The 72,089-nt window shown below is 31.0% G+C and overlaps 1 protein-coding gene and 2 long non-coding RNA genes across 5 annotated transcripts; all 3 read left to right on the forward strand.

The window, feature by feature from the left end:
* The first annotated feature begins 7,346 nt into the window (after positions 1 to 7,346).
* Positions 7,347 to 10,965, forward strand: LOC140918654 (putative disease resistance RPP13-like protein 1). Its single transcript, XM_073368626.1, has 2 exons — positions 7,347 to 9,063; positions 9,197 to 10,965. Exons 1-2 carry the CDS (start codon positions 7,347 to 7,349, stop codon positions 10,963 to 10,965), a joined length of 3,486 nt encoding a protein of 1,161 aa, XP_073224727.1.
* A 238-nt stretch (positions 10,966 to 11,203) lies between these two features.
* On the forward strand, positions 11,204 to 13,756 carry LOC101500514 (uncharacterized). Of its 3 annotated transcripts, XR_012163284.1 has the most exons (7): positions 11,208 to 11,557; positions 11,786 to 11,848; positions 11,945 to 11,990; positions 12,399 to 12,462; positions 12,661 to 12,726; positions 12,871 to 13,009; positions 13,416 to 13,756. It is a non-coding gene; the product is annotated as an uncharacterized lncRNA (long non-coding RNA). The 3 variants fall into 3 exon arrangements; XR_012163283.1 differs by lacking the exon at positions 11,945 to 11,990 and having other exon boundaries at positions 11,204 to 11,557; positions 12,042 to 12,462; XR_012163282.1 differs by lacking the exon at positions 11,945 to 11,990 and having other exon boundaries at positions 11,215 to 11,557.
* Positions 13,757 to 44,039: 30,283 nt separating this feature from the next.
* Positions 44,040 to 44,671, forward strand: LOC140920265 (uncharacterized). The gene is made up of 2 exons (XR_012162989.1): positions 44,040 to 44,211; positions 44,303 to 44,671. It is a non-coding gene; the product is annotated as an uncharacterized lncRNA (long non-coding RNA).
* The last annotated feature ends 27,418 nt before the right edge of the window (positions 44,672 to 72,089 follow it).

A 72,089-nucleotide genomic window follows, 5' to 3' on the forward strand; every position in this document is an offset into this window, starting at 1 on the left:
AGGAACCCTTACCTTAACGTTAGCTTTAACGAGCGATTACGGTACCACGAGTAATTCCGATAAAATCTCCGCTCGCGACATCGCTTCTAAAGTTAGTTTACTAGCACCGTTGTGTGGAGGTGAACAACTTTCCCTTCTATCTCTTCGCGAAACGAAGCTTAGATCTAAATGAAACATGGAGGTTTGCGTTTAACGGTTTTGAAAACCCCTAACACCGTTTTTCTTCGTTTTCGAATCAAAGAGGAAGAATGAAGCTGAGAAATCCTTGTCCTCTCACCCACCAAGCCTTGGTTCCTTTTCTTGAAGCAAAAGGAAGCAATGAAAATGAAAGAAGAAGATGGAAGAAGAAGACTCGGTCGCGAGGTAGGGAGGAGGAAGAAGTAAAAAGGAAATGCTTTTCTTTTTGTTTTCCTTTCTTCCTTTTTCCTTCATTTCCTTTTCTTTCTATATATATATATATATATATAACAAATATCTAAAAATATCTAGATATTTAATAAAATTACCATTTCACCCATCACTTTCCAAACCACTTTTTGTTAAAAATATCTACCCTCGTCGCAACTCAATTGACTGATAAAATTTTCTGCAACCAGATATATTTTTAACAAAATTGCCTGGTATTAAATTCTTCGTAACGTAAATAAATTATTATCCGACAAATAATTTTAATCTAATTTCCAAAAATATATTTTTGGCATTTAACCCACTAATTACCAAAAACTAGGCTAAAAGCCTAAGAACTTCAACACCAAATACCCTAAAATTGTATAATTTAGGATTTAAAAATTAAGGGTCTTACATTCTCACTTCAATCAGCTTTCATAGCTCATCTATTTCTATCTCTGTATATTCAGATTAATTGGTAATAAAATACATCACGTCTTATGTTATATCAAGAATCATTATTTCCATTCCTTCTTAAACTTTGGTGGAGAACACACTTTAGATATAGTTTTGTGGCATACACAACATTAAATCATTCATGATTTCTCAATCTTCACCCGAAGTATCAATAAAAAATATAAGATTATGTAACCTTTTGGTGGCCTCCTCAGTTGGGTCAAATCAGGTCATTTTCTTTCTCAACTTAAATTTTATCCATCTTCTATTTTTTCTCTTTTTTATTTACGCCTTTCAGTTCTAATCTAATATGTTTCTCAATTCTAATCTATTATACTTAGGCCACTTTCTTTCTCCATTTAATTTTACCCATCTTTTTTTTTCATTTTTTTATATGTCTTCCGGTTATAATTTAATATGGACAATACATTTTCTTTGGATACAAATAATTTGTTTTTCTTTAACTAATATCAATATTCTTTTAGACTCTTGAACACTTTTGAATTCTTAAACCACAAAATGACATTCTCAATTCCTTTATTCTTTTAGATTTATAGTTCAACTATGTATAAAAATAGCATAACAAATTTGTTTTAGTAGTCGTTTGGTCATAAGCTCATAAGGGAACATAGCTTCACACAGTGTTGTTTATGGTTCACACCAATAGCTCTTTCAGACAATATTCTAAATATTCTTTCGGCTTAATGCATGTATAAAAAAAACAACAAGAAGAAATGACAAACAATTAAAAAAATACAATTTGTCAATGTTTATAGTCTGAAGTACTATGATAAACCAAAAAAAACTAATTTTTATCCTCAAAGGACTCTCTATAATTTATATATCATAACTTTGCATATATCTCTATGATTTAAAACTAACAATAAAAAACATATCTATTATTATAAACTTAATTTTATATTAAGTTACTATTGGTTATTCATTATATTAAAATACATTACAATATTTTAATTCAATTTTAATAATTAAAATGTAACAACCATCTTAAAAACACAAAGAAGAAAAAAACCCAAACAATTAAGAAAATACAATTTGTTATGGTCTAATGTGTTTTGAATAAGATGAATTTGGTGAAGGAAACATATAATAAACCAAAACATCTATAATTTTTATATCATAACTTTGCATAACTATGATTAAAAAACTAATAATAAAAAACATAACTATATAAACTTAATTTCATATTAAATTTTTATTGGTAATTCATTATATTTAAATACATCACAATATTTTAATTATATTTTTATAATTAAAATGTAACAACCATTTTAATACCACAACAAGAAGAAAAGACAAACAACTAAGAAAGTACACTTTGTCCATACCTATGTTCTTATGTCCTATGCTCTTATGCGCCTTGAATATGATGAATTTGGTGAAAGAAATTTAGGATAAACCAAAAACATTAACCTTATATCTAAAGAATAATCACTCTACATCATTTTTGTACCATAACTTTGCATACATATCTTTGATTAACAAACTAACAATAAAAAATATAACTATTATTATAAACTTAATTTCATATTAAGTTATTATTGGTAATTCATTGTATTTAAATACATCACAATATTTTAATTATTTGCATATGATTAAAAAACTAAGAATAAAAAATATAATAATTATTATAAACTTAATTTTATAGTAAGTTACTATTGGTAATTCATTACATTTAAATACATCATAATATTTTAATTATATTTTAATAATTAAAATGTAATCACCGTCTTAATACCACAAAGAAGAAAAAACGACAAACAATTAAGAAAATACAATTTGTCAATTGTTATAGTCCGACACACTTTGAATAAGATAAATTTGGTGAAGAAAACTTATGATAAATCAAAAAAACTAATTTTTATACCATAACTTTGCATACATGATTTAAAAATTAACAATAAAAAACATAATTATTATTACAAACTTAATATCGTATTAAGTTATTATCGGTTAATTATATTTAAATATATCATAATATTTTAATAACTAAAATGTAACAACCATCTTAAATAACCACAAAGTATATAATTAAAACATAATCATCACAACTTAATTTCATAACTCTATGATTATAACTAATAATAAAGAACAAAACTCTGATATCATAATATTTTAATTATAATTAAATAATTATAACGTAACATACGACAAAATATATGAAAACATAATATCACACCTTAAAAATCAATAATCAATTATAAACCGACAATCTTAGAAGGTTTAAACAAAAATAAATAAATTTTGAAAAAAATATATTTTTATAAAAATTAACAATATAATTGATAAAATGTTCAAATAATTTTAAATGCTTATTTAGATATTAAAAATAATCAATATACAACTTATTATTATTATTATTATTATTATTATTATTATTATTATTATTATTATTATTATTATTATTATTATTATTATTATTATTATTATTATTATTGTGTCGACACATATATTTATCATATACGTAATGTACAAATAATAATTAGTCAATCTAATAAATGATTTTTGTGTTTTTTTCCCTCTTAATAGTTATTCATGCATGTATTTACCTTAATTATTTAAAAAAAATTTAAAATATGCAGTAAAAAATGTTGTAATTTGAATAATTTCTACATAATTTATATAATTTAATAAAAATAGAGTTAACGATTATCAATTATATAAATTTTCACTTAAATCATAGTTAATATATTATGTCTGTTAGTTAAATGATAAGATTTTGATATGGTAGACGTAGTTTAGATCCAACACGAAATAATTGTAAAATAGTAATAAATTGTACTTCGATTAATAATAATTTTTCTATCTCTAAAAAATTACTGATTTTTTATGATTAAACTTTTATAAAACCTTATTTTTATGATATTATTCTAAATGTAAAAATACTTATTTAATTACAAACTCTAGAATTTCTTTCATTCCATGTATTCTTCTTAGAATTTCTTCCATTCCATTTAATTACACATTAAGTTGGAATTGCAAGTTCCGTCGACCTTTCCTCTCAAATAAGAAATATTTTATAATAATTAGAAATTCCTATCTTTTTAATAGATCTATATAATGATAAGATTTAAAATACTAAAAACATTTTTTCTATTTAATTTTTTTAAGATTGTTATGTGACATAGTGGGAATTTAGGCAATTAGAAAATCTGATTTAATTATGTAAATATATTTAATAATTAATTTTATTAATAAAAATTATTTGTCACGTGAATGTTGGTATTAAGTAATCATTGATTAACTGAAATCTGAAATCTGAAATCTAACGAAAGAACTTAATTAAAAAATTTATAATATTTAAAAGATTCGATTATAATTTATTTATTTATTTGGGATCCATGTAAAAGATCTCAAATAGTTAAGAGACGCGTGGAATAATTAAACCTATATATATTGACTTATAAAAAATGGCTTTATTTTTTTTAGGTATAACTGTTGCCATGATAGTTTTTTTTTCCTTCTTGATTTAGTCTTTTATTTAGTTTTAAGTGATAATTTGATTAGTTATATTTTAAAATTTTAACAATGTTACCCTTTCTTTACATAAACTTAGAAAATTCATCAAAATCTTCAAACAAAATCCATAAAATTCAATAACAATTTTAAGAAAATTCATATATCCATCAAATACATAACTCAAATAAACTCATATTTTCATCTTCACCAATATCAACTTCGTCAAATAAAGAATGAAAAAATGAGTTTATTTAAATATCTGAGTTATAAATTTGAAAAAATTTGTATTATATTGAAGATAATAATTAATTTTATGGATTTTGTTTAAAAAATTTAATAAATTTTTGTTAAATAAATAATAATTGTGTCACGTAATTTCCAATCTCAACCATCCAATCTCAAATTGACAATCGAATCCATTTTAATTTGAACTATTTGAAATTGAAAACTGCCTCTAAGTTTTTTTTTTGCAACATATCCTGGTCCATAGACTAGTAGAAGCTAAAGAAATCAAACATATACTAGTATCCATAAAATCATTGGAGAAATATGATTGGGTATATGCTGAAAACTAAACAAATATGAAAATGTGAAATAGTATATATTTTTTGTTATGGGAGTACAATAATATTAAATCTTTTAAGAGAGAGTTTTGTCGTCTATTATAGTCCAACTTGGTTCGAGAGATTAATCTTTGCAATTGTGTGTGATGATATCATATTCAGATAACAAAAGATATTGCTTTTATAATAAGTATATGTTTTCTTAAATGTATCCTACACAATGGCTTTAAAAAATGACTTATTCTTTATCATTTTGTGTATCAAAGGTAAACCAATCATAATATTTTACCTTAAGATCTTCATATAATGATGATCCAAAGATTTGTAATGAATTTTAGAGTTATTTTTAGAGATGTAATATTTCGTTTATTTTTTGTTAGTGCAATTTTAATGAGGGACACCGAAGACTTTTAAGAAGGAGGTTTCGAGTCTAAAATGTGATAAAACTAATCTAACTACTAATTTACTTATTAAAAAAAATATGTTTCAGCTATTAACAATGATATTGAATATTTCATAAAAGTTTATTAATTTTTTGTTGTTGCAATTTAAGCGATACTTTATTTGTATTTATATTTAATGAATTACAATGAAACCATATGTATTTATATATAATGAATTACCATGAATACATATTTGAATTAAGTCATAGCTTGGTTGTTGAGTAACACTCAAAAGTTTCTAAAAGATTTTGGGTCCAAAATCAGATAAAATTAATAAAACTACTAATTTACTAACATTTATTTATAAAAGAAATATATTTTCAATTAAAAATAAGTTTTTGTGAAAGAAGATTAAATATAAAATAATAACTTAAAGGATACCTGAGTGTTCAAATTAAATTAAATTTAGTATTAGTATGTATTTATTTGTTGAAATTTCAAATGTTTAATAACAAAAACTCTCATATTCAAAATAATAACTACAATTATTACTATACTATTTTACAAACTAACCACATAAAAGTACTACTATCTTTATGAAACAGTCAAAACAATAAAATAAAGAAATATAACATCAATAATTTATATTAATTATAATTAAATCACAATAAATATGCATAAAATCACTGCTATAGAAAATATATAAAAATAAAAAAAATCAATCACAATATTATTAATATCTCAAGATAATTTTTCATCAAATAAATAACTAAAAATAAAAAATAGTTAAAAATAATTGAGATATAATTTTGTGTACACTTAACACCAGTCAAAATGCACATGAAAATATCACATTTATTATGTACACGCATATACACATAAAATTTTATTCTTTAAAATATTATACTAAAATATATTATTTTTAAAAAAATATATAAAATAACAATATAATATTTATTATTTATATCACTCGTTTAATTTAATATGTACAAGATTAATAAATTAATCTTAAAATTAATCAACATATATTTTAAAACAAATTTAATATCAAATTAATTATTTAAAAATTTAAAATCCTTCCATAGTACAAGATGAGTGACCTTCTTTATGATTCTTTGTTTTTTAATTGAGAGTGGTTGTGTGACTAGTGACCTTCTTTATCATTCTTTGTCCTTCTTTATCGTTATTTGTCCTTCTTTTATCGTTCTTTGTTTTTAATTGAGAGTGATTGCGTGCCTATTGACCGCAGGAAAAGGGATAATGTTTAACCATCATTCTCTTGCAACTATTCAATTAAATTTTAACGTTTTCTACAAATTGAATGACAACTAAAAGTTGTAATTTTTTTTTAAATGATATTATCTTTTTATAAATTATATTATTTTTTAATAAAATAGAATACGAAAATTTGATCATAGCTATCTACTTTATCTCATCAATTTTATATTCTAAACCATCCTATTCTTCTATGACTTTTAAAAAATATTATTTCTTAACATACTGTTGAAAGATGATATTGGTGTGTTAGAGCAAATTATATCAAAGTTTTTCTAAGTATCTTGAAGAGATGATTTACTTTGCATCCCATTTGCATCTAGTGGAGCGAATCGAAACATAAAAACTAATGTAACAACTCACTTGAAATTTACTACATACAATTTTTATCAACAACTTCATTGTTAAAGTTTTGCAGTGATAATTTATCACTAATAGATCCAACATTTTTTTAGTTTAAAGATCTTTTCAAAAAAATTTCAAAACAGTTCAGAAACATATAATAGTAATTAAATCTCTATATATTTTGACAAAAAAAAATGACTTTATTTTTGTAGATAGTGAGATATTTTGTAGTGTAAATATTAAATATATAATTATAAGAGTTTGTAATATTTTATTTTAATAAATATGAGGGAGACTTTTCAAAAATCCAACACGTCTGTCTTTCTTTCAGAAGTTTATAAGTTGACTGACTTACTAAATGGAAACTCACAAAAATGAAAGAGGAGCTGAGTGAGTTTTTTCTTAAACACTTTTCATTTTGTTGTAATTTGTTTCAACTCAGCAACTCTATCAATTCATGATGGCTACTATTGTGACAAAACAAACACTTGTTCTCCTCTTGGAATTACTGGAAAATATTGATTCTCGTGTCTTCTTACTCGTCTTACAGAATACAAATGTTGACGTTTCACTCTTGGTAAATCTGAAGGAAACACTGTCGAGGCTTCTAACTGTAATTAACGATGCTGAGGAAGAACAATTTACCGATGCTGATGTAAAAGAATTGCTGGTTATGTTGAGAACTGATGTTTTTAAAGCTGGCAAATTACTTGGCAATGTGGGGTACTATGTGAATCAAATCCAATCTCTTACTTCTAAGGTGCGGAAAGAATTAGCTTGTCTTTTTCGTCGAATTTATTCTTACAAGCAAAACTTAATTGAAAGATTAAGTTTTTCTAATTATGTTCCCTTTCGAAATCTTACAAGCTCTGCAGTGGCTGATGAATCTTGTATTTATGGAAGAGACGATGACAAAAAGTTACTTAAAGATATTTTGCTGTCTAGTGATTCTGATAGTAAAATTAGAGTTATTTCCATTGTTGGTATGGTAGGGATTGGTAAAACAACCCTTGCTAAACTCCTTTACAACGATCCCGAAGTAAAGGACAAATTTGAGTTAAAAGTGTGGGCATATATCTCAAATGATTTTGATGTTTTGACTGTTATTAAAACCATTATTGAATCTATCACTTCCCCAACAATCAGTAGTGATAACATGGATTCTCAACCTCTTGAATCTTTCATTGCAAAAAGAAATGACACTAGTGATGTGAAAACCATTGACCAGAATCTTTTATTAGTGACATTGCTGCAAATTTTAAGTACTAAAAAGTTTCTGTTAGTATTAGATGATGTGTTGGATGCAAAATATGTCGATTGGATATATATGATGGACATTTTTAATGTTGGGAAAATGGGAAGTAGGATCATCATCACAACACGGAATGAAAGAGTTGCACTATCCATGAAAACTTTTCTTTTTGTCCACTATTTGAGATCTCTCGAAAATGAAGATTGTGAGGCTATAATTACCGCACATTCTCGTGAAGCATTTAACTACAGAAACTTCAATATAGGTACTCTTTTGGCAGAAAAATATTATGGATCACCATTAGCTGCAGTCATACTTGGAAAGGCTTTTCATTGCATCATGTTGCCTCAACATGATGAGCATAGTTTTGGGCTAGAAAGTAACATTTTGAGATTGGCAAATTATGAGGTGCGCAATGCTCTAGAATCGAGCTACCTTCATCTTTCGGCTCCTTTAAAAGGATGCTTTGCATATTGTTCAATTTTTCCAAAGAAGTCCATCTTACATAAAAAGATGGTAGTTCAATTGTGGATTGCAGAAGGTTTAGTAGAATTACCCACAAATCAAGAAAATTGGCAAAAAGTTGGAGAAGAATACTTTGATGTACTAGTGTCATGGTCGTTGATTCAACGACGATCTATCGATGATGATGAAGCAAACTTTGAAATGCATAACCTCATCCATGATTTAGCTACAAAGCTTTCATCAGTTCTACTTGAAAGAGTACAGATTTTGTCATACAATAGAGGACTATATGACCCATTTAATAAATTTGATAAATTGGATGGATTAAAAGATCATAGTACCTTTCTAGCATTACCATTACAAGAACCATCTCCTCTTTGTTTACTATCGAACAAGGTAGTACATGACTTGCTGCCAACAATGAAAGAGTTACGCGTATTATCTTTGTCAAACTACAAGAGTATCATTGAGGTTCCCAACTCTATTGGAAATTTATTATACTTGCGGTACTTAAAATCTTTCTCGCACTAAGATTGAAAGGTTGCCTTCTGAAACATGCAAACTTCACAATCTGCAATTCTTGTTGTTGTCAGGCTGTAAAAGGCTCACTGAATTGCCAGAGGACATGGGAAAATTGGTTAATCTACGCCACCTTGACGTTAGTGACACTGCTTTGAGGGAGATGCCCGTACAAATAGCCAAACTAGAAAATCTCCAAATTTTGTCTGACTTTGTTGTTAGCAAAACTAATGGCGGATTGAATGTTGCAGAGCTAGGAAAATTTCCCCACCTACATGGAAAACTTTCCATCTCCCAACTACAAAATGTTGATGATCCCTTTGAAGCTTTTCAAGCTGGTATGAAGATGAAAGAACAAATAGACGAGTTAGCTTTAGAATGGGATTCTGGCAGTAGTTGTTCAAATTCACAAATTCAAAGTGTTGTATTTGAACATTTGCAACCCTCAACAAATTTGAAAAGTCTCACCATCAAAGGCTATGGTGGAATCAACTTTTCAAATTGGTTGGGTAATTTTATATTTGGCAACATGATGTATTTAAGGATCTCAAATTGTGATAATTGTATATGGCTTCCACCCGTTGGTCAATTGGGTAATTTGAAAGAACTCATTATTGATTCGATGCTTTCATTAAAGAGTATTGGTAATGAGTTTTATGGAAGTGATAGTTCTCCTTCATTTCAACCATTTCCCTCGTTAGAGACTCTACACTTTGAGGATATGCCTAATTTGGAGAAGTGGAACATGATAGGAGGTACAGCTATAAAGTTTCCTAGTCTTAAAAGTCTGTTACTAATTAAGTGTCCAAAACTGATAGGAAACATACATGACAAACTTCCTTCCTTAACTGAACATGACTTGAGGGAACATGATCTGCAAGTGGAGTCAAGACATTCATATGATAATGGCAATAATATAACTATAATTCCATTATCAGATGTATTCAGCAAATTGATGTTCCATCTCAATTCTCTTCAACAGTTGACCATAGACGGCTTTCCATCTCTGACGTCTTTTCCAATAGACGGTCTACCAAAAACTTTAAAATTTCTTATAATCAGTAATTGTGAGAATCTAGAGTTTCTTCCTCATGATTACTTGTACAATTACTCATCTCTCGAGGAATTGAAAATATCTTATAGCTGTAATTCAATGATATCATTTTCGTTGGGTGCTCTCCCAAAGCTCAAGAGTCTGTTTATCGAGGGCTGTAAAAATCTAAAATCGATATTAATTACAGAAGATGCGTCGCAAAAAAGTCTCTCGTTTCTTAGAAGCATCAAAATATGGGATTGTAATGAGTTTGAGTCATTTCCTCCAGGTGGATTAGCAACTCCAAACCTTGTTTATATTGTAATCTGGAAATGTGAGAAGCTTTCTTCACTACCACAAGCAATGAACACTCTAACTAACCTTCAAGAAATGGAAATTGATAATCTACCAAATCTTCAATCTTTTGTCCTAGATGATTTACCTATCAGTTTACAGGTATTGACTGTTGGCTCTGTTGGAGGGATTATGTGGAATACGCCAACTTGGAAACATCTCAATCGGCTGTCGGTGTTGCGAATTAAAGGTGGTGATACGGTGAACATGTTGATGGTGCCATTGCTACCGGCATCTCTCGTGACACTATGCATTTGTGGTCTTAATGATACAAGAATTGATAGGAAGTGGTTTCAACATCTCATTTCTCTCCAAAACCTTGAGATTATTAATGCTCTCAAACTCAAGTCGTTGCCAAAAAAAGGATTACCTTCCTCTCTCTCAGTACTAAGTATGACTCGCTGTCCATTACTGGAAGCAAGTTTGCGGAGGAAGCAATATAACATACATTTTTGAGGCCTATAGTATTTACTTTGTAGAATGTAACAGGAATAATGAAAATGAAAATACATCACCTTGTCACCACCTGTTCTGATTAAGTTTTTTCAATCTATGGTTGTTTTATCATACTTTACATGGTGATTTGTGCCATGGCGATGCACATATAATTGGAAAGAGTGGCGTAAGATTTCACACATTCCCAACATAATTATCGACGACGAATTGATCACATGAGTTTCCTTCCCGGGTGAGTCACTCAAATAATTCTTTTTTGTTTCTTTCTTATTATGTCATCATCAATTAATATTGTTAATTTCAATAGTAACATGCATAGGCCAAGAGGTACCATGCTGTCTTAATTCCAACCTTCTATTTTTTCTCAGATTTTTAAAATATGTGGAAAATATTTATAAATATTTGAATTGCTTCATAGGAATAATTTAGGATTAATTAGATTAAATTAAACGTGTTTGTCCAATTGTAAGCATCTTTCCCAACAATTGTATTATCCAGAGCTTAAACTTTGATCCTCTCCTAGGCTGTGGAATTTACCATTGCATCCAACCTTTGTTGGCCGTGATCCTCATTCGATACCTTTATATTTTTTGTGAGTGCATTCCATTATTTTTTTTTTCTCCATACACTACCTTCAAGTTGATAGGCAATATTTGAAGACATATGCTTTCTTTTTTAATTTCCCAGCTAGTATTGTGATGCCTAAGGAAGAAGTTATTTTATTTGATCCTATATAATGTTTTTAGATGATATGTTTCAGTTCATCTACCAGATTTGGTGGTTTAGTCTTTGTTTTTGAATTATTTAATACTGGTTGCAGATCTACCAAGGGCTTCAAGTGTGATTTGTGGCTTGCACCAAGATGGCAGCAATGGCATCTCAGGTATAAATTTCCTCTTTGATTGGTCTAATATTCATCCTTTTTTCCATCTTTTTTAATATTACAAAAGTTAATGTTTCATCGCCATTTTTCTACTAGAGATGAGCTTGTAGAGCAATCTACTAGGCATCTGAGTCGTTTTCAGGTATTAAGATATATTTTGATAATAGTTATTAATGTTTGAATTGCATCACAGGAATAATTCAGGATAACCTAGATAATACTATATGTGTTCGTCCAACTGGAATAATCTCTCATAGGTTGTTGAACTCACCATTGCATCCAACCTTTTTTGGTCATGGTCCACTTTCTATAAACCTTTGTATTGTGTGTTTGCATCCATTATGTTTTTTCCATTACCACCTCAAATTGATAGGATATGAAGACAGATGCTTTTTTTTCTCCAGCTGCAATTATGATACCTAAGGAAGTTATTTGATCCTAAATTAATTATGTTTTGATTTTTGAGACTATACATTTTGTTGTTTATCGTTTCATCTACCAGATTTGGTGGCTTAATCTTTGTTTTTGAATTATTTTATCCTGTTTGAAGATCTACCCTGGGCTTCAAGTTTGATTGATGGGCTTGCACCCAGATGGCAGCACTGACATCTCAGGTATAAATTTCCTCTTTGATTGGTTTGAAGTTAGAACATAACTCCTTTTACTTCATTCATGGTCCAATGCTCGTCCTGCTTTCTTATTCTTTTTTTTTTTTTAATATGGCAAAAGTTAATGCCCCATTGCCATTTTAAAGCCAAACTGAAGACTATGTGCATGAAGTGATTGATAAAACTGTTTGTTGTATACCTTAGGCTGCAACACTGTTCAATTTCACAGTGTTAGTCCTTTCTGCAAGTGACTTGTATTGACGCCTAGAGGTACCATAATTCCTTCACTACAACTTTAATGATTTATTACATTTTTCTCCCTCCTTCAGTTCATTAATTTTTACAAGTTCTTGTTCATGAGTTTTCTATGCTTGAGTTTTATATATTGCTTTTCTTTACTATAAAGTCTTCTAGTTCATTGCAGGATTCAGAAAACGAAGTTACAAGTCTTCTCTTTCGCAAAGTTATGTGTGATTTTGGCATGTCTTGTGTTGGAAAGGAGCATGTCAAAGATGCTGCCCAAAAGGAAGTGAAAAAATTGGTTTTATCAAGTGTATGTACATTTTCATTTTTACTCATTTTAAATGTATGATCTTAACTAAGCAAAGCATCACATTCTTTCTATTAGATCATGTTATTTTTGCATATGTAAAAATTACTTTTTCCTGCTATGCATCAGTGTTGATCACGACACGGTCAATGCAGTTCGCCAGGCCTGACATGATGTAGCTTTTCTTGTTGGTAGTTAGGCTTTTATCATAGTAATTTTGAATAGAGTCTGCTTTGTTTACCTCTAATCCTATATATGCTACAAATTCATTGTAGTCTCTTAGCAAGCAATAGTGCCTACAATATTGTCCACGCCTAATTTATTTTCTATATACTGGTTACTGCTTTGTTCTATTGAACAATGAGCACCATCGAAATTGACATAGTATCTGCATAAATGTTTATGTTAGGTTTGTATTTTCCCAACTGGAGGTAGATTCGTCCAATTGTTTTCTCAACAAATCTGAATGATGTCCAAGGAATATGCAGGCCTTCATAGAGATATCCTCGACAATAGCCACGGCACATTCATCTTATATTTACAAACATTCAGAAAAGGTGCATCCAAATCATGAAGAGCAGAAGCCATGAAAGCAAGAACCATCTTAGAGACACTACAGCATCATCTTTTCATTGATTTTAAAAATATATTGGTGTTTGAATTCTTTGCTATACCTGTAAAGAGGACATGAGTTTCATTAGTAAAATTAATATCGTAATAAAATCATTGCTAAGTTGCTCGAAAACAGGATGAAGATATGGCCAGCATATATATGAGCTTGTTTATACAGTTCGATTTTTATGAGAAAATTATCTAGAACTTGCAAAGGCAGAAAAGAATTGCATATTACATCTAAATGGTGAAAAATAAATAGGAAACACCATGCAATTGGGATTTATGCTAGTAACTGTGCCACGCAATTTCCAATCTCAACCGTCCAATCTCAAATTGGCGGCCGGCTCAATTTTAATTGATTCTATTACTATGAGAATGGGTATATGCAGAAAACTAAACAAAATGAAAATAATTGATTTTTGTAACTAGGTACTTCTATGAGATGATTTGCTTACATGTGGTTTTGTAGAATTCAGCATAATGATTTTATGGTGTTGGGTTTAATGCTTTTAATGATTTGATTGTACTACCTAGGGTTATTCTCTTCCCCCATTTTTATGTTTCTTTAATATTTATAGAATTTATTGATTGGATAACTGTATATACTTAGTAATTTCAGAGACCTAATCAGGGAAAAAAAAGTATTGGGGGACTATGTTTAAAAGTATAATTTAATAAAGAAAAATAATTTTTTAAATGTAAAATATATACAAGAAATTATAAGATATATCTAAAGTTAATATTGTCAAACAATTATCATATATGAGGTATTTTTTTTAGCAATTTCATCTTCAATATAAACAATCATATAATCTCAGTGGCTGAACCTTATGAATCGGCAATGGTGTTTTAATAAAGATATAACAAATTAGGTTTTCAATAAAGACTTGATTTATATTTTACTTAGTTAAAAGATGTTTAAGTTCCAAAATATTGAGTCAAAAAAGGTTCAATATAAACTATGATAAAAAGTTCACAAAAATAAAATGACAAACAAAATATAACAACATACTAGTATTAAAAATATTTATAAAAGTTTGAGGTACCATGACCTCAATTAGTCTCCTTTCTAACTTTGTCCCAACTTAACATATTATATTGTGTTTGAACTTTGGCCTAATATCTCTTTTCGTCAATGTTGTCCCATGTTAAATGGAGGAATGTACCGTGCACCCTCTCTGTTTTACCTCCCACCCCCTCAACCATAAGGAAAAGACTATATTGCCCCTAGTTTCATCCATAAAAACCTAAAAAAAAAAAGTTACCTTCTTTTTTTTCACCCATTTCTTTGAAACTCTGAAATATTCGAACTTCCCGCCCTACCAAAACTTCGAATCTTTAAAACCTCTAAAATCAAAAAGTAAGACAGTTTTCGAAAGTTTCCTTGAGGATGAAAGTTTCGAAGCACAGTTTTTCCAGAAAATATCAAACTTTCGAAACTTTCGTTCAACGTGAAAGTTTCGAAACACAGTTTTTCGGAAGTTTCCTTGAGGATGAAAGTTTTGAAGCACAGTTTTTCCAGAAAATATCAAACTTTCGAAACTTTCGTTCAACATGAAAGTTTCGAAACACAAAACTTTCGAAAGTTTCGAGCAATCCGAAAGTTTCGAAATGGAAAATCTTCGAACATTTTGAATGTTTCGAAACATCAGGTTTCGAAAGTTTGAGATACATGGAAAGTTTTGAAGGTTTTTGAAAGTTTCGTATCCAGTGAAACTTCTGAAATGCATTTCTGGTTTTCTTTAAATATTTTTCCATTTGTTTTTAATATTGATATATTGCAGTGCCTAGAATGAGAGGTGCGTTTGGCCAAATTATTCGCAACTTGATAGGTGACAGATGTGAGGGTGCAGAGAGAATTCCACCAACAACATCAAACAGACGACGCAACGAAGCAAATCGTCCAATTAGGCAGCGTCGTTGAAGACAAGAGGTCCAGGATGATGACGTTGAGCCTACTGAGCATGCATATATGGAGGAGGATGTCCCTCAGCCTCTATAGATGGAGCAGGCTGCTGATGATATTCATGATTCTTCTGCACATGCTGATGATGCTGATGATTCTAATGATGCTGCTGATATTGATGATCAAGATCAGCAGACCGGATTTCCCGAAGGACCGACGGTGACACGTGTGTTGACACAATATGAGGATCACGTGGATCGGAGGCTATGAGAAGGAGAGGTATATGTTAATTTATTTTTAATTATATTTAATTATTTGTTTATTTATGTTTAAGTTTATTTAATTTAAATTAAATGTTTATTTAAGTGCTTATATTAAGTGTTTATTTAATTAATTGTTTATTTAAGTTTATTTAATTAATTAATTGTTCTGTAATTACTCTTAGGATCGTGGATCATTAAAAGTTATTACTCACGGATTGAAGCTGAAGAAGTTTGTCGAAGTTCCTGTGCCAGATCTTGTAGAGCATTGGATTTAGGAATCTGGGCTGATGCATCTATCTTCAGGCTACCTCACTATGGCTGATGCTGGTCTGATATCCGCATTTGTTGAAAGATGGCACAGAGAGACCAGCTCATTTCATCTGCCATTTGCAGAGATGACTATCACTTTAGGCGACGTCGTGACTCTCCTTCACATCTCACCACATGGTAAATTTTTTGATGCACCTGTGAATATGAACACTAATAATGCTGCAAGAGCTGAACATGAGTACTTAGGTGCAACATGGGAGGAAGCATGTGCTGAGATTAGTTATAACAAATGTGCCCAATATAGATTGCAATGGTTACGTGATTTATATAGTCGTCTCATTCAAACTAACCAGTTTGAGTGTGCGGCTAGAACGTATCTGTTGCATTTAGTTGGCTGCACTATTTTTGCCGATAAAACAAATATGCGTGTTGAGGTGAAATACATTTCTTTTTTTTATTGATTTACATCGTTTTCGGGACTATTTGTGGGCTTCCGCAATATTGGTTTTCCTTTATGAAAATCTGAGAGATGGAGCTGTCCACGACACTCGACAGTTGGGAGGTTGACCCTACTACAGGTATATCATTTATACTAAGTTGTGTCATTTATTAATTTAACTATTACGTTGTGTTATTTTATGATGTTAATTATGTTGCAGTGTTGGATTTACGAGCACTTCCCTAGGATCTATAAGCGGGGTGATAGATGTGCAGTTCCTGCACATCTTCCAAGAGCATGTAGGTGGACTGCAAAACATGCTGTTGAAGGTGGATTAATGACATATCGTCGGAGATTTGATGCATTGTTGCTCGAGGATGTAGTGTTTACACCATATGATGATGATCGAGCTAATCATCCATTTGTATCGATTTCGATGTTTTTTGGATATATTCGATGTGGTGGAGTCTCAGTCCCATATTTGCCAGAGCGATGTCTTCGACAGTTTGGTCGTATTCAGTGCATTCCGCGTGACATTCCTCCGATGCCGAACAATATAGATTGGGTCTGGCAGACTACTATGAGATCAGCTGTAGATGCCTTTCAGAGACTATATCATGTTGCGACTTTTCCTGGAGAGGTCACTGCAGACTACTATGCATGGCATATTAGTGTTTCACATCCTCTGATTCTCCCTCCGTCCACTATTGTACCTTCAAGTCCACATACTAATACTGCTGCACATGTTGGTCCATCATCTTCTGCACATGCTGCTACTGCACATGCTGGTCCATCAGAGCGAGACCGTAGAGCAACTGAGCTTGTACGTAGGGCCATAAATTTGGTAACTCCGTTTAGTGAAATTCATATCATATTAAGTGATTAAGCCTCTTGTACGAAGATTAGTGAATGTCTTATGTATGCGTGTGTTGTTTAATCTTTTGTGTTATTTATATTTTGAGACTTTGACGATATGCCCGAATATTTTGTGTTATGTACGAATATTTAATCGATAATGAAACATAAATGATAACGTAAATGGTAAAACGTAATGAAATACAAGATATTAAATTATAATATTCATTTAATGAAATACAAGATATATTCTAATCTTCACTTAATGAAATACAAGATGATTTGCTAAATGATGGATCAATGTGTTCCCAATGCTTCATACATGCTGTACAAGCTATTTCCCATGTCTTTGCACATTCACTACAATAGTCTTTCCATTTTCGTGAGGTAGGTGGCAAAGGATAATTAGACTTCAATTTGATCTGAACAATAAAATATTAAACATTAATTTAATAAACAATGCTAATATCATAAAAAAAAATTAATTTAATAAACACTAATAAATTTTACCTATACCCAATGATTTTCATTGACGAATCCAATTGCTAGTAAACATTCTTTCGACGTTGCTTGTTTAGCGGAAAGAATGTCATATTCAGATTATGAGGCAACGACACCAATATGACATTATATAGTGTTGCTATCATGTAACCCAAGTCTGGTATACACATCCACTTATCTTTGTCTTGAGCACCCAATCTTGATATTTTCAATGAGTTTCGCACTGATTCAACACTGTCATCGAACACATTGGCATAAAGGTCTTGATGTAGACGAATCTCTTTATCCAATTGTGTTCGAACTAAAGGCCAAGATTCTTCAGTCCAACCTAGCAATGCTGCAATTGCGCGAAACCCACAATTTCCATCAACCACAACATCTATTATCTCCTCAATATACAGACGTATAAGGGTAGGAAAATGTATGTAAAATGGTTGCTTTGCATAATACTGTGATGAATGAGATGGTTGCCTTGTAGAACGTTGAGATGGTTGCTTTGTAGATTCTTGAGAGGCATCAACATACTCTCAATATGAAGGATCACGAGGAGTATCAATTTTTTTTTTGATAGCTCCCTTGGTTCTCACCTTCTATGGTGGTGCAAGTATTGATGTTGTATGTGGAAATACAACTTCACGCACCTTAGACCTGAATATCCTTTGACTTACAATATCGTGTTTCTTCATGTACGCTTTCATTGCTTCTAACTCTTCTAAAAAGTCATAATCTGATAAAGATTCTTCATCCTTCAATTCATTCTCAAGGCTTAATTTTCTCCAAAAAATATGAATGCTATCTAAAGGGATAACATTACTAGATATCTGCAACTTTGTAACTCACAAGCACATGGTAATCCATGAGTTGTTCTGATTGAGCAACCACATATTGTTTTGTTAGTACCTACAATCTTCACTCTCTGCAACTGTTTGTCAATTTTTTTCAAACATTTCCTTGATACACAGTGATGTAGACTTTGAAAGAATGATGAATTATACCTGTGTTCAACATCCTTGATGGTTTTCTGAAAAGAAGATTGAATGATACATATTTAGTTCTTCAACATCATATTCACAGCATCCCAACTTTTACACAAATCACCAAAACTAGTTTGCAGCATGTTTTTCAATCTCCAATGAGCAGACTCAACTGTACAAATAAATTAAATAATACAAATTAAAATAAATCACATAAACTAGTAAATCATATTTTCTAAAACAAAACAAATCAAAATAAATCATAACACAAATTTAAAAATACCTGTTAGATGTTGTGTTCCCCAAATGCATCATTCTATTGGTCCAAACATTGACAAATCTTTTTTTGTAAGGTGTTAACCACGAATCTTTCACATAATCAACAAAAAGAATAATATCGGCACACGCTAGCTCAAAATGTTGCAAGTGATGATCATACTCCTCCACACTAGTCCAATATACAAATTTTTTCCATAAATCCATTATTTCTTCTTGTCTATCCTTTTTCACATATTGTTTGCATCTTGCCCCAACATTTTTTTCAATATGAAAACGACATAGCAAATGTATTGAAGTAGGAAACACAACACTAATCGCATTCATCATGGCAAGATCTCTATCACTCACAATAACTTTAGAAATTAAAGTCTCAGATTTGAACAACTTTCGCACCTTTTCAAATGAAGTTATCTTGTCGCTCTTGTTCCAAATAAGCAAACCCAACTGAAAATGTCAAACTAGTAGATGTGACACCGACAATTTTAAGTAGTGGTAACCGATATCTATCTGTTTTGTATGTGTTATCACATATCAAAACAAAATGAAATGTGTTTAACAACTTTATACAATCAGTATGCGTCCAAAATATATCTCTCAAAACATCAAAATTCTCCCGTCTTCTTGTCCAATACACATAATTTTCTTGTTGTATTAACTTCAACAGATGCTGCATTTCTGTGTACGAACCTCTCAATGATGATCGATAAGTACTCCTTGCTTTATATATTTGACTTGAAATTGTGAGATTAGCTTTATTTCTCTCTTTCAAAGCATTTAGAATGAATCTGGGTGCAAGCTTATACTTTGTCATGTCATTGACAAATTTCCTCTCTTCTTCATTTAAATGCCCCAAATAAGAATGACCAGTTACAGTATCAAGTAGATCATGATTGTGTGTTCCACAACGAACACTAATTTTCCATCTTTCACCAACACTTAACGGTATACATCTGAGAGTAAACGGACAATTTTCCTTATGAGAACAAGTTACTGTTGATTTTGATTTATATCTTCCACCTCTTTCGCATCCCAAAATAATTTGTCTTTTCTTCCCCTCTTTCTGGTTGCTTTATCTGATCGAATGGTAGCAATTAAAATTCCATTTTGCCTTCCAATGGTTTTTGCCCATTCAAATGCAGCTTCTCGAGAAGGAAATACCTACAAAATATGTTTCAAATGAAACATCAAATATATCGTTATAATAAATTTTTTATCGGTGATGGATCATCAGTAATATTAATACCTGATCGGTGATGAATTTTTTTGTAGAATCTATTCTCTTTCTTGAGGCAGGAACCTCAACTCTACTCATACCTAATTTCAAAAATAGTAATAAATTTAAATAATAATAAATTTAAAAAAAAATTGAAAATTTCAAAAGTTTCGAAATTCTTGAAATTTTCGAAACTGTCTCACTTCGAAACTTTCACATTGATCCAAACCTTCGAAAGTTCTGGAAACTTACGTTTCAGAACTTTTAGCTTCATCAAAAGTTCTGAAGGTTTGTGTCTCGGAAGTTTCAAATTTAAAGAAACTTTCGAATGTTTCTGGAAACTTTAACTTCGAAACTTTCAGCTTCAACGAAAGTTTCGAATGTTTTTTTTTTTTTTTTTAATGTAAATTTACATTTCGAATGTTTGTTTTTTAACCAAAGTTTCAAATATATTAAATAAAACTCACTTTAGATTATTTCGAAAGTTTGAAACTTTCGAATGGTGAGAAATTTTTGATAACTTTCGAAAGTGGAGGTGAGAAAAGAGTGTGATAAATTTTTTTTCATAATTTTATATAAGATAAAAAGGGTAGAATGGTCAATAAAAAATTGGGGGATGGGAGGTAAAATAGGAGGGTTGCACGGTACATTCCTCTATTAAATGGGACACATTTTTGTTTGTGTTTGATGATGTATCAAAATTTTGACATGTCACATGGTCATGTGGCATTTTGTTGATTCAATTTTTCTAATCAAGAATCAAATTGTAGAGAGATGGTGTTTTTTTATTTATATTTCAAAAACTCTATTTTAATATTTTAAAATTTAAAAAGTAAAAAACTTGTTTGGATTACTTGATTTTAAAAATTATTTTATAAAATTATTTTTTTAAACTAAAAAATAAAACACATAAATGATGTTTTATTTTTTATTTTTCAGTTTTTTTAACTCTATAGTAAAAAATTGTTTTAAAAATTAGAATTGACAAATATAATTTTTTAAAATTTTATTTTTAAAAACAATTTTCTAAAATTTATTTATAAAATAATTTTTTAAAATTAAAAAATAAAACACAATGAAAAAAACCATTAGTCTCCCTCATTTTCTCTCTTCTAGCTACCTCTCTCTCCTATCTCCCTTGAGACCTTTTCCCTTTTCCATTGCTTATTTCAGAATTCCACTCAATGCTCTTCATCTCGTCATTGACACCAACACCACCCTAAATACTTACATCATATTTTGTGGATATAACAAATTAAGAAAATTTATCTGTGAACATCCATATATCTTGTTAATATCTTGAGAAAGAAGAAAATAGAGATAATGATGAGATATATTGGTGATGTGATAAAAAAAAAAGAAGAAATAAAGATAAAATAATATGTTAAGTGAGTATAAAGAAATTGTAAATGTTTGTATATTATTGTTAATAAACTAATCTATTACAAAATTCGAAAATAAAAAAGAAATTGAATTAATTGTGGTAGGTGAGATGGAAAACAGGGAGAACAAACAGAAAATAAAGTGTCTACCATTAAAAAATAAAAAATTGAAGTTTTCAATTTTGCTGCAACTAGAAAGAAAAGTGGTGGTTTCTTTTGTCTTTATTTTTTAAGATTATGATTTAATTTCGAACTTAAGATTGTGTATTTATGTATATAAATTTATGGTATTATTATCATTTAAATTTTAAAAATATTTAGATTTTAAAAATAGGTAAAAAAAAATATAATAATAATATAACGACTATTCTTTTTCAATTTTAAGTTTTAGATTATTTAGAATTAAAATAAATTATAAAAAAGTTTCATTCTCTGTTATATCTCTAGATCCGTTCTTGTTTCCTGAATTGATGATATTTTTTTTTCTTCCTGAAGATGAGGTACTTTGTATATGGATGGAAGCAGCAGCATTCATAAATATATGGATAAGCCATAAATATTAATTTGTATAAAATACATTATTTATAATTTTCTCTATCTTTTTTTTTTTTTGTGTAAAAAATTTCTCATATCTTTTGTTTTCAAACAATCATCACTTTGAATATTTTAATTTATTTTTAAATAATTTATCAATTTTTGTTGATAAATTATTATTTATCATTTTTAAAGTTGCAATGTTAATAACCTTTTAATTTTATTCTTTTTTAAAATAAAATGATATAATGTAATGAATTTAGATATAACTTGATTAATAAATTCACATTTCTTTCAAGTAAATTCACATTGTTAGTTTATAAAACCATTGAGAATAAAAATGGCTATAAAAAGAGCAAGAACGATAAATGACAATACATATATGGCAAAGACATCTTATAAATTTGCAATCACAAGTAAGAAATGTTTTACTATTTTTATTGTTTATTTTGTCACTCTCATTGTTTACTACATCTTTATAGGTGTAATTAATTGATTATTATTTGTTGTGATTGTATTACTAGAATTAAGTTATAGTAAATTAAAGTGTAATAATTTTCTATGGAAAAATGATATGTAGGAAGATGATGTTTTTGTTTGTAAAGTGACCAAATTGTTAGTAGAATTTTGATGGTACTTTCAATGTAGAAAGTAATGTTATTTTATTTCTAATCAAATTAGTTAAAAAGGTTAATTCTAAAGAAAAAATATATAATATTAGGTTATATTTTTTAACTTGGTAGAAATGATTTTTAAAGTGTTAGGAAACTGATTTATTTATTTATGATAATTATGGTTGTAAAAGTAGTTTGTAGGCTGCATAAATTTGTATTTAAATCAATCCTAGTGCATTTAAATCAATCCTAGTGCGTGAATTATTTTAATTTATGGTTTTGAATTTTGACATGAGACCAACTGCATTTTGTTCTTAAATGAGTTCTCTATATTAAGTAAACGTTTCCAATTTCTCTAAGTTTATTTGTAATTATTACAAGATATTAAGATATTAATGTGAACAATTTTTCTGAGTGTTTTTCAAACAAATCTAATTGTGTGTATAATAAACTGAATTTTTTTTAGAGATTTTTATGAAAGTAAAAATATGAAAATGTTCCTATATGTGTGGGTGTATTGCATATTAAAACTCAATGGACTTTGGAAGTATTGACATGTGAAATAAACCTTGCACTAAGAAAATGTGATTTGTGAAGTTGAAAATTAAAATTCTGGTTTGATTATGTTTAGTATTTTAACGATAACTGAAAGAGTATTTTTCATTTTCTAAATGATTCTTTTCGAAACATAAATTAAACTCATTTATCTGTATTTTGAAGACGGAATTTATAAAATTTTAAGTAGTGTTGATATGTTAAAATAGGAGACAAGTTAACCAAATAGAAATTGTTCTTTTTTGTACATCTCAAGTTTTTTCCGTAGAAAATGAAATCCTTGACTTATTATTTGTTAAATTAAAAATTATTTTTGAAAACTATACATCGTAAGTTTTTTAGAGAGTATTCATTTGCTAATTTTTTACGCTGTTTGTCATGCTAATAAAGTCAACGAAGTTTATGTTGAAGTGCAAAACTTTATTATCTGAACATAAACTATAAATTTTGGTATTAGTTGTTTGATTTTAAAATAATTTTGAATTTAGGAAACATAATGAATAATGATGCATGGATACTTTAAGAATATGATATATTTTATATGTGGTATTGATATTTATATTGGAAAATTATTTTGATTTAGAACTTAAATACTATTTGTAATTAGTTATTACAAAGAATTCAAACCAATTATTTAGTGGCGAACCGAACCGAATCAAACCGATTTAACTTTGTTTTTTTTTGTTCATATAGGCCAAATTTTACATAATTACCCCTAATTACTTATAAAAAAACAAATTCGGTTCAAGTTTTTTGAAATAAAAACCAGTTCGATTCAGTTTTTTCAAATTAAAAACCGGTTCAGTTCAGTTTTTAAACTGAAAACTAGTTCAGTTCTTGTTTTAAAAAATCAGTTCGAAAACAGTTTGGTTCTTAATTTTTACAAATCAGTTCAGTTTAAAACCAGTTCGGTTCAGTTCAGCAGTTTGATTCAGTTTTTGGTTTTTTTGAACACCCCTAATATTGAGATCCAACATAGAAAAGAAAAAAATAATAATAATAAAATACAAGGCTACATAGTTTAATCAATGCTGACACTTTCTCTCATTCCTCTGTTTGCACTACATATAAGAATATTTGTGACTCAATAATCCATAAAAAGTAAACCAGGAACACTAACTTTTACATTAGGACTCAACAATCCATTACTTGTTGCATGATATCAATAGGAATTGAGTGTATGTAACCCAATCCGTAGCGTGATATCACTAACATTGATTTCTTGATCATCTTTGTTTTGCCACTGCCATTGTGCCCTATTATACAACAAATTCGTGAAGGTAGAAGCTTATGTGGTTTCCTTTTTACGTGTGAGGGAAATTTTCAAAATATATTTGAAATTATCAAATAGTTATATTAATGTAGTAAAATTAAATAATTTAATTTATTACTTTGTCAAGTAGTTGCAATACTTGAGTTTAATGTATTTGTTAGCCATCAAACCAATGCATCTGTTAAGTTATCAAGAGTTTAATTTTTTATGAAAAGTTGTTTTCATTTATCAATTGGTATGAGTTTCCCTATAAATAGAGATACTTTAGATGCAGAAATAAATATATGAATTTCATGTTTATGTGAGTCAAATTTCTGTCAAAAATATTTATGACTCATTTCTTCTATTCTCTAATGCACGAGAGTAAGTGAATAAATTTTATTTTGTAAACTATCATTGATCGATAGGGCTTGATGTGAATGTAAAATTCACTTCAAGGATTCCAAAGTATCCTGAAAGGGATTCTCCAATTAACTCTTTGCATCCAATATATATATATATATATATATATATATATCGGTGAGGTCGAATCGAATCTAAAGTTTAGTGTGATACACACGCTTTAGAATTTATTTGTTCAACTTTCATCATCTTCTTGTTCAAGATTTGCAGCATACTCCCAATACAAGATTCAACAATCTTTAGATTTGACTTTTTGATTTATTTCTTATTAATTAATGACTACAACTTTGAAGGAGATGAACACCCATACTATTTTATTCATGACCATAGTGAAAGGTACACATTTAATTTATATGAATATCAATGTTTGATTTTCTAAATTCATGTGTAGTTCTCTAAACTAATCTTTATTTTATGTTAAATTCATACTTATGTGATATTTGATATGTATGTTGATTAGTCATATACTTATTCAACATTCGTCCCGAATGCATGTCTTGTTGTCATTGAGGCTTGAGCATAAATAATTGATGTGAATATAATATGATTTATGCATGAATTTTGCTTGTTTGGATTTTAAAAATTAATTTATGTCTTGGAGATAATCACATGAAAATTCATGTTTGGACATCATAAGTTATTTAGTATTAATACATTTATATATTACATCCATGCTTGAAATGCATATATAATAAGTTTTCATTTTTGGATGCATATAATAATATGGAAACACAATGTGGAAAATTAATAATATGGAATTAGAGGTAATATAATTTGATGAAATTTTTGTTTGTGTACGGTTGATGTTTTAGACTAAGAACAAGATTTTATGATTGACTAGTGGAAGAAAATCTATTATAATATATTAAAATATACTCCAAAACCATTCATCTGACACCTATCACATTTTATATCACACAACTCTATTTGAGCCACCTCACTTATTTGCTTAGTTGTCATAGCTAGAATTTCTTCTCTTTTTATTCTTCATATAGTACACAATTCCATTTCATCTATTACATTTCATTTTATCAACAAACAAAAAAAAAAATTCAACAATAAACAAACATTAATAATAACTCATAATGCAATAAATGTTTCTCTATTATCAATTTATATTTATTAAATGTGAATTTATTCCGTAACCATTTCCAATATAAATCTAAATATCTATCTTTTTTTTCTTGGTGGAACCAAGATTCAAGAAGACACGATACCACACCATTGAGACATGAACAATTGTTTACGCTAACTTCATCTCCAATTTGAGTATCACAAAATTGTTTTTTGTGGTGTTTGATGAAATACAACTAAAGTTTATATTCATCTGAGTAACTGACTTTGATATATTTTTCACCTTCATGACCATCTTCTTCTTCCACAAGAGATTACAAGCCATTAGAAATGTGTGTTCCATTTTATGCCTAATATTTAGTTATATAATTTTTATGTTATCTTTCATTTACAATATCACTAATACAAAAAATCTAATATATTTAATTTATGTCGATGTCAATTATTGATGTTCCATTCAACAAACCGTATATTTTGTCTCCTTTCAGTCCATTCTTATTAAGTCATTTGCTCTTATTTTTTTAAACCATAATGTCTTGATAGTTCCTAAGTTCCACCATTCAAAGTAGATCCATTGTTACAATACATATTTGTTTTAGTGCAATAAATCAACTGGACAATGGTCGGAATTTACACAATTCTTGTAAAATTAAGTTCCGATAGTAATTAAGGAACCATAATAACAACACATTTGTCTACAAGATAAATTGAAACCTCTAATCCATATTTTTAACTTTACGTTCTCCAAATCAAATTTCAATATTTCCTTTTGCATTATAATTGTATCATGAGTGATATTATATTTGTTGCTTTTGCCTCATATAACTCAACAAAAAAGACCCAACACAAGAGGCATGTGAGCTATAGATGAACAGATAGAAGCTACAAATTAGGTTTCAACCAAATATTTTATATTTGTCACAAATTTGTAAATTGTTGTTCCATTATGACAAGTCAAATTTACGAGAAAATAATAATTTTTTCCATCTCATTTTAAATGTCTCATTTTCCATTTCTTTTTGTCTCAAATTATTTTTCATTTTACAATACCAATACAACATTAATTATTTTTTCCACTAGTAATCTTATTTATTATATTTCAACTCATCATATTTTTCCGCTAACAAAAATTAATAAAAATATTTGAGTAAATAAAACATTTTATCATTTAAATCAAATCAACTAATTATTTTGTAAAGAATTGTACACACCTCATATTAGATATTTAAAATGAGACTGAAAAAATACTTATCTTTAAGAGTGATGTTGTTTTTAACACTAATACAATGAAAATAAAGTTTATATTGATTCCATAGTTATTCTATTCTAAATGCATATATTTTCATAATCAAATTTAATTAATGTTTATTTTAAGCTGCATTTATGTTATACATTTGTTTTAGTTCAAACTTTTTCGTTTAAGATAACATATTATCGTAGAACAAAAAGTAAATACTACTATCAATTCAAATGATTCAACTATTTCTTAATTTATTTAGTTTCCTTGTGAATTTTATATATGCCAATGTCACTTTTAATATTTTATCAAGCTATTCTTTTGTGACATGACTAGCACCTTAATGTCCAATTCAATCCATATAAATCATACATCTAATTAACTATTATTATTTTGAGATGATATTTACAAATGAAACCATGTAAAATAAATTTGTATACAAGGTTTGTTTATAATAGTGTTAGTTCAGGAAGCAAAATAATAAATTAAACTTATAAATGATAAAATTTAAAGAAGATTATAAATTATATATCATATCATTTCTAATGGTTACTTAATTGTTAAAAAATAAATCTCATGTAATTATTTTAACTTTTCTTAACTTTGTCACCTGGATTATTGTCTCATGTTGAAAACTATTATTTCAACTTTTCTTTAACTTAAATGTAGACTTTATTAGAGGAAACATATTATCACGAAACTATCAGAAAAAACTAAATTATCAAAAGAAACGAAATTTTCAGAAGAAACGAAATTATAAGAGGAAATATATTTATCCAAGGAAACCAAAATACGAGAGAAAACTAAACTATAAGAGAAAACGGAAATATAAAATATCAGATGAAATAAAGAGTGTAAACAAAGAGAAGTTTAGTTTTAATATTATATTAAATTTTAATTTTTTTGTTATATATATTCAACTTCTAATAATTTACGTATATTAAACTCATTTAGTTTTTGACACATTTAAATGTATTATTATAAAATATAATTTAAGTATAATGTACATAAAGTCATATTCTTCAAAATGTGATGTTAAATATTAAAATAAAACTTAGTTTTATTGACATATTAACTCGTTAATCGATTTAAAGATACGTTTGGCTACTTATTCAAAAATGTTAAAATGAAATAGATTTTTAAGTAGGCTAACAAGTCACATCAGACTTCTATTATGGTCAGACTCAGGCCAGAAAAGTAAGAAGGCCACATGACAGGCTTAGGCCTTGATTTTTTTGACAGCTCAAACTCAGGCCTAACAAATTCTAGCTCGAACAAACCTATACTAACCCCACTTCCATCCTTGGAGTTAATGACACAGTGCTATTTGAAAATTAATAGTCACAAACTAAACCAATAAAACTTACATGTCTTTGAAAAAAGATTAACAAAAGCTCCACATAAATTTACATCAAAATACACATTTCAAGTTTCTTAATTCTTCGTCTTCTTTGGTGAAAAGTGTTTTGCAAATATGAGTAAAAGAAGTTGTAAAACTCGGATGTTTTAACTTTGCTTAACTTTGTCACTTGGATTGTAGTCTCAGGTTGAAAACCATTATTTCAACTTTCCTCTAATTTAAATGTAGACTTTATTAGAGGAAACATATTATCACGAAATTATCAGAAAAAACAAAATTATAAGAGGAAATATAATTATCAAAGGAAACAAAAATATGAGAGGAAACTAAACTATAAGAGAAAATGGAAATATAAAATATCAGAGGAAACAAAGAGTGTAAACAAACACAAGTTTAGTTTTAATATTATATTAATTTTTAATCATTTTGTTATATATTCAACTTTTAATAATTTACGTATATAAAACTCATTTAGTTTTTGACACATTTAAATGTATTATTATAAAATATAATTTAAGTATAATATACATAAAGTCATATTCTTCTAAATGTGATGTTAAATATTAAAATAAAACTTAATGTGATTGACATATTAACTCGTTCCTTATGATTTCAACTCATTCCTCTTTATTCCTTATGATTTCAACTCATTCCTCTTTATTTTCATACCTTTAGCATTGCTTAGGATTTAAAGTTTTTCCCAATTTTTCAAATTACTAATTTTGTACTTGTAGAAATTGATAGTGAGATTTAGAAATTGATTGTGAGTTTTATTTATTTTAAGGTTTAAAGTGTGCACTACGCCAAAAATGACATTTAACAGCGCCCATTTTACAGCGCTTGCTAAACACAAGCGCTGTTGTAATTATATTTTAAAAATAACGGAACCTATTACAGCGCTTTTGATGCAAAGCGCTGTAAAACAAGCGCTGTAGTAGGTCATATAACGTTTGCGCATCACGTTATAAGGCTTTTGCAGCGCTTGTCAAAAAAGCGCTGTAAAAGGAAGCGCTTTCGCGTATCAGTTACAACGCTTTTTTCACAAGCGCTGTAAAACACATGCGCTTTCATTGAATTTAACTACCTATTACAGCGCTTTTTTCACAAGCGCTGTAAAACACATGCGCTTTCATTGAATTTAACTACCTATTACAGCGCGTTTTTCACAAGCGCTGTAAAACACATGCGCTTTCATTGAATTTAACTACCTATTACAGCGCTTTTTTCACAAGCGCTGTAAAACACATGCGCTTTCATTGAATTTAACTACCTATTACAGCGCTTTTTTCACAAGCGCTGTAAAACACATGCGCTTTCATTGAATTTAACTACCTATTACAGCGCTTTTTTCACAAGCGCTGTAAAACACATGCGCTTTCATTGAATTTAACTACCTATTACAGCGCTTTTTTCACAAGCGCTGTAAAACACATGCGCTTTCATTGAATTTAACTACCTATTACAGCGCGTTTTTCACAAGCGCTGTAAAATACATCTTTAAAATAATTATATACGTTGGAAACCCTCATATCCTCTACATCTTTCAAATAATTATATACGTTGCGAACCCTAATATCCTCTACGTACTGTGCGGCCATCTACGTTGTCTAAGGTATTTTTTACACATGATCTGTTATGTTTTGAAATTGTCAAAAATTGTCAAAAACTCATACCACATGATCTGTTCTGTTTTGAAATTGTTAGTTGATATTGGTTTCTTTTTGAAACTTGTTGATATGTTTTGAAAGCTTATTATTTTTGTTACTGCATTTATATAGGTGGTATAATATGGATAGGAAATGGATTTCAGCCAATCGATTGTCAAAAGAGTATGAAATTGGAGTGAAGGAGTTTGTTGAGTTTGCAGTGAAGAATGCAAAAGATCCAAATAGAGTAGTTTGTCCTTGTTTAAAATGTTGTTTTGGAAAACGTGTTAGAGAAGATGAATTAGAAGGACATCTAGTATGTAATGGAATTGATCAAAGCTACACATGTTGGATAAGACATGGTGAGAAAAAAAAAGGAAACATTAATTTTGAGAATAGTTCTACATATGCTTCAACTGATTTCGATACAGATACATATGAGCCGGACCGAGTTGATGAGATTGCAAAAGCAGTTGAAGAAGATCTTCGAGATTGTCCTAAAATGTTTGAAAGTTTGTTGAGTGATGCAGAGAAAGAATTATATAATGGTTGTACTAAATTCACAAGACTGTCAGCGATATTAAAGTTGTACAACTTAAAAGCGAGTAATGGATGGTCTGATAAAAGCTTTACGGAATTATTAACACTCATAAAAGATATGTTGCCAGATGATAATGAACTTCCCAGTCGAACCTACGAGGCTAAACGGATTTTGTGTTCTATTGGAATGAGTTACGAAAGGATTCATGCGTGTCCTAACGATTGCATTTTATTTCGAAACGAATATGAACTACTTAAGGCGTGTCCGAAATGCAATGTCTCTCGATATAAGAAGAAAGAATCTACTCCAGCAAAAGTCGTGTGGTATTTTCCTATAATACCAAGATTTAGGCGCATGTATCGCAGTGAAGAAGATTCAAAACACTTGACATGGCATGCAGATGAAAGAATTAGAGATGGAATGTTTCGACACCCTGCAGATTCCCCACAATGGGCAAAAATTGATCACGAGTATCCTGAATTCGGGATAGAGTCAAGAAATCTAAGACTTGCACTTTCTACTGATGGAATGAATCCACATGGTCTTCAAAGCATCTCACATAGCACGTGGCCTGTGATTTTGGTAATATATAACCTACCTCCATGGTTATGTATGAAGCGTAAGTTTATGATGTTGTCTCTGTTAATTTCTGGACCCAAACAACCGGGGAATGATATCGACGTATACTTGACTCCTCTAATCGAAAATTTAAAAAGTATGTGGGAGACAGGTGTGGAAGTTTATGATGGGTATAAGAAAGAATGTTTCAATTTAAGGGTTATGTTGTTCGGCATAATTAATGATTTTCCAGCATATGGTAATTTATCAGGATATAGCATTAAAGGTCAGTGTGCATGTCCTATATGTGAAGAGAGTACAAATTGGATGCGGTTGAAACATTGTAAGAAGAATGTGTTTCTTGGACATCGTAGATTTTTACCTTATAGTCATCAGTATCGTGGGTGGAGAAATGCATTCAATGGAAAATCAGAGGAAGGTAAAGCTCCTTTAGCACCGACTGGATATCAAATACTTGAAAAAGTACAAGGTTTGACCAATAAATTTGGCAAACCTTTTGCGGGAGAGCTGGTGAAAACTGGGTGGAAGAAAAAGTCAATTTTCTTTGAATTGCCATATTGGAAGTCATTGTATGTAAGACATTTCCTCGATGTGATGCATATTGAAAAAAATGTATTTGAAAGTGTTATTGGTACGTTACTCAATGTTCCAGGAAAGTCTAAAGATGGCGTCAATGCAAGATTGGACTTGGTCGATATGGGAATAAGAAATGAACTGGCTCCAGTAAAGAAAGGAAATCGCACATATCTACCTCCAGCCGCTCATACTCTATCTAGAAAGGAAAAAATTGTTTTATGTAAATTTCTACACGAAGTTAAAGTTCCAGAAGGATACTCTTCGAACATTAAAAATTTGGTTTGTATGAAAGACCTCAAGTTAAAAGGTTTGAAGACCCATGATTGTCATATTATAATGGAGCATTTGCTACCAATAGGTATACGTTCCATTTTACCTGAAAAAGTTCGACTAGCCTTAACTAGATTATGTTTCTTCTTCAGGGAAATTTGTAGTAAAGTGATCGACCCTCAGAAATTACCGACATTGCAGAGGGAAATTGTTGTTACTTTGTGTGAGCTTGAAATGTATTTCCCACCATCGTTTTTTGATATAATGGTTCACCTTACTGTTCATCTGGTTAAGGAGACACAACTTTGTGGGCCAGCTTATATGAGATGGATGTATCCGATAGAACGATATATGAAAATATTAAAAGGGTACGTAAAAAGTAGAAGTCGACCAGAAGGTTGTATTGCTGAACGATACATTGTTGAAGAGGCTGCTGAATTTTGTACTGAATATCTGTCCAATGTTGAATCCATAGGGCTTCCCATGTCTCGTCATTCGGGAAGACTATCAGGAGAAGGGATAACTGGAAGGAGACTACTGACTATATCAAGGACAGAATGGGAGCAGGCACAATTGTATGTTCTGCACAATGATGATGAGGTTCAACCGTATGTTACAATACACATTGATCAGTTATCTCGTTTGAACATGAATAGGAATCAAAATTGGATAACTCGAGAGCACAATCGAAGTTTTGTAACATGGTTAAAAAATCACATAATGTCAAAATTTGATATAGACCCCGGATCAATTTCAAATAGATTGAGGTGGCTAGCAAATGGTCCGAGCTTACATGTCTTTTCTTACACTGGTTATGTTATTAACGGCTACACATTTTATACCAAAGAACAAGATGATCAGACCACTATGCAAAATAGTGGAGTCACTCTCGTAGCTGAAGCGATGCATGTCTCAAGTGCAAAAGACAAAAACCCAATATATGCAAATCTATCATATTTTGGGGTTATCGAGCGCATATGGGAGTTAGACTACACAATGTTTCGTGTTCCCATATTTGGTTGCAAGTGGGTCGATAATAATAATGGCGTTCGGATTGATGAGTCAGGATTCTTGCTTGTCGATTTTAATAGGGTGGGATACAAAGACGAGCCTTTTATTTTAGCGTCGCAAGCTCAACAAGTGTTTTATGTCACTGATCCTTCTAATGATAAATGGTCTGTTGTCCTATCGACCAATAAAATAAGTGATGATAACAATAATGATGAAGATGTTGGTAATGATCTTTTATTTGCAACATCACAACAACCACATGAAATTGATTCAACTGATGATGGTTTATATCTTAGAGATGATCATGATGAGGGAATTTGGATTAATCCATCGTTTCGTATTGTAAATGGACAAACAAATGTGAATGTCACCAGGAAAAGAAGAAGGGCATCTTAATGTATATATATGTTTAATTGTTTTATATAAGCTATGCATGTAATCTGAACTGTGTTATTGTAAATATGCATGTAATCTGAATTGAGTGTTTTATACTAAGTTCTGATTAATTTATTTTCTGATTAATTTATTTTCTGCTTATATTTAGCTTGATTTGAGTGTTTTATACCAAGTTCATGTAACAATGAGTGTTTTATATTTAGCTTGATTTACATGAACTGAACTGAATATAAATTAGTAATTTACATGAACTGAACTGAACTGAATAGAGAGATTCTCTTTTGCTCAGTGCATATATATATATAGATTCTTCAGAATACTCATTTCTAATAATTCATCATCTCCTAAAGTATTGTGATAAAGACAATGATAACAATATTTTTAATCCAATAAACAATGATAAAAATGTTTTTAATGTCATCCCAACCCAAATAAACCAAACACAAAAATAAAATAAAGAGACATTTTACAGCGCTTATCTTAAAAAGCGCTGTAAAAGATCCTTTTAAAAATAAAATAATGAGTGTTTTATACCTTTTACAGCGCTTTTCACACAAAGCGCTGTAAACGACTCTTTTGAAAGTGAGTAAAAAAGACATTTTACAGCGCTTATTTGACAAAGCGCTGTAAAAAAGCTTTAAAAATAATATTCATCAGACACCTAATTTCTTCAAACACCTTGTACGCATCATGGGAATCCAAAAAACATCAGACACAAACCCATTTCTTCAAACACCTTGTACGCATCATGGGAATCCAAAAAACATCAGACACAAACCCATTTCTTCAAACACCTTGTACGCATCATGGGAATCCCCAAAAACACCAGACACAAACCCATTTTTCGCAACATGGCAATGATCCTGAATACCAATTAAGTTTCGATTTAAGAAGGAAAGAGAATGTAAAGAGATAAAAAGGGTGTTGAGGTGGAGATTGAATTGTGAAAGAGTAAGCTTTGATGTTTGTGAAGAAGATGCATAAAAGGAGAAGAGTTTGGTGAAGAGGAAGGGATTTTTGTGGTGACCAGTTACTACTATGTGGGTTTTGCATGCATGTTGAGCTTGTTTAAAAAATAACATAACATAACAAAACACAAAAACAATAAGGCCTTTTACAGCGCTTATTTGGAAAAAGCGCTGTAAAAGAGCCTTTTAAAATTAACATAAAGAGACATTTTAGAGCGCTTATGTGGAAAAGCGCTGTAAAAGGCTTTAAAAAACATTCATATAACATAATAACACACGGAGGTCTTTTACAGCGCTTATTTGGGAAAAGCGCTGTAAAAGAGCCTCTTAAAATTAACATAAAGAGACATTTTAGAGCGCTTATGTGTAAAAGCGCTGTAAAAGGCATTCAAATAACATAATAACACACGGAGGTCTTTTACAGCGCTTATTTGAAAAAAGCGCTGTAAAAGAGCCTTTTAAAAATTTAACTAAAGAAGCCTTTTAGAGCGCTTATGTGTGAAAGCGCTGTAAAAGGCATTCATATAACATAATAACACACGGAGGTCTTTTACAGCGCTTATTTGAAAAAAGCGCTGTAAAAGAGCCTTTTAAAAATTTAACTAAAGAAGCCTTTTAGAGCGCTTATGTGTGAAAGCGCTGTAAAAGGCATTCATATAACATAATAACACACGGAGGTCTTTTACAGCGCTTATTTGAAAAAAGCGCTGTAAAAGGCATTCAAATAACATAATAACACACGGAGGTCTTTTACAGCGCTTATTTGAAAAAAGCGCTGTAAAAGGCATTCAAATAACATAATAACACACGGAGGTCTTTTACAGCGCTTATTTGAAAAAAGCGCTGTAAAAGAGCCTTTTAAAAATTTAACTAAAGAAGCCTTTTAGAGCGCTTTACAAAATAAGCGCTGTAAAAGGCTTATAAAAAGCGCTGTAAAAGTGTTACGTATATATAACAGTTACCTCTTCAGTTTCCTCTTCATTACGTAACCTTCATCTCAACCTTCATTTCTTCTCTTCTTTTGCAAACCCTATCATCCCGTCCTTTACGAACCTTATTTCCACGATCATCTCCTTCATTTCGAACCTTATTTCCATCCAAGATCATCTCTCCCATTTCACACAATATATTTTCATTGAAATACGTAACCCTCATTACGTATTTCTTCAAACCGTATTTCTGTGAACCATATTTCTGTGAACTTTCTGCAAACCCTCTTTTCTTTGCATTTCGTCTTTCTTCGAACCATCATTATTCAGGTATTGATGTTATTAAATTTTTGTAATCATTAGAATGCATGTTGAGCTTTTTTAAGATATACTGATACATGTTGAGTTTGTTTATAATAATGCATGATCCATGTTGAGCTTGTTGATGTTATACTAAAGTGCATGTTGAACTTGTTGTAGTTAAATGGATACAAACAAAGATTTAGAAGTTCAAAATGAAGAAGTTGGCACCTCTAAGACTTACGAAAAAGAAGTCAAACGTGGTGCAACTATCATGCAAAGGGTGATTAAAGCACGGAGCAGTGGCATTAAATTTGAGGTATACTATATATACTCTGTTTGCTGTGTGTTTTTTTATCTTTTTTTAGGGTTTAGGGCATGTACTTACTATATGAGTTTATTAGGTTGGCTGGAACGAGAGTGGTCAGCCAGTTGACCCCAACAGCTCCATGTTTGTAAGCTACATTGGGGCTGTTGTTCGTCAAAATGTCCCAATAACAATAGACAACTGGAGAGATAAGGCGTTGAAGGATGCCAAAGATATCATCTGGAATGACATTCAAGTAAATATTTTGATCTACTCTTTTGTCATTTATAATTTTTTTTCTGTAAAATACATTACTTATAATTGTTTTCATTGCAGACCACTTTTGTTCTTGATGAGGAACGAAAGTCATATGTTTTGAGAGTTGCTGGGAAAATCCATCGTGGATTTAGATCCCATCTCTCAAATTTCTATCTAAAAGATAGAGAAGGAAACACAAATGCTGAACCTCCAAAGATATATCAACATTATATATCAAAGGATGAATGGAGTGCATTTGTTTCCAAACGTTCTGACCCGGCGTTTGTCGTAAGTGATTAATTTATTAGCATTTGTGTTTTATTATTCATATTCGTAGCGTATTTTAAATTTTTACACAATTGCTATTTTTTTTTTATATAGAATATTAGTAAGGCAAATCGCGAACGGGCAAGCAACCCAAAACACCCATACAAGAAATCACGTATGGGATATGCACGCCTTGAACAAAAAATTGTAAGTAATTAAACATCACTTGTAATTTGTATTATAAACTATAGTGTGTAACTAATTTGTATTATTTTGTTTATGATTTTAACGAATAGAGAAAAGACACCCAAGCCGATCAACCCTTGGGTCGTCATATCTTATGGAAGGAAGCGCGTGTTAACAAAGAAGGAGTGGTTGATAATGAAAATGTCAAGAAAGTTGTAGAACTTTGTGTAAGTATATTATCACTTTAATATTTTTTAATATTGTATTTTAAAAATGCTATTGAACTTATCTTTTTAATGTTACATGTATTTTAGGAAACTATTGAACAAAGTTCTGAAACTCAAGAGGGCAACAAGGATACGTGCAGGGACATTCTTGGGAAAGTGTTTAATGTCCCTGAGTATTCCGGTCGAGTGAGGGGGAAAGGATTTGGCGTAACTCCCAAAAGCTTTTTTCCTCAAGAGAAGCGCCAAAAACCTTCCAACGAGGAAGTATTAGAGAAGCTCAGAATCTTATCGGAGCAAGTGGCACTCTTGGTGAATACGAATAAAGACAAGCAACTTCCGGTTCAGCTCCAACCTGAAATACAAATGGAGAGTGAAACCGGGAGTTGCAACGTCGGTTTGAAGAGTATTCCCGAGGTAATTAATTACTTACTACTTACTTGCTTATGTAATTACTTATGTATTAAACAAACTTATATATTAACTGTACTTATGTTTTAACTATTGATGTAGGGTGTCACTACATGTGTCCTATACTTGTCCTCGCCGACTCAACGGAAGGTGGGAAAAGGAATATTGCACAATACTTCGGGAGAAGTATTGCACAATATTCCGATCCCCGCGGGCCATGTCAAAGTATCGCCTACGGTTGCTTTCGAACCAACTGCACCGTTGCCCATACCGGACAACGATGGAGATATGAAGTTCTTAAGCGACGCTATTGGCAGTTACGTGGCATGGCCCACACACCTTGTTGCCCTCGAAAAAAAGATTCCCAAGGACAAATCAGTTACATCTCCCGAAAAGGTTTGTCACATTTATTGCCTAAGGTTTTTTATTTTTTCAGATTCAATAAACTAACATTTTACCTCATTTTTGTAGGTCCAAATAAATAAACCACCCCTACAGCCAAAAAAAGGCAGCAGACCTCAAAAATTGGAGGTTAATAGGGCTGCCAAACTACAAAGGCTGGAGGGTAATAAAGCTGCAAAACTTGCAGCAACAAAAAATCTGGATCGGGGAAAATCGGTCGCTGCTGCTGCTGCTCCTAATAAAAGTCAGCCACGCCTTGGTAAATACGGGGCGTGTCTTGACATCCAAATAAAAAGGAACATGGGCAGCAGCAACGATTCGCCCATTGTACAAATGAATCAAGACATCTTTGGAGATGAGTATATTGAATACCTCGAAAAGGAGCAAATGTACGATCTTCTCGAACATAAGGAGCTGAGTGTTACTGTAATCAGCTTGTACATAAGGTAAAAAATACTTTTAATTGCATTTATTTGTAATTAATTAAATGTATTGGTAATTAATCTAGTTTAAAATTTTCATTGAAGGTTTTTGTACGAGAAGGTCGTGTGCACGAGGAAACTGTCAAATAAATACTCATTCTTGTCTCCGCATAAGATGTCGATGTTCAAACTCGATCCAGACAATGTAAAACACTACATTGTAGATATGTTTTTAAGAAATAAAGAAAGTGATAAATTGTTCTTGGCACCATATAATTCAGGGTACGTAATTTTATCTTTTTTAATTGATGAGAATTTAATTTATTAGTTGTCTATAAACAAAATTGCTTAACCAATTTTTTGTTGTTGTAGGGCACATTGGGTGCTATTTGCAATCAATGCGGTCTCTGAAGTGATATACTATTTGGATCCCGTGCACGGCGATTACACCAATCACCCCGGAATAAAGAATATGCTCGACACGTAAGTAATATTCATTTATTTCTTACATATATATATTTATATATATATATATATAAATATATATATGTAAGAAATAAATGAATATTACTTACGTGTCGAGCATATTCTTTATTCCGGGGTGATTGGTGTAATCGCCGTGCACGGGATCCAAATAGTATATCACTTCAGAGACCGCATTGATTGCAAATAGCACCCAATGTGCCCTACAACAACAAAAAATTGGTTAAGCAATTTTGTTTATAGACAACTAATAAATTAAATTCTCATCAATTAAAAAAGATAAAATTACGTACCCTGAATTATATGGTGCCAAGAACAATTTATCACTTTCTTTATTTCTTAAAAACATATCTACAATGTAGTGTTTTACATTGTCTGGATCGAGTTTGAACATCGACATCTTATGCGGAGACAAGAATGAGTATTTATTTGACAGTTTCCTCGTGCACACGACCTTCTCGTACAAAAACCTTCAATGAAAATTTTAAACTAGATTAATTACCAATACATTTAATTAATTACAAATAAATGCAATTAAAAGTATTTTTTACCTTATGTACAAGCTGATTACAGTAACACTCAGCTCCTTATGTTCGAGAAGATCGTACATTTGCTCCTTTTCGAGGTACTCAATATACTCATCTCCAAAGATGTCTTGATTCATTTGTACAATGGGCGAATCGTTGCTGCTGCCCATGTTCCTTTTTATTTGGATGTCAAGACACGCCCCGTATTTACCAAGGCGTGGCTGACTTTTATTAGGAGCAGCAGCAGCAGCGACCGATTTTCCCCGATCCAGATTTTTTGTTGCTGCAAGTTTTGCAGCTTTATTACCCTCCAGCCTTTGTAGTTTGGCAGCCCTATTAACCTCCAATTTTTGAGGTCTGCTGCCTTTTTTTGGCTGTAGGGGTGGTTTATTTATTTGGACCTACAAAAATGAGGTAAAATGTTAGTTTATTGAATCTGAAAAAATAAAAAACCTTAGGCAATAAATGTGACAAACCTTTTCGGGAGATGTAACTGATTTGTCCTTGGGAATCTTTTTTTCGAGGGCAACAAGGTGTGTGGGCCATGCCACGTAACTGCCAATAGCGTCGCTTAAGAACTTCATATCTCCATCGTTGTCCGGTATGGGCAACGGTGCAGTTGGTTCGAAAGCAACCGTAGGCGATACTTTGACATGGCCCGCGGGGATCGGAATATTGTGCAATACTTCTCCCGAAGTATTGTACAATATTCCTTTTCCCACCTTCCGTTGAGTCGGCGAGGACAAGTATAGGACACATGTAGTGACACCCTACATCAATAGTTAAAACATAAGTACAGTTAATATATAAGTTTGTTTAATACATAAGTAATTACATAAGCAAGTAAGTAGTAAGTAATTAATTACCTCGGGAATACTCTTCAAACCGACGTTGCAACTCCCGGTTTCACTCTCCATTTGTATTTCAGGTTGGAGCTGAACCGGAAGTTGCTTGTCTTTATTCGTATTCACCAAGAGTGCCACTTGCTCCGATAAGATTCTGAGCTTCTCTAATACTTCCTCGTTGGAAGGTTTTTGGCGCTTCTCTTGAGGAAAAAAGCTTTTGGGAGTTACGCCAAATCCTTTCCCCCTCACTCGACCGGAATACTCAGGGACATTAAACACTTTCCCAAGAATGTCCCTGCACGTATCCTTGTTGCCCTCTTGAGTTTCAGAACTTTGTTCAATAGTTTCCTAAAATACATGTAACATTAAAAAGATAAGTTCAATAGCATTTTTAAAATACAATATTAAAAAATATTAAAGTGATAATATACTTACACAAAGTTCTACAACTTTCTTGACATTTTCATTATCAACCACTCCTTCTTTGTTAACACGCGCTTCCTTCCATAAGATATGACGACCCAAGGGTTGATCGGCTTGGGTGTCTTTTCTCTATTCGTTAAAATCATAAACAAAATAATACAAATTAGTTACACACTATAGTTTATAATACAAATTACTTCATTATATAAAAGTGATGTTTAATTACTTACAATTTGTTGTTCAAGGCGTGCATATCCCATACGTGATTTCTTGTATGGGTGTTTTGGGTTGCTTGCCCGTTCGCGATTTGCCTTACTAATATTCTATATAAAAAAAAAATAGCAATTGTGTAAAAATTTAAAATACGCTACGAATATGAATAATAAAACACAAATGCTAATAAATTAATAACTTACGACAAACGCCGGGTCAGAACGTTTGGAAACAAATGCACTCCATTCATCCTTTGATATATAATGTTGATATATCTTTGGAGGTTCAGCATTTGTGTTTCCTTCTCTATCTTTTAGATAGAAATTTGAGAGATGGGATCTAAATCCACGATGGATTTTCCCAGCAACTCTCAAAACATATGACTTTCGTTCCTCATCAAGAACAAAAGTGGTCTGCAATGAAAACAATTATAAGTAATGTATTTTACAGAAAAAAAATTATAAATGACAAAAGAGTAGATCAAAATATTTACTTGAATGTCATTCCAGATGATATCTTTGGCATCCTTCAACGCCTTATCTCTCCAGTTGTCTATTGTTATTGGGACATTTTGACGAACAACAGCCCCAATGTAGCTTACAAACATGGAGCTGTTGGGGTCAACTGGCTGACCACTCTCGTTCCAGCCAACCTAATAAACTCATATAGTAAGTACATGCCCTAAACCCTAAAAAAAGATAAAAAAACACACAGCAAACAGAGTATATATAGTATACCTCAAATTTAATGCCATTACTCCTTGCTTTAATGACTTTCTGCATGATAGTTGCACCACGTTTGACTTCTTTTTCGTAAGTCTTAGAGGTGCCAACTTCTTCATTTTGAACTTCTAAATCTTTGTTTGTATCCATTTAACTACAACAAGTTCAACATGCACTTTAGTATAACATCAACAAGCTCAACATGGATCATGCATTATTATAAACAAACTCAACATGTATCAGTATATCTTAAAAAAGCTCAACATGCATTCTAATGATTACAAAAATTTAATAACATCAATACCTGAATAATGATGGTTCGAAGAAAGACGAAATGCAAAGAAAAGAGGGTTTGCAGAAAGTTCACAGAAATATGGTTCACAGAAATACGGTTTGAAGAAATACGTAATGAGGGTTACGTATTTCAATGAAAATATATTGTGTGAAATGGGAGAGATGATCTTGGATGGAAATAAGGTTCGAAATGAAGGAGATGATCGTGGAAATAAGGTTCGTAAAGGACGGGATGATAGGGTTTGCAAAAGAAGAGAAGAAATGAAGGTTGAGATGAAGGTTACGTAATGAAGAGGAAACTGAAGAGGTAACTGTTATATATACGTAACACTTTTACAGCGCTTTTTATAAGCCTTTTTACAGCGCTTTTTTTGTAAAGCGCTCTAAAAGGCTTCTTTAGTTAAATTCTTAAAAGGCTCTTTTACAGCGCTTTTGACAAATAAGCGCTGTAAAAGACCTCCGTGTGTTATTATGTTATTTGAATGCCTTTTACGCCTTTTACAGCGCTTTTGTCAAATAAGCGCTGTAAAAGACCTCCGTGTGTTATTATGTTATTTGAATGTTTTTTAAAGCCTTTTACAGCGCTTTTTACACATAAGCGCTCTAAAATGTCTCTTTATGTTAATTTTAAGAGGCTCTTTTACAGCGCTTTTTCCAAATAAGCGCTGTAAAAGACCTCCGTGTGTTATTATGTTATATTAATGTTTTTTAAAGCCTTTTACAGCGCTTTTTACACATAAGCGCTCTAAAATGTCTCTTTATGTTAATTTTAAGAGGCTCTTTTACAGCGCTTTTTCCAAATAAGCGCTGTAAAAGACCTCCGTGTGTTATTATGTTATATTAATGTTTTTTAAAGCCTTTTACAGCGCTTTTCCACATAAGCGCTCTAAAATGTCTCTTTAGGTTAATTTTAGAAGGCTCTTTTACAGCGCTTTTTCCAAATAAGCGCTGTAAAAGACCTCCGTGTGTTATTATGTTATATTAATGTTTTTTAAAGCCTTTTACAGCGCTTTTCCACATAAGCGCTCTAAAATGTCTCTTTAGGTTAATTTTAGAAGGCTCAACATGCAAAACCCACATAGTAGTAACTGGTCACCACCAAAATCCCTTCATCTTCACCAAACTCTTCTCCTTTTATGCATCTTCTTCACAAACATCAAAGCTTACTCTTTCACAATTCAATCTCCATTTTTTTAAAAAGCGTTGTCTTTTATCTTTGTGCCCAAAATTATTTTTGATCCAAAATCACTTCACAATCAGTGCACACAACAACAAAACATATTCAAATACCATAAGCAGTTCACACAATCAGTAGAACATAAATCAGAACTCTGTAACTTTTTTAACATATATGTAACTCTGTAATTTACAACCTAAGTAACTACATTCAGATACATATATACAACCTAATTTACAACCTAATTACCTACATTCAGATACGTATATATATATAACCTAATTTACAACCTAAACTACATTCAGATCCATATGCATGTTCATATATTGTGTCCTATGATCATTTACATATAATAACTAACAGAATATACATTATATGCACTAGCTACCATATAATATTCAGATCCCTTGCCCAGCAGCAAGCTATTTCCCAGAAAATCAAATAATTTTCATGTCAAGCACGTACTGACACCATTCTTCCTTTAATTCCATCAGATCTTCCTCAGAATATGATGGACTGGAATTGGCAAAGTACTGCAATATAAAAATTGAACATATTATATTAAGTTAGTATCAAATATATAGATAATTTATATATGAAAATCATATAATGCAAATACCGTACCGTTTCTGGGATAATAGTTTTATTCTTCTCAACAATCTCCTTCATGAATCTCAATATGTAGTACCCACAGTCGATGTTATTTGTTTGACGAGGGCACTTTATTGAGATCCATGTAATGTTATTAGACTTCTGCTTCGACACTTTAGCACCTCTTTGAGCTCGATAAACTTTTAAGGCACTATCGAATGAATAAATGTGATTATTAGAGCATGAATATTTATATATATATATATATATATAAATATTCATGCTCTAATAATCACATTTATTCATTCGATAGTGCCTTAAAAGTTTATCGAGCTCAAAGAGGTGCTAAAGTGTCGAAGCAGAAGTCTAATAACATTACATGGATCTCAATAAAGTGCCCTCGTCAAACAAATAACATCGACTGTGGGTACTACATATTGAGATTCATGAAGGAGATTGTTGAGAAGAATAAAACTATTATCCCAGAAACGGTACGGTATTTGCATTATATGATTTTCATATATAAATTATCTATATATTTGATACTAACTTAATATAATATGTTCAATTTTTATATTGCAGTACTTTGCCAATTCCAGTCCATCATATTCTGAGGAAGATCTGATGGAATTAAAGGAAGAATGGTGTCAGTACGTGCTTGACATGAAAATTATTTGATTTTCTGGGAAATAGCTTGTGCTGGGCAAGGGATCTGAATATTATATGGTAGCTAGTGCATATAATGTATATTCTGTTAGTTATTATATGTAAATGATCATAGGACACAATATATGCATATAATGGATCTGTTAGTTATTATATAATGGATCTGAATGTAGGTAATTAGGTTGTAAATTAGGTTGTATATATGTATCTGAATGTAGTTACTTAGGTTGTAAATTACAGAGTTACATATATGTTAAAAAAGTTACAGAGTTCTGATTTATGTTCTATTGATTGTGTGAACTGATTGTCTATAATATGTTCTGTTCTACTGATTGTGAAGTGATTTTGGATCAAAATAATTTTGGATACAAAGATAAAAGACAGCGCTTTTTAAAAAAAATGCCATAAAAAGCTAAAAAGCGCTTTTCATTTCAAATAATTAATTTACAGCGTTTAAAAAAAAAAAAACACACACACATTTTACAGCGCTTTTTTACAAAGCGCTGTAAAATGTTGTTCTAAAGCGCTTTAATGGTGCACCTTTTACAGCGCTTTCGTGAGAAAGCGCTGTAAAATGTACAAGAAAAGCGCTGTAAAATGCAGACCCATAATATGAAATTATGGGTGGGCATTTTACAACGCTTTTTGCTTTTTCAAAAAAATAAGCGCTGTGGAAACGAGCGCTGTAAATGATACAACAGCGCTTTTAAAAAAGCGCTATAAAACATGTAAATACAACGCGCGCTTGTTATGCACATTTTACAGCGCTTCTTCACAAAAAGCGCTGTAATATGCACCCCATTATATGAGTTATGGGTGTGCATTTTAGAGCGCTTTTTTGAGAAAGCGCTCTAAAATGCACACTCGTAACTCATATAATGGGGTGCACATTACAACGCTTTTTGTGAAGAAGCGCTGTAAAATGTGCATAACAAGCGCGCGTTGTATTTACATGTTTTATAGCGCTTTTTTAAAAGTGCTGTTGTATCATTTACAGCGCTCGTTTCCACAGCGCTAATTTTTTTTGAAAAAGCGCTATAAATGGCTTAAAAAAAGCGCTGTAATATGCGTTTTTTCGCGTAGTGGTGTTTTTTGCAGACTAATACAAACAAAAAATTATACTAATATGGTGATAATTTAGATCATTCTTAATACAAAAAGTGTTAACCTTATGGTTTTACTAATTTTTATCAAAGTGGTTAATAATGTAAAAATTGTTGGTTAACGAAGTAGATAAGGTGATTAATGGGTTATCTCTATGCACAATTTAACTTTGGGAGTATTTAAAGATATGTTTGATTACTTATTCAAAAATGTTAAAATGAAATAAGATTTTAAATAGGCTAACATGTCATAACAGACTTCTATCAAAACCAGACTCATACCTAAAAAGTAAACAGGCCACATGACATACTTAGACTTTGAATTTTTTGACAGGCCAGACTCGGTTCTTGCAAATCCTAACTCGACCCAACAATTCCCACCCTTACTTCCATTGTTGGAGTTGATGACACATTGCTATTTGTCAGCTTGTTGTACATCATAAAATGCAAAGATTCTTAATAAGTAGTTCTTTATGGTACCACCTTAATATTTAATTAAACGAGTTAATATGAGCTGCATAGTTAGACATACCAACATGTCTATCACTTGAGAGGAATATAACTGAAGGAGTGAGTAGCGCAAATACCAAGTTTGCCATGTTTAAGACACACAAAAATGAATATGTTAAAAACTCTTAAAATAAATCAACTCAAAAAAACGGCGTGATTAACAAAAAAATGAAGATTACTTACATGTGATACAAGTTTTTCACCTTGTCCTTTTATTAAAATACAAAACCACATCAATACTAAATCAAGAAGAAAAAAAAATTTCCAAACATTCAAAACAAAAATGAAAAGAAATACAAAACCACATCACTATTAATAACTTATGTATTGTTACCATTTTACCCATAAACAGATTTTTTCAAGAATTGTTTTCATTCACCAATTTGTATGATTTTCTCTAAAAATAGAGACACTTTAGATGTAGAAATAAATATACAAAATTCATGTTTATGTGAGTCAAATTTATGTCAAAAATATTTCTGAGACATTTCTTCTTTTCTCTATTGCACAAGAGTAAATGAAGAAACTTTATTTTGTAAACTATCATTGATCAATAGGCTTGATCTGAATGTGAAATTCACTTAAATGATTTCAATGTATCCTAAAAGGGATTCGTCGATTAATCTATTTTTGCATCCAATATATATAGATTGGTGGCGGTGAATCGAATTTATAGTTTATTGTGATACACATGCTTTGAAATTTATTTGTGCAACTTTTGTCATAATCAATTTCAACATCTTCTAGTTCAAGATTTGTACCATACCCTCAACACAAGATGGAACAATCTTGAAGTTCAATTTTTGATTTATTTCTTATTATTAATGACTGCAATTTTAAAGGAGATGAACACTCATACTATTTATTCGTGACCTCGGTGAAAGGTACACATTTAAGTTTATACGAATATCAATGTTTGATGTTCTAAATTCATGTGTAGTTCTCTAAACTATTTTTTTTATGTCAAAGTAAACATCATATGATATTTATTATATATGCATGATTAGTTATACTTATACAATATCCGTTCTGAGTGCATGTCTTGTTGATGTTGAGGCTTGAACATAAATAATTGATGTTAATTAATTTGGTTTATGCATGAATTATGCTTGTTTGGATTTTAAAAATTAATTTGTCTCATAAACACATGAAAATTCATGGTTGGACATCATAAGTTATTTAGTGTTAATTCATCTATATATTACATTCATGTTTGCAATGCATATATATATATATGTGTGTGTGTGTGTGTGTGTTGCAAACATGAATGTAATATAAATGTATTAACACTGATTATATAGCAAAGATTGTTGAAATGTTTGAAACTCTTGATAAGGAGCAGTATTTCACTACTCAGTGGTTTTATAGAGCTGAAGACACAGTGGGAATGTTTGATTTTGTTCTCTGTGTTTTGTATTTTTAGTGGACTGTTTTTGGTATTATTAAATTTGGAGATTTGAAATGTTTGTGCAGGTTATTAAGGATTATGGTAATCTTGTTGATAAGAAGATGGTGTTTATATCTGATGTTAAAGATGAAAACCCTCTTGATTGTATTGTTTCCTAAGTTAAAATTGTGCAAATTGCTCCAAATGTAGGTTTTCTGTTTATTTGTTGTTACTTAGCTTGCGTAATTTATGATTGTTTTTGCATTCATTAAAAGGTTGAATGTATTTATAATTTTGTAACTGCAGATGGATATAAGAAGAAAATTCCTTCTTGTGATCTATATTATGATATGAAGTACATTGTGTCTTATCCTTTTCAAACATTGTAAACAGTACAAATTTCATTATTTATATACGATGATTCGTGCAAAGTTTATGCATGCCACATTGCTGAGTTTTTCAAGTTGATTGTGGTTTGCTCTGATTGTTAACCAACCATAATCAGAAAGTGATTCGACATCTACAATTTCAAGTGAACCTGGTTCTAATGGTTGTGTTGCTGATAGTAATGTGGCCAATGGAGGGAAGTGTCAATATAAAAGTTTTGATAAGTCAGAGTGGACATTATTAGATTTGAATTCTGGGTGTGGAGCCATGTCCACTGGCCTTTGCGTTGGAGGGGTTATGATTCCAATGAACATACATGGGAGCCAATAGATGGTTTGAGGTAAACTCTAGTTATCAAACCACTGAGTATTGTTCTCCTTAACTTTGCTTTACTATATTTTTGTCATAATGCATGTGAATTAAAATCAATTAACCAATAGATAAAGAATTGTCCTAGTTCCCTTTTGTTATAATTTATATTATACTTGATAAATTATTCTTAGCAAATTTGTTAAAGTATTGTTGGGAAAATTATTCTTGAGATCTCTTAATTTTAATCTTTCTTTTATACCCGAACATTTCTTTCCAATTTTTGTAGTACTTCCAGCAATACATGATACATCAGAAGAATCATTTGGCTGAAGAAGAAATAAATAGCCAGAGAGAGAAAGAGCCACACAAAAGTGCAGCGGCTTGGAAGAGTTGAACAAAAGTGTAGGGTTGCACATGTTTCTGTAGGATAAATAAGGATGATCCTCAGATGATCAAGCGGGCTAGGCCTTATAGTTAGCTTTGATAAGGGCATATAATTATATAGTTTCATGAAAAACTGTAATGAGTAAGGGGATTTCAGCTCATGTCGTATATTTGAATAAAAAATGTTGTATTTTGTTATGACTAAAATATATTTATGTTTAGACTGAAATTTGATGTTTTATTTTTTGATATTGAAATCAAATTTAAAAAAAAAGTGGTTTTCGTTGTTATTACTACACATTAATGTAATGCATTCTTTTTTTAAAAAAATTGCAAAGTTTAGAGACGAAATTAGTGACCGAAATTTTAATAAAAATACTAGAATCAGTCACAAAATTTGTCCCTAAATTGGGTGCTAATAACATAGAAAATCAATTCAAAGTGGTTGTTAAATCGGTCTCAAATATTGGTATCTGAATTAGGTCGCTAAATATCGGTCACTAATTCAGTAGCAACAACTAGTGACGAGTGATTTACCAACTGAATTTAAAAGTTCTTGGATTCGGTCGCTAAAAACAATAGAAACTGATTTTTTAACAATAGCGACCGAAAAATCAGTCACTAAAAGAGAAATTTCTAGTAATGATAATAAGTTTTACTTTTCGGATGCATATATAATAATATTGAGACATGATGTGGAAAATTAATAATATGTAATTAGAGGTAATATGTTTTGATGAAATTTTAGTTTGTGTACGGTTGATGTTTTAAACTAAGAACAAGAATTTATGATTGACTATTGAAAGAAAATTTATTTATAATTTTGGTCTCTTGAATCTAGGTAAGTATGAAAATATTTGGTTTACGATGTATGCTCGTATGTTGTATTATTTTAAAAGGAGTGTGCATATGAATTGTTATAAATATCATATTCATGTTTTAATGATATTGTTGTTTCATGCAATAAGTCTTAAATTTAGAATTAATTAACTCATATTATATGTGCATGATAGTATAATAGTATCTGTCAATTTCTTTCTTATTTTTTATATTAAAAATGATTTGGTTATATATTTTAAAATTATTGTAAGTTGACAAATGTTCATAGAAGAAAGTATTTGAAAATCTTAATGATTTTATTCATTGTTTATTTTTTTATTGTGATATTTTGTATTAAATTATAATGATATAATATTTGATTTGCATCTTAATCGACTCTATGCAAGTCATTGTATTCTTCCAAATGCATGAATTTTGAAGCGCATGAAACTAGACATAATGCCACTTTCACAGTGTGAATTCATCATTTGAAGTAAGTGTTGCCGTTTTTTATCAATGTGAATTCATCCTACTGTGGTTTCTAAGTTGGCACTTGTCACTTTAGCCAAGGTGGGAGAGGAGATATTGTAATATGCATATGGAGAAATTGTGTTGCAAAATGAGCATAATTTATCCATAACATATAGATATGGTAAATATATGGGAATGTGATATTTATGAAACTAGAAATATACAAAGTAAAAACTAAACAGGTAAATATTTAATTCAAAGAAAACTAGTAAATTAATACTTGTAAACTAAACCAATAGACATTACATGTCTTTGAAAAAATATTAACAAAAGCCCTACATAAATTTACATCGAAATACACATTGCAAGTTTTTTAATTCTTCGTCTTCATTGATGAAAAGTGTTTTGAGAATAGGAGTAAAAGAAGTTGTAAAACCCTGATGTTTTAACTTTGCTTGACTTTGTCACTTGGATTGTAGTCTCATGTTGACTACAATTATTTTAACTTTAGTTAAACATAAATGTAGACTTTATTAGACGAAACATATTATCACGAAATTTTTAGAAAAATAAAATTATAAGAGAAAATATAATTATCAGAGGAAACAAAAATATGAGAGGGAACAAAACTATAAGAGAAAACTGAAATATATAATATCAAAGAAAACAAAGAATGTAAACAAAGACAAGTTTAATTTTAACATTATATTAAATTTTAATATTTTTGTCATATATTCAACTTTTAATGATTTATGCATATTAAACTCATTTAGATTTTGACATATTAAATTATATTATTATAAAATATAATTTATGTACAATGTATATAAAATCACACTCTTTAAAATGTGGTATTAAATATCAAAATAAAATAAAATTTCATTCACATATTAACTCGTTAATCTATTTAAAGATATGTTTGATTACTTATTCAAAAATGTTAAAATGAAATAGGATTTTAAGTAGACTAACAGGTCATATCATACTTCTATTAAGACCACACTCAAGCCTAAAAAGTAAGTAGGCCACATGACAAACTTGAGCCTTGAATTTTTTTTACAGACCATCGAAAAATATGAGAGCCTTTAATTTGGTTTATGCATGAATTATGGTTGTTTGGATTTTAAAAATTAATTTGTCTTAGAAATAATCACATGAAAATTCATGATTGGATATAGGAAGTTATTTAGTGTTAATAAATTTATATATTACAGTCATGTTTGAAATGCATATATAATAAGTTTTCCTTTTCCGATGTATATATAATAATATGAAGACACGATGTGGAAAATTAATAACATGAAATTAGAGGTAATATGTTTTGATGAAATTTTTGTTTGTGTATGGTTGATGTTTTAGACTAAGAACAAGAATTTATGATTGATTAGTAGAAGAAAATTTATTTATAATTTTGTTCTCTTGAATTTGGGTAAGTATGAATATGTTTGGTTTACGATGTCTACTCGTATGATGTATTATTTTAAAAGCAGTTTGCATATAAATTGTTATAAATATTAAGTTCATGTTTTAATGATATTGTTGTTTAATGCATTAAGTCTTAAATTCAGAATTAATTAACTCATATTATATGGTCATAAAAGTATAAAAGTATCTGTTGTTGGATTTTGATCCTTTGATTCCTAATTTTGACATAATTAATAATTCAACAATGTTCATACAATACATGATAAATCTAATATTTGAATTGAGCAAGATTTCAGGAACAACAATCAAATCCTACACACTTGGAACAGGTTGCTTGAAACACAAGAAATCAACAAAAGTTGATTTTTGACTCAAGCAAATCGATTGGGAAATCGATTTCATAACAAGGGTGTAAGGAAACACAACTGTTTGTGTTGGTATAATCGATTGGACAATCGACTGACTGAATTAGAAATTGAAAATGCACAAGTCAGTAGCACCCCAGTTTTGAGGGTAATCGATTGACAAATCGATTATACAATTCACAAAGTAAACCTGATTGAAATAAATCGATTGGGAAATCGATTGGATAAGTCACAGTGGAAACCCAGTTTTAAGGGTAATCGATTGGCAAATCGATTACTTAAAAATCACTTGCAAAATAACTTTTCCTGTGACATACAAATCGATTGGACAATCTATGTTGTAATATTTCAGTCAAGTTAAATTTGGTCGAAATCGATTGGGAAATCGATTGAACCAAATCCCAGGTAAGAACGTTTTCAGACAAATACATACAAATCGATTGGCACGTCGATTAGTATCAAAATAGCTGAGTCACTAACTTAAACCCAACCGATTGGCAAATCGATTGACAAAACCTTTTGAAAACCCAGTGAACTCTGAGCGTGTGACCAAATCGATTTTAAGTATTTGTTAATCGATTATGAAGATTTGATAAATCGATTATGGAATCGATTGATATGTGTTTCAGTTTGAACATAACATCTGCAATCGATTACGAAATCGATTCATATCAGTCTTAACATAATCACTGAGAAATGTTGTTTAAAGAATCGATTGGTAAATCGATTGGGTTATATAGTTTCAAGATTCAAGAAAAACAAGACACACGATAATCGATTGGCAAATCGATTAGACTGGTTTATCACTTTACGAAATCGATTGGTAAATCGATTGATTAATGTGTTTTTCAGAAACTATATAAACTGTCTTCAATCTGTCTTTCAATAACATGAATGATAATAACAATGATATCAATCTGAAATATACATTGAATATTCTTGATACACAATAACACTTGGTTAATACATTGAGATTACTTTTTCAGATCAAATAGAAAAAGAGGATTATCAACAATCAAAAAGATAGCTGGAAAAGTGATCTTGAAAGACAAGGATTCTCATAAACAAATCTTTGATATCCAGAATTGTGAGAAGCCATTTTGACCAAGATTGAAGACTACTTTTTGTTCTTTCTGTATTCTGTTTGTAATAATTCTTTGAAACAAAAACAAAGCGAGAAAATCCAGCTAGAAACTGGTGACTACTTTCTTGGGTGAGAGTGCTCAACAAGAAAGAGTTGTACTTTGATTCTGTGATAGGTTGCTGAGTATCTACAAGGATCAGAGGGTGATCAATAGGAAAGAGATCATTAAGATAGATAGGTTTCGGGGAGGAAACTGGACAATCTGTAATTGATTCTTTCTATTGGAGAAGAAAATCTGAAATCCGTTTGGATTTGCAGGACTGGATGTAGGTTGTCAAGTGGACAACTGAACCAGTATAAATCCTTGGTGCAATCTTCTCTAACCCTTATCTCCTTTGATTTACTATCTTGATATATCTGTATATGTGATTAAAATTAGATGCATGTTAAACATATTCTGTAATAAGTAATATTGTTTAATCTGATAATTTGACTTGTATGCATCTTGATTAATCTCATATCAATCTAATAAAACTTGCTAATCTTGTATGCCACAATTTAATTTCCGCTGTGTGTATGAAATTGATTTAATTTCATAAAGAACTGATACATTCTGATATATTCCGCTTATTACGAGGTCATATATACCAACAATTGGCCTCAGAGCCTAACTTTTCGAGAGGTAATACTCATAAAAGCACTATGGCCTCAAACGATTTTCTGGGAGAAGGCGCATCGTTAGCAAGACCTCCAGCTTTCAACGGAACAGCTTATATGTACTGGAAGCACAGGATGCTAATCTTCTTGGAAGCCAGTGGCATAGACATCCTTGACGCTGTTGAAAACGGTCCATATATTCCCAAGATTGCAGGAACGAATGACTCAATGATTCTCAAGCCTAGAGCCGACTGGTCAGATGATGACAAGAAAAAGGTAGGTTATAATGCAAAGGCTAAGAACATTATAACATCTGCTCTTTGTGCAGAAGAATTTTTTAGAGTGTCAAACTGCAAGTCAGCAAAAGAAATGTGGGACATTCTTCAAGAAACACATGAAGGAACCACAGACGTGAAGAGAGCTCGCGTAAACACACTGATGCACGAATATGAATTATTCAGCATGAAAAGGGACGAATCCATCAGTGATCTGCAAACCAGATTCACACACATTGTGAATAATCTTCATGCATTGGGAAAGCAAGTGGATAACGAACAACAGATTGGAAAAATAATGAGATGTCTAACCAGAGAATGGCAGCCAAAGATAACAGCCATAGCAGAATCTAAAGATCTAGCAAAGATGACGACTGCAACTTTGTTTGGTAAACTAAGAGAACACGAAATGGAATTACATCGACTGGACGAATCAGAGATGGAAAGCCGCAAAAAGAAAGGACTATCCCTGAAGGTTCAAGCCCAGCAATCGAAAACTGAATCAGATAGCTGCTCAGATCAATCCAGTAGTGAATCTGAAGAGCCGGAAATCGGGTTGCTTGTCAAGAAATTCAAGAAGTTTCTGAAGAAGAAAGACAACAAATTCAGAAAACCATCTAGCTCCAAGACTACTGACAACAAGACCATTACATGCTATGAATGTGGTAAAACTGGTCACATAAAGTCAGAATGCTACAAATTGCAAAACAAGAATAGAGCTACAAAATCAAAAGGCAAGGAACCAGTCACCAAAACCAGAAAAGCTTATATTGCATGGAATGATAACGATGAATCCTCTGCATCTTCTGATGAAGAAGAAGTCAACTTGTGTCTCATGGCAGATACAAATTCAGAATCAGAAAATGAGGTTAGTTCACAATCTAATCCAACATATGATGAGCTACAAGAAGCTTTCAATGAACTGCATGATGACTATGTGAAATCCATAAAACAGTTGTTAAGCACAAAGAAAATGCTTGAACAAATGAATGTTGAGCATAAAGAAATTGAAAATTTATGTGAACAACTGAAAAAGGATTCACAAGAAAAATCTGCAAAGTGCATTGAACTTGAAAATACTGTTGCATCATTAAAATCTGATTTATTAAATTTTGCAAATAGTAAAGATAAGCTAAATGTCATACTTAGCAATCAAAGACATGTTCATGAAAAATCTGGTTTAGGATATACACCAAATATGCATGTCAAAAGAAAAAATAAAAACAGATCTGGTATTGGTTATATGCAAACCAGAAATGTCAAACATGGTCAAAAATCTTCTATTGCTAAGAGTATGTATGACATCTTTACTAAACCAAATAAACATTCATCCTTTGATGGCAGATGTCATTTCTGTTGCAGAAAGGGACATTTTGTGTCTAATTGCAAATTTAAAAAATTAGCCAATCAAGGATGGAAGCTAGTTTGGATAGAAAAGAAATCTGTGTTTGACACTAACCAACCAGGACCCAATTTAAATTGGGGACCTAAAACAAAATTCTGATTTTGTATTGCAGGTGTGCTTGACATCCACGAAACACTCATGGTATCTAGATAGCGGATGCTCAAAGCACATGACTGGTGACAAATCCAAATTCCTGAACCTGACATTAAAGGAAGGAGGCTTTGTCAAATATGGTGATAACAACAGAGGAAAAATCATTGGAATTGGTGATGTAGGCGATGAATCAACTGCAGTAATCAAAAATGTGCTATATGTTGAAGGATTAAAGCACAACTTACTGAGTATAAGCCAGCTATGTGACAAAGGTTTTCAAGTAAGTTTTTCATCACAATCTTGCATTATTGAGCATAAAGATGACAAACACATAAAGCTAATTGGGGACAGAATCAACAACATTTACATGTTGGATTTCAATTCTGTACCTAGTGCTGTATGCTGCTTGTTATCCAACTCAGATGAAACATGGCTTTGGCATAAAAGAATTGCTCATATACACATAAATCATTTGAATAAACTTGTCAGCAAACAGTTAGTCTTAGGTCTACCAAATAGGAAGTTCTCTAAAGATAGACTGTGTGATGCATGTGAGAAAAGTAAACTGGTTAAGACTCCATTTCCCTCTATAGACTTGGTTAGAACAAATAGAGTTTTACAACTAGTTCACATGGACCTTTTCGGACCTGCCCAAGTTAAGAGTTTAGGTGGAAACCTGTATGGATATGTGCTGGTTGATGATTATTCTAGATTCACATGGACTTACTTTTTAGCTCATAAAAGTGATACATTCTCTGTTTTCAAAAAGTTTGCTGCTTTAGTACAAAATGAGAATGATTTGAAAATTGTTTCAATAAAAAGTGATCATGGAGGTGAATTCCAAAATGATCTTTTTCAAAATTATTGTGAATCAAATGGAATCAACCACATCTATTCAGCCCCTAGGACACCACAGCAGAATGGGGTAGTGGAGAGGAAAAATAGATCCCTAGAAGAGTTAGCTAGGACCATGCTTAAGGACTCCAACCTACCTAAGTACTTTTGGGCAGATGCAATTAGTACAGCCACCCATGTTGTGAATAGAGTTCTCATTAGGCCCCTGCTTAGGAAAACACCCTATGAGCTTTACAAGGGTAGAAAACCAAACCTGTCCTACTTTAGAATCTTTGGTTGTAAATGCTTTGTTTTAAACAATGGCAAAGAACACCTAGGAAAGTTTGACCCTAAGGCAGATGAAGGTATCTTTCTAGGATATTCCCAAACTAGTAAGGCCTATAGAATCTACAACAAAAGAACAAAAACCATAGAAGAGTCAGTTCATGTAAAGTTTGATGAATCTTTTACAGAAAACTTGAACAAAACTCCTTCTAAGGTTATTGAAATTTTGGACGATGTTGTAGAATCTGAACCACTAGAACAACCTATAGCTGACCCTCCAACTAGTGCAGACCCTGTAGAACCTATAGAAACCTGTGAGTTGCCTAAGGAATGGAAGTTCAACCGAAACCACCCTTTAGACAACATTATAGGCGATATCTCTAAAGGTGTTGCAACTAGGAGAAGCCTTAGTCAGTTTTGTAACTTTACAGCCTTTGTATCTCAGATTGAACCTAAGAACATTAAGGAAGCCCTTTTAGATAGTGAGTGGATACTTGCTATGCAAGAGGAGTTAAACCAGTTTGAGAGAAACAAGGTGTGGAACTTGGTACCTAGGCCAGAGGGTAAGCATGTTATAGGAACTAGGTGGGTGTTCAGAAATAAGTTAGATGAGAATGGTGTGATAACTAGGAATAAAGCCAGATTAGTTGCAAAGGGTTATAGTCAAGAGGAGGGAATAGACTTTGATGAGACCTATGCCCCAGTAGCTAGACTAGAAGCCATAAGAATTTTATTGGCTTATGCATGTATCATGGACTTCAATCTATATCAAATGGATGTGAAGAGTGCCTTTCTCAATGGAGACCTCCAAGAGGAAGTTTTTGTGAGTCAAACACCAGGTTTTGAAAATCCAGATTTTCCTAACCATGTGTATAAACTCTCAAAGGCCCTCTATGGGTTGAAACAAGCTCCAAGAGCTTGGTATGAGAAACTCAGCACTTTCCTCATTCAACAAAATTTTTCTAGAGGAAATGTTGATAAGACACTCTTTACAAAAACTACTGAAAATGACATCTTGCTGGTCCAAATTTATGTTGATGACATAATATTTGGATCAACAAATGATAAACTTTGCAAAGAATTTGAAAATTTAATGAAAGGTAAATTTGAAATGTCAATGATGGGTGAACTGTCATATTTCTTGGGATTTCAAATTAACCAAAGCAAGCAAGGCATTTTCATTAGTCAATCCAAATATTGTTCTGATTTGATAAAGAAATTTAACTTTGATAAACTTAAGTCCATTGATACACCCATGAGTCAAGGAAATTTCTTAGACCGAGATGAGAAGGGTAAGCCTGTAGATGTCACTAGATTTCGTGGTATGATTGGATCTCTGCTCTACCTTACAGCAAGCCGACCAGATATTATGTTCAGTGTTTGTATGTGTGCAAGGTATCAATCGAATCCGAAGGAATCTCACCTCAGTGCAGTAAAGAGAATTTTCAGATACTTGGTAGGTACTAAAAGTCTTGGTTTGTGGTATCCAAAAGGTTCAACATGTACTTTGGTTGGTTATTCAGACTCAGACTTTGCTGGTTGTAAACTTGACAGAAAGAGTACTTCAGGAACATGTCATTTGCTTGGTAATTCTCTAGTGTCTTGGTTCAGTAAGAAGCAAACAAGTATTGCATTGTCTACTGCAGAAGCTGAATACATAGCAGCTGGGAGCTGTTGTGCTCAAATCTTGTGGATGAAACAGCATTTAATGGACTTCGGTGTCGATTTGGGAACAGTGCCGATCATGTGTGATAACACAAGTGCTATCAGCATAACCAAGAACCCAGTAATGCATTCAAGGACAAAACACATTGAGGTAAGGCATCACTTCATAAGAGACCACTTTCAGAATGGAGTTATCAAACTTGAGTATGTGAACACTACAGAACAATTAGCTGATATCTTCACAAAAGCATTGCCAAAAGAAAGTTTTTTGAACATAAGGATGAAACTAGGGATCATTGATCCTAGTGAAGTGTAAGTTTTTGATGATTCTGGTACTTTTCAGTAATGTTTTCCAGTTACATCGATTTGGAAATCGATTACCAGCATGGTAAAAGGTTTATAAAATCGATTTGAGAATCGATTACGTTAGCCCAGGATTCAAAATTTCAGAAAATTTTTTTTAACCTTCACGAGCATCGATTTGGAAATCGATTAGCTAAGTGTTCAACCTTAAGACAATCGATTTGGGAATCGATTAAGTAAAACAGGAATTCGATTTGAACATCGATTTGAAATATGACCGTTACTCAAAGTACCTAGCCGTTGGCACTTCATCATTACTGAATCGATTGAGGATTCCCAGCAACGGTAACCTAATCGATTGGGAAATCGATTTACTAGGTCAAGAGTATAAAAGGAACAGTTCTAAATCGATTTCTGCACTTTGTTTTCCAGATTTTCTCAGCTTTTCTCTTGTGTTCTTCATTCTTCTGTCTCTGCATTTGTTTGAATCTGCTTTCTACACTCTACCTACTTCGAATCTACACAAAATTGTTGATATGGCCCGAGTAAAACAGACTCAAGCACGCACTCCATCTCCATCATCCTCTTCCACCAGTGAAACACCATCACCACCTCCAACTTTAACAAAAAGAGTACCCATCCCAACTCACAAAATACTTGCAAAAGATAAAGGAAAAGCTCCTGCCCCAATCCAGGAAAAGCCGAAGAAACGCAAAGAGCCCCCTACTGAAAAGCTCATGGCTGATGCCATGAAAGTAATTACTCAGAAAAGGAAGAAGAAGCCTACTTCTTCTCCACCTCCTAAGAAGGTCTCTGCACCTAAGGAAAAGGAGGTACAACCATCTTTGTCTACAGACTTCGCAAAAAGGAAAATTCATGAAGCTAGAACCATGGATTTTGAATATTTTGATGTTGTGGAATTTACTTTTCAGAACCACCTCAGGTTTCATGGATTGGAAAGTTTTCTGTCTTCTACACTCGACAGCTATCCAAGGCTGATCAGGGAGTTTTATTCTACATTCAAGATGACTGAAGAAGGTTTTACTGCTTCAGTTAAGGGAAAAAGAATTACAATGACTTTTGAGGAGTTCTCAACTTGATCCGGATTGCCTTTCTATGGCAAATCTATTGATGGCAGCACAGAAGCCGACACTGCCGATGAAGGTTGGGAAGAAACACTTGATAGGCATACCGCAGTTAAAGACCTGATGGTCGATGGGTTTGTTGAATCGATTTCACTGCCCATTGGTCAGATGAAGGTTCAACAGAGGATGTTGATGTATGCTTTGACGCGTATGCTGGTTCCACGATCGGGAAATCACGCAGTAGTCCAGAAGTTGGACATCATACTGTTGTGGGGCTTATCCAAAGAGTTAAGGATGAGCTGGTGTTGGATTGTGCTAAGGCACATGTTGGAAGCATCTCAAAGCAAGCTGATGCTGCCTTATCCACAATACTGTTTTGCTCTGACTTGTTATAATTCTGTGATGTATGATGATTTTTTATAAATGTTATATCATTTGGCTTAATCATCTAAGTTGCTCATTAATTGCATTGATTGATTTTGCCTTTATACATATAAACTTCATTGTTTTTGATGCACTGTGTTATATGTTTCAAACCCAATGCATATGTTCTTTAACATAGGGGGAGAAATTGTTTCTACCTTTTTGACTTAAATGACAAAGGGGGAGAAATATTATAACTTGACAGTTGCATTGTTGATGTTTGTCTGCATGTTGTTATTACTTTGATACTTATGATATAGTTTGCTCTGTTACTTAATAACAAGTAATAATGTTGTTTATAATACACTTATGCTTGTTGTTTTGAAATGCTCAAGTTACAATTGTATGAATTGTCAATTATGCCAAAAAGGGGGAGATTGTTGGATTTTGATCCTTTGATTCCTAATTTTGACATAATTAATAATTCAACAATGTTCATACAATACATGATAAATCTAATATTTGAATTGAGCAAGATTTCAGGAACAACAATCAAATCCTACACACTTGGAACAGGTTGCTTGAAACACAAGAAATCAACAAAAGTTGATTTTTGATTGAAGCAAATCGATTGGGAAATCGATTTCATAACAAAGGTGTAAGGAAACACAACTGTTTGTGTTGGTATAATCGATTGGGCAATCGACTGACTGAATTAGAAATTGAAAATGCACAAGTCAGTGGCACCCCAGTTTTGAGGGTAATCGATTGACAAATCGATTATACAATTCACAAAGTAAACCTGATTGAAATAAATCGATTGGGAAATCGATTGGATAAGTCACAGTGGAAACCCAGTTTTAAGGGTAATCGATTGGCAAATCGATTACTTAAAAATCACTTGCAAAATAACTTTTCCTGTGACATACAAATCGATTGGACAATCTATGTTGTAATATTTCAATCAAGTTAAATTTGGTCGAAATCGATTGGGAAATCGATTGAACCAAATCCCAGGTAAGAACGTTTTCAGACAAATACATACAAATCGATTGGCACGTCGATTAGTATCAAAATAGCTGAGTCACTGACTTAAACTCAATCGATTGGCAAATCGATTGACAAAACCTTTTGAAAACCCAGTGAACTCTGAGCGTGTGACCAAATCGATTTTAAGTATTTGTTAATCGATTATGAAGATTTGATAAATCGATTATGGAATCGATTGATATGTGTTTCAGTTTGAACATAACATCTGCAATCGATTACGAAATCGATTCATATCAGTCTTAACATAATCACTGAGAAATGTTGTTTAAAGAATCGATTGGTAAATCGATTGGGTTATATAGTTTCAAGATTCAAGAAAAACAAGACACACGATAATCGATTGGCAAATCGATTAGACTGGTTTATCACTTTACGAAATCGATTGGTAAATCGATTGATTAATGTGTTTTTCAGAAACTATATAAACTGTCTTCAATCTGTCTTTCAATAACATGAATGATAATAACAATGATATCAATCTGAAATATACATTGAATATTCTTGATACACAATAACACTTGGTTAATACATTGAGATTACTTTTTCAGATCAAATAGAAAAAGAGGATTATCAACAATCAAAAAGATAGCTGGAAAAGTGATCTTGAAAGACAAGGATTCTCATAAACAAATCTTTGATATCCAGAATTGTGAGAAGCCATTTTGACCAAGATTGAAGACTACTTTTTGTTCTTTCTGTATTCTGTTTGTAATAATTCTTTGAAACAAAAACAAGGCAAGAAAATCCAGCTAGAAACTGGTGACTACTTTCTTGGGTGAGAGTGCTCAACAAGAAAGAGTTGTACTTTTATTCTGTGATAGGTTGCTGAGTATCTACAAGGATCAGAGGGTGATCAATAGGAAAGAGATCATTAAGATAGATAGGTTTCGGGGAGGAAACTGGACAATCTGTAATTGATTCTTTCTATTGGAGAAGAAAATCTGAAATCCGTTTGGATTTGCAGGACTGGATGTAGGTTGTCAAGTGGACAACTGAACCAGTATAAATCCTTGGTGCAATCTTCTCTAACCCTTAACTCCTTTGATTTACTATCTTGATATATCTGTATATGTGATTAAAATTAGATGCATGTTAAACATATTCTGTAATAAGTAATATTGTTTAATCTGATAATTTGACTTGTATGCATCTTGATTAATCTCATATCAATCTAATAAAACTTGCTAATCTTGTATGCCACAATTTAATTTCCGCTGTGTGTATGAAATTGATTCAATTTCATAAAGAACTGATACATTCTGATATATTCCGCTTATTACGAGGTCATATATACCAACATCTGTTAATATCTTGCTTATTTTTTATATTAAATATGATTTGGTTATATATTTTAAAATTATTGTAAGTTGACAAATGTTCATGGAAGAAAGTAATAGAAAATCTTAATGATTTTATTCATTGTTTATTTTCTATTGAGATATTTTGTGTTAAATTATAATAATACAATATTTTATGTTTGCATCTTCATCGACTCTATGCAAGTCATTGTATTCTTATAAAAGCTTGTACTTTGAAGCACATAGAACTAGAGGAAATACTATTTTCATAGTGTGGATTCATCCTTTGAAATAAGTGTTGTGATTTTTTTACCAAATGATGCAGAGTGGTTTGTATGTTGACACTTGTCACTTTAGCCAAGGTTGGAGATGAGATATTGTAATATGCATATGGAGAAATTATGTTGCAAAATGAGCATAATTTTTCCATAACTTATATATATATGGTAAATATATGTGGAAGTGATATTTATGAAACTAGAAATATACAAAGTAAAAGTTAAACCGCTAAACATTTAATTCAAAGAAAACCAGTAAATTAATACTTATAAACTAAACCAATAAACATTATATGTCTTTGAAAAAAGACTAATCAAAGCTCCACATAAATTTACATCGAAATACACATTCCAAGTTTCTTAATTCTTCGTCTTCTTTGGTGAAAAGTGTTTTGCAAATATGAGTAAAAGAAATTGTAAAACTTTGATGTTTTAACTTTGCTTAACTTTGTCACTTGGATTGTAGTCTAATGTTGAAAACCATTATTTCAACGTTCCTTTAACTTAAATGTAGACTTTATTAGAGGAAACATATTATCACGAAATTATCAGAAGAAACGAAATTATAAGACGAAATATAATTATCAAAGGGAACAAAAATATGAGAGAAAACTAAACTATAAGAGACAACGGAAATATAAAATATCAGAGGAAACAAAAAGTGTAAACAAAGACAAGTTTAGTTTTAATATTATATTAAATTTTAATTTTTTTATATATTCAACTTTTAATAATTGACGTATATTAAACTCATTTAGTTTTTGACACACTTAAATGTACTATTATAAAATATAATTTAAGTATAATGTACATAAAGTCCTATTCTTCAAAATGTGATGTTAAATATTAAAATAAAACTTAATTTGATTAACATATTAACTCGTTAATCTATTTAAAGATATGTTTGATTACTTATTCAAAAATATTAAAATGAAATAGGTTTTTAAGTAGGCTAACAGGTCACATCAAACTTCTATTATGGTTAGACTCAGGCCTACAAAGTAAGCAGGTCACGTGACAGACTTAAGCCTTGATTTTTTTGACAGTCCAGACTCAAGTCTAACAAAGTCTAGCTCGGACAAGCCTATTCTCACCCCTACTTCAATCGTTGGAGTTGATGACACATTTTTATTTGTCAGCTTGCAGCTTGTCATAAAATGCAAGAAATCTTAATTAGTTGTTTATGGTAACACCTTAATATTTAATTAAACGTATTAATATGAATTATATAGTTAGACATACCATCATGTATATCTTTTGCATTGAGACTACCATGTAGTAATCACTTGAGATCTAGGAATGAATTTGAAAGAGTGAGTAGCAATGATACCAGGTTTGCAATGTTTAAGACAAAAAAATGAATATGTTAAAAACTCTTAAAATCAATCAACTCTGAAAAAGTGGCGTGATTAGAAAAAAATGAGAGACTACTTACATGTGATACAAGTTTTTCACCTTCTTCTGTGATTAAAATACAAAACCACACCAATATTTAAGCTAGCAAAAAAATATACAAAATTACCAAACATTCACAACAAAAATGAAAAGAAATACAAAATCACGTCACTATTAAAAACTTATGTATTGTTATCATTTTACCAATAAAACAAAAATCCTGTTTATTCCAAAAAAAAAAAAAAACTTGTATACCATATTGAGGTGAAACATTGAGAAATGTTATATAGACTCACAAATTGACATATAATTAAACATAATACAGTATTTACAATTCATACATACTAATATCTCATTAACTTTGACTTTTTTATGTGTTGATCACAAAAATGTGGGTTATGACATACTCCCACCCCCTCTCTCTCTTCTTCTACTTTGTCTCTTTCTTTCCTTCTTTCATTTTTCCTCCATTTTTATTTTATGGTTTATTTGACATTTTTTATGGTTAAGATTATTCTTCCATTTTTGTTCCTTATGATTTCAACTCATTCCTCTTTATTTTCATACCTTTAGCATTGCTTTAGATTTATAGTTTTCCCCATATTTCAAATTCCTAATTTTCTACTTGTAGAAATTGATAGTGAGATTTAGAAATTGATCGTGAGTTTTCTTTATTTTAAGGTTTAAAGTGTATTTGTTGCACACTAATGCAAAAAACAAATTATACTGATATGGTGATAAGTTACATCATTCTTCATAAAAAAAGTGTTAACGTTATGGTTTTACAAATCTTTATCAAAGTGGTTAATAATATAAAAATTGTTGGTTAATGAAGTAGATAAGGTGATTAATGAGTTATCTCTATGTACAATTTAACTCTGGGAGTATTTACTATACATTTATATGGGACTTTAAGAATGAAAATTTGTGTTGATTTTGACCTTGGCAATTGATTAAGAATACACCCCATTTCATGATTTTTCCAGCAATTGAAGACTTGTTATGGGTGTGTGATTGATAGCTTCTTACAATCATGTTAGCTAGTTCTAGTGTAGTTAATTTTTTAGTCAATAGTTTTGTGTGCATGTGATGAGTGGCAATTTTTGAGGTAATAGTCAGGTTTTGGTGCAATGATAATTGTTTGGATGAAATTTTTATTCGTTTTGATAGTTACTCATTATACAGGCATTAAAACTAATATTATAATAGTTGCTGCATAATATTAGTTTGTATTTGGTACAACTTGTGATAGTTGTTGTATTATAATTCTATTTTTTCTCTTATAAATGTTTAGAATTGAGGTTCTTTTGTATTTGTTATGGACCTATGTCCTCCTTTATATACATAATACTTTATTTTCTAATTCATGACAATTTGCTTTTAGAGTTGATAATGTGATTTTTCAGGTTGGTTCTTTTTTATTGGATGATTTGGAGAAGGATTTAAATGAGATATATCTCATGTATTTAACAATGAGTTACTTAGGGGGTTGACACTCAAGTTGATTGAATAGGCATCAACTCCACAATGTAATATTTGGTAGACATGAATTTAACACACAAGCGCAAATAGACTTCCACACTGTGTAGAATTTGATGCTTAGGATTTGAGACTGATAGAATATTTGTATAGTAGTATGAACTACAGTTCCATTGTAAAATATTTCATTACTTTCCTTTTTTCCATTAAATTTAACAAATCATTTTAAAATTACATATTGATTGTAGATAGCAAAATACTAGCTCATTAGCACAACACAATCAAGAAAGGAGAAACAATCCAAGGAATGTATCCAAAGTGTGTCCACTTGAAGTCTACTTTGATGATGTGTGTAAAAAAGAAAGAAAAAAATAATAATACTTTGGAATTTATCTTTTTAAGAATGTATGTGGTGACACGTGTACCCAAAATACTTGTTGGACTCTTTTTATTTTTTATTTTGAGCAACTGTGTAAGGTTGGACATGATAGTGTGTGCATCACAATAATAATGCAAATTTTAGATGATTAAAATTTATTGGTGTTGATTTTGTTATTTTGTTATGCTAATTAAATTCACAAATGATTATTGAAGTTGGTATGTACTTCATTGAACAATAATGTTTACACTATTAACCATAAGAAGAAAAACCCAAAAAAACCAAAATTCATACCTAAGCAAAATAATATAGTAATTCTACAACATTGCAAGTACAAAATTAGAAATTTGAAAAATAGGGGAAAACTATAAATGTTAAGCAATGCTAAAGGTATGAAAATAAAGAGGAATGAGTTGAACTCATACGCAACAAAAATAGAGGAATAATCTTAACCAATAAAAATGTCAAATAAATCCTAAAAGAAAAAAGAAATTTAGGGATATGATACCTTTTTCACCATCGCCGTTATTACTTCCTTAAAGATGTGATTTTCATCATATCCTTCTTCCTCTTCCTCGTAAAGTATTCTATTTATATTTATTTCAATGTTTAATGAAAATAAAAATGAAAGAATTGAAGGAAAAAGGAGGAAAGTGGAAAAAGGAAAAGTGAATGAGAAAGAAGAAGAATGTTTAACCCGTATGGATTTTTTGTGTGAATGGGAAAGAGGAAAAATGGAAGAAGGGAAGAAAGAGACAAAGTCGAGAGAGAGAGAGAGAGTATGATCCATATTTTGTCATCAACACATGTAAAAAGTTAAATTTAATGAGATATTAATATGGATGAACAGTAAATACTATTTTGTGTTCAAAATTGCGTCAATTTGTGTGTTCAAATAACATTCATCTGAAACATTTGTTGTCACGCCGTATGCTACCATATTTTCATCTCAATTAATAGAAAGACAAATTGTGTTTACCATTGAAGTAATAGATAACAAAAATATTATATGTTTTATCTTGAGAGAAATGAAAGGGATAAAGATGTTAGTGAAGTGCTATATGGAGCTGATTTTATAGTGTGAAGTGTAAATTTTAGGCAGTGTTAATTAATTTCGTTTGTAACAAAAAAAAATGTGGATTAGTGGAGATGTGTGGCATGTGTGTGGTCATACTCAAAATCACTTAATAATGATTGTGCACATATAAAAAAAAGATGAAATTTATGGATTTGTAATCTTTTTATCTAAATTATAAAAAATACTAAAATATCTTTAAGTGTCACTTTTTAAATAATTTTATTGATAAAATTATATATTTTGAGAAATAAATTATTTGACATAAACAAAAAAACTTATAAAAAATATATTTAAATATGTTTTATTTATTTATTTATTTTGAAGCACATAAAATTATTGTTTACTTTAGTAGAGTTCATTAAAAATATAATTTGACAAATTCTACTGTAGATGTGCAAATTAACATGCGCTGATACATTTAATCTTTAAATCAATGGTTAAATGAGTTCTTATTTAATAAAAATTATTTAATATGGTTTCATAAATTATAGTAACTAAATATTTTTATCAAAAGTGTTAGTTAAATAACATTTAAAAAACTTCTAGACTTGTTATTATTAATAATATAGAATGTTAATTTTTTTAATATATATATATATATATAATGCTTATAAACAAGAAAATTGTATTTATTTTTTCTATGAAATGATTGTTGAATTTAATGTGTCTATTTTATATTATTTTTTTACTAAAAAAAAAATTTGTATGTGTTGGTATTTCTAGAATAGCATTTGTATTTAAATGAGTCTCATTTGACTTTTCATATTTTAATATAAATTAGATCGTATGGAGTATGATTGAGAAAAAAAAAAATACTTAGTGATCTAAAATGATACATTTTTTCTCAAAGGAAGGTTATAATTAATTACACGAGGAGTATGATATAATATTTGTCAAAAAATAAAATTATTATATAGTTTGCAACTATTGTATTTCCACTGTCATGTTGTTGTGATGCTCCTCGTTGCCATCGTAATGTTACTAATTCGCGATTGCAAGTATGATACTGTATTGTAATATGGAGGGAATGTTGTTTGTTAAGCTGTCAAGCAACTCATCATTGAGTATGATACCATAATTCTCGCCCCTCTTCCATCCAGTTAGTAATTAGCGAGTTTTTTTTTTCTTCTGTAGGAATCGAATCTGGTACCTAGAGGATAAATACCAATGTTTATTCATTTCCACTTTCTAACTAGGTAGAAGGGGGCAAAAAGATCATGAATAATAGTGTTGGTAACTTGAATCAGTTTGTTACAATAGGTCAATTTAAAACTACTTCCACCTTTTTGGGATCCATAGACACTCTCAGAAATGAGGTTCCCCAAGTGTCCTATTGTAGTATACCCAAATTTAAACTTCTTTGAATTGACATAGAATTGTTGTTGTTGTTGCAGAATGTGTATTACGCACCTCAAGTGGCTCAAATGATCATTCAAAGACATACTATAAATGAGGATGTTGGAAAACAAAACGTGTTTGACTCATCTATTTCGACTTTCCAAGGTGCCTCCAACCTGATTTGAGCCATTGTGTGATGCCCCATAACCATTTTGACCTCATTTTGTGAATGCAACGTTTTTACCAACCGGGTTGGCCCGAACCACACTCGATCCAGTTCCTTGGTAGTGCGACCTAGTTTTCTTGTTGCATTTTGCATCGTACTCCATAGAGTGCAATTCCATGTGCGATTATTCAATGTCTCTTGCAACCTACGTCGCCCAAACCAGAGTGTTTGGGTCATGGGGTCGAACAAGGCTGTGAAGCCCCTTACGCAAAACATTCATCAAATAACCCAATGATTGTTCTTTGGGAACCCATTTCTCTTGCACTATGAGTAACTCGAACTCGCGAATGAATTCATCCAACTTCCATGTTATTTCAAACTCGCAAGATGTTTAAAAATGAATTCATCCAACTTCCATGTTATTCCATGGTGCTTCCCATGGTTGCTGATGATCCGGTTGGTCCGACCAATTGTCAGGTTCCTTGATAGAACTCAATAGCAAAAAACATTATTCATCCCTAATTTTTATTGATTGAAAGAAAATGATACACAAGAGCGGATACGCTTCTACAATGGTATAAACCACTCAATTTGTAATTTTTCCAAAGATCCTTTTAAAAGGGTTGGAGCCTTTACTTATAGGTTGATTACACAAGGGATAAAATCCAAAATCACTACCTAACAATTAAAAATCCAACTATAGCACAGTAACTGCTAACCACCTAACCGTAAAACAGAAACATCATTATTTCCTATTGCTTTTCATGTGATAACACTTAACCATAAAACAGAAACATCATTATTTCCTATACTGTAATATGGAGGGAATGTGGTTTGTTATGCTGTCAATCAACTCATCATCGAGTATGATACCATTATTCTCGCCCCCTTCCATCCAGTTAAGAATTAACGAGTTTTTTTTCCTTCCGTAGGAATCAAACATAGAGGATAAGTTTCAAGGTTCATTCGTTCCCACTTCCTAATTAGGTGGAAGGGGGGCGAGAAGATTGTGAATAAGAGTGTTTGTAACTGGGGTCAGGCTATTACAATAGGTCAATCTAAACCTACTTCCACCTTTTTGGGATCCATGCTAAAAAATGAGGTTCCCCAAGTGTCATACTGTAGTATACCATAATTCAAACTTCTTTGAATTGGCATAGAATTGTTGTTGTTGTAGAATGTGTAATACGCGCCTCAGGTGGCTGAAATGATCCTTCCAAGACTTACTATAAATGAGGATATTGGAAAATGGAAGGTGTTTAACTCCTCTATTCCGACTTTCCATGAGGCCTCCAGCCTGATTTGAGCCATTGTGCGATGCCTCATAACCATTCCAACCCGATTCCATGAATGCAATGTTTTTTCCAACCGATTTAGCCCGAACCACATTCCATCTAGTTCCTTGGTAATGCGACCCAATTTTCTTGTTGCGATTTGCATCGTACTCCATATAGCACAGTTCCTTGTGTGATTCTTCAATGTTTCTTGCAACCTACGTCGCCCGAACTAGAGTGTTTCGGTCATGGGGTCGAACAAGGTCGCGAAGCCCTTTGTGCAACCCATTCATGAAATAACCCAATGGTTGTTCTTTGGGAGTCAATTTCTCTTGCACTATGAGTAACTCGAACTCGCGAATGAATTTATCCACACTTCCACGTTGTTTCAAACCCGCAAGATGTTCGAAAATAGACCTGCAATGTTCCTCTCCAGGATGACAAAAAAGTGCCTTAAAGAATACTTCTCATATGCATTTTTGTTCTTGTCTAACCAAAACTAGAACCAATGCAAGGTGTCGCCCTTTATGCTAATATGTGCAAGATTTAAACTTTATTCAGTTTTTATGTTTGGAATTGTAAATAACTTTCCAACTTTGTTCAACCAACCAAAGGGGTTTATTCCTTCAAAAGTGGGTAATTCCACCTTCTTTAACCACAAACGTGATGCTGACTTTTCTTCCTCTTTTGATTCCTTCCTCATCAAATCTTGCTCGAAATTCTTTACACTTTTCTCCAATTCTGATATCTCTAACAAATTTTAGGTCTTTCATTTTTTTCTATGATCAATTCTTGCATTGCACTTTTCAATTTTCGATTCCCTCCTTCAATTGTTCAATATTTTTTAGCATTCTAAAAAAGGTTGTTTCATGCTTCTTGGTTCATTTTTCCATTGTTCTCTTACGTGGATTCCATGGTGTTTCCCATAGTTGTTGATGATCCGTCAGATCGAACCAATTTTTAGATTCCTTGATATAACTCAATAGCGAAAGAGCATTATCAATCCCTAATTTTTATTGATTGAAAGAAAATGATACATAAGAGCAGATACGTTCCTACAATTCTATAAACCACTCAATTTCTAATTTTATCAAATATCATTTTAAAAGGGTGGGTGCCTTTACTTATAGATTGATCATACAAGGAATATGATCCAAAAGCACTACCTAACAGCTAGCAACTAACAAATAACCACCCAACTATAAAACAGTAACTACTAACCACCTAACCATAAAACAGAAACATCACTATTTTCTATTGTTTTCCTGTGATAACACCTAAACAGAAACATCATTATAACCTTTTTTTTTTAGATAAACTAATAAAGATTTATTCCTATTTACATCTTCATTATTCTTATTAGAAACCTTTAGGACATAACCATTCATTCCAATTGTACATTTCATAAAAAATCAAAATTTCAAAGGAACTGAATGGAACAGTTGATGAATTACATTGGTAAAACTTTTCACTGATGATAGCTATTTCCTCACAGCTTGAAGTAGAAAGCTTTTCCCAAGTGGTGGCAACTGAAAACAAAATTCACATTTATGCAGTTCAAGGGATACTAAATTGTGTAAATGTCAAGCCCCGATCCAATTTGAAAAGCATGTTTTTGTAGTCTTCAATGATGAGTTATTCAAGTTGCTATTTGGCTCAAGAACATCCAAGACATCCCTCTCAACTATTGATCCATCACTTTTTCTTCCATAACCATACCTCATATTTAATTCTTCTAAATTTGTTTATCCATTAAATTTTCTTTTTGCAGCATATGCAAGATTAGTGGCATTTTCCAACTTTGAAACACAAAGTGTGTCTTGAAGATGGTTGAGTTTTTCCAACTCCTTATTATCGGACTCACTATGCTCTCCCACAACAAAATTCGTCAACAACTGAATATGGTTTATCGTTTGTTTTCTCTGCTTCCTCCAACACTTGATTTATAGAATTGAGTGTTATGCTGAGTTTGTTCATCAACTCAACATCAAGTTTAACATATTTCTGATTTTTATATATTTCTCCATATTTATTCTAATTCTAAAAATAAATAAAATGGAATCTTCCACTTTAAAAGGAAAAAAAAAATAGTAATGAATGCATTTGATTGAAACAAAAAATAATAATGTATGAGACTATGAGTGATTTATTTGGTAGCTTGTACACAAACAATTCAGGTAATTGAATACAATCAAGAGTTTCATACATTATTTTTTCTAGGAAACTTCATACATTATTAAAATAAGTAGAATATAATTTTTGTTGGATACAGTTGGAGTTTGTTAAAGGTAATTATAAACAGGGGAGAACTAGAATTTGATGGTTGGAATGGCAAACTATATTTAATACATTTATTTAATAAATATATATAGTACCGGTGTTTTAAAACTTAGATGGGTGATATATTAAATTTTGATTATTATTATAAATAAAAATTAATTATTTTTGAATTATTTAAGATTAATACTTATGATATATCTTTACTTTAATAAATTAAAAACACATTTAATGTCGATAGGTGAGTATTTGACATACAAAATGATAATTTAGTAAATTGGAATATGTTTTACAAAAAATCCTAAAAATTGATTGCACCTAATTAATTTTTTTAATAATGGTAAAATTAGTTAATTTTGTTTATATTAATGACTAAAAGGAGTATTTACTCAGAAGCGGAGTTTAGTTATGACAAAAGTAGGTGATAGTCACCTCAAAATTTTCTTCTTATATAAAAATAGGTATATTTAAAATAATAT

Source organism: Cicer arietinum, chromosome 5 (assembly GCF_000331145.2).
Source record: "Cicer arietinum cultivar CDC Frontier isolate Library 1 chromosome 5, Cicar.CDCFrontier_v2.0, whole genome shotgun sequence".
NCBI lineage: Eukaryota > Viridiplantae > Streptophyta > Magnoliopsida > Fabales > Fabaceae > Cicer > Cicer arietinum.

What these genes read in the sequence shown, in the direction of transcription:
- LOC140918654 (XM_073368626.1), top strand. Translation starts at nt 7,347, where the DNA reads ATGGCTACTATTGTGACAAAACAAACACTTGTTCTCCTCTTGGAATTA. An exon ending in ATCTTTGTCAAACTACAAGA is followed by an intron (nt 9,064 to 9,196) that starts GTATCATTGAGG and finishes TGTTGTTGTCAG; the next exon opens with GCTGTAAAAGGCTCACTGAA.